This window comes from Papaver somniferum, chromosome 9 (genome assembly GCF_003573695.1).
Source record: "Papaver somniferum cultivar HN1 chromosome 9, ASM357369v1, whole genome shotgun sequence".
NCBI lineage: Eukaryota > Viridiplantae > Streptophyta > Magnoliopsida > Ranunculales > Papaveraceae > Papaver > Papaver somniferum.
The window spans coordinates 17,336,148-17,399,212 of record NC_039366.1 but is presented as its reverse complement, the minus strand read 5'-3'; the positions used below and the strand labels follow the sequence as shown (position 1 = coordinate 17,399,212).

Genomic DNA, 63,065 nt, shown 5'->3' with positions numbered 1-63,065 from the left:
TGTTGACCCCATTCATTGGGATCAACTTCCATTGTTGACACAACTAAACTTGAATGCTTTTTTGTTACTTGTATCAAATTTGGTTGTTGACCCCATTCACTGGGATCAACTTCGATTGTTGACACAAAAACAACTGGAATATATATCAGTAAAGTTTTTTTTTTTTGAACTTTAATTTTTGGATCAACTTCGGTTGTTGACACCAAATTTTGGTGGCGGCGGTGGTGGTTGTAGTTAGTAAGTGGTGGTGGTGGTGGCAACGGTGTTGGTGGTGGTGGTGGTAGTGGTTGTGAAGTAATCGAGAAAGAAATTTACTAATAGATAAGGTTTGTAAATGAAAAATAATTATAAGTGAGGGTTAATGTAATCTATTTTTTAATGGATAAGATTTTTAAATGATAGGGGTATATTTATTGTTTTGTAAGGTTATATTTGTTGGGTATCAAAACTAGGGGTATTTAATTAATGTACCCTTCATTCTTTTGCTGGTCTTTGGAGTTGTGTTCTTATTAGCATAATAGTGACAATGTACGGGTAATAATTTGGTGTTTTTGTAGGGAAACAGTGAGTTTCCTAGTTTAGATCAATTACCATATAAAGATGGGTTACCTAAATTGACCATGGTTTCCTAGTTAGAGATGGTTTCCTAATCCTAGGAGGCCAAGACTTGGGAACTAAGTTTGTGACTCCTATATAAGGAGATCTAGGCTATTAGTTTAGTCATGGAATCCTCAATTCAATTCTCAATAGAGATTTGAGGGATTCATCCCACCTATAGAGTTGGTTATGTGGAAGACCATTAATGGTGGAAGGAGTACATCATTATGGTGCTTATGAGATACTTATGGATGTTGAAAGATATGTTGTTATAGAGTATTCGTACAGAGATGTTGGTAAGACATCTTGTTGAGGAGAAGATCATCTTGCTGGTGCTGGATTAAATTATTGGTGTTGAGTTGAAGGCGTCCCTGGTAATCTATGTCAAGATGTGCAGAGAAGATCGTCTCGTTGTGGTAGATAATGTGGTAAACATTATCTCGTATGGGTGAGGACACTGCTTTGAATCTTATAGGGTGCTTGTGAGAGTTCTTGTATTCGGTCATGTTGTGGTGAGTCGATGGATTGATTTAGTCAGTCAGATGTGTAATTCTCAGTTGGTAATTCTATAATGAATAAAGAGGTCGTAGTCGTTTAGTGGATGTAGACAATATTACACATTGTATATATTAATGAAACACATTAAATCTGTGAGTACTTTATTTCTAGTTGCTTATGTTTATGGCTTGCATCTGTGTGGTTCTCTTTCTCTTCTTCGTATCCTAGATCGTAGTGCGGTTCATGGAGCAACCCGAGAAATCAAGTGTTTCTTGTTAGCTAGTTTATTTCCACAAGATTAATTAGCACGTAGATAACTTTGAACCCCAACAATTGGTATCAAATCTTTAGGCTGGATAGAAGATTTGAAGAGAGAAGTTTTGGGTTTTATGGATTGACAGAAGATTTTGAAGATGAAGGATTTTGTTTCATCAACTATGTGATGGTTTGATGTTACAGCTTCCAAAGATACATGGTTTGATGTTTTCCAAGTATATGAGAGATTTGATTTTATCAGTTTCGAGAACAAAGCAAAGTAATGCGTACTTCTAAAGGAATGGGATTGTATCAGGTGATCTGCATTTGATTTGATCAAGATGTATGGTCTTGATTTTGGTGGTCCTCTACAATGGAGGTTTGACATTGATACTTATTGTAACATAAACCCTATGCATGTCTTCAAGTAAGTTTATTTATTTTATATATTTTGTATCATATTCTTGTGAACTGTTTGAAAGACCTAAGTAGATTGTTTTTCAACTGATCGATGTTTGCTTGGAAGACACAAGAAGGAAAGAATATAGTAGTTGGGATGCAAATATTAGTTTGTATGTTTGTGGAAGTAAAGATGGAATATTAGCATGTCAAAGTCTCATTATTGTTCCACACCGAGGGAAACAATAATTTGGTTATCAATTGTCATCAGTTGGATTATGTTGTTGTTTGTATTTAATTTGAAGATGAAGAATGTGAAGATGAATTCATACTCGTTCTACCTTAGTTGTATGTTACAATAAGGATGTGTAGAAATCTAGTAATAGGTTTCGTTTTGGAATTATTGATCGTTGGTCAGGGTCTGATATGTTCCAGAAGTGAAGAGTTTGATATTCAGTCTTAGTATTTGAAGCATGTGGCTTCAAATAGTTACAACACATTGATCGTTAGATGAGATGTGATATTGGTTGTGGTGAAGTTATGGATTCTTATTATTGTATATAAGAAGCAGTTTGTCGACACAGTTTGTTAGGGTTTGTTCTTTTGTGTTGAGTATGACATTATGTTGGGTAGAACAATGTTTTTTTTTTTGAAGTTTCTCTCGTACTGTTTCCGATGGATAAGCTAGATATAGTTTGTGATCTTTTTATTCTTGTCGATGAAGTTCAGTCGAATAGTTGTTTGGTTGTACACCATTTGAAGACGATTGGAGATGGTTGAAGTGCAAGACCGTATGGAGAAACAGGTTGGTCTATTTTGTTGCGGATACATTCATATTTTGGTAAATACCCGTTGTGAGGAATTAAAAAGGTATCACTTGAACACTTCAAGAGTTTAAAGAATAAAGGTACAATACTAAAATGTGTATGGTGGTGTGGCTATGTAAGATAGCGAATACTACTTAGGAAAAAACACGGTGCACGAATTTGACAGGGCTACAATTTCGGCTTGTTTTTCCGACAACCTCTTACTTTCATTGGCTATTTGATTTCCTGGTGATCAGTGTGAGACTTTATGTTGGAGAGAGCTACATTTTAATGAATATAATATTTGGAGGTTTGATCGTCTGCTTCAGTTACTGAAATTAATTTCAATAGTGACAGAGCCTCTAGAGATGAAGGTAGAGATTTCTATTGAGAAATTTGGTTCAGCAACGGTATAGTTTCCGTCAAGTTATTTTATATACATAGCATGAGAAAGTAAATACAACATCGTATTTAATTGCTTGGAGCTTGAGGAAGTTACCAAAGGTTTCAGATTATGGCTGGATGTGATTGGATCTTTGAGTGAAGGATGGATTACCAGATTTCGAAATGTTGGTGTAAGTTTGGAGCAAGATTATAAAAGGGATATGCACAAGAGAGAATGTGTGACATTATGTATTATTACAAGGGTAACATTGAATTCTTCGACGATGGTCACAGTTATATCCGAGTCCGAATTATGTTGTGGTTTGACTAGTATGAAGTCGAAACTACATGCTTTCTTAAGAAATTGATAAAAAACTATATTGACAATTATGTTAAAGCTCATAAAAAGGACAATTTTGTCAAAGATCGTTGAGGTTGCTGAAGTGGTGAAGATGATTGGTGTGTCAGCTGTTGAAGTCTCTGTGAAGCTGGACACATTTTTTGTATGTATGCATGCAATTGTTCAAAATGTGATGAGCTTTTTGAAGGAGTAAAACTCAATTGAGGAAATATGGTCGTAGAATCATGATCCAATCGGAGATATCAAGGCTCGTAAAGCAAGATTTGTAGAGATAAGCTCGATATTGGCACGCAGTGACAATGATCCATGCATTGTATTTGGTGCGTAGTTAGACTTATGCTCAATATACTTTGGTACATACAAGATGGTTGATTTCTCGGAAGCTAACATGGAGGTTGGTTTATTACAAACTAACGCAAAGTTTCTCGTTAACTCGCTTTTGAGGACATGCTCGCGGAAAAGAGCAAGTGTGTGATTAGTTATTCGAAGAGGTGATTGACTTGGCTGGAGTTTAGAGAAAAAAATGAACATTGTGGTTCTACTAAGGTAATGCTTAGGCAAATGCATGGAGGCTACTACGGTAGTTTTATTTGGTGATCGAGTAGTTATGGATGTCAACCCTAACGGATGTGGTACGCAACTTGGAGTTAGTGGCTCAGAATAGCGGAACATTAACTCAGGTGGAGCAAGGCCAGGCCAAGACGGAGTTGTGTTCGTAGTATGGAGAAAGTTCGAGGCTAGCAAAGGCTCAAGGGCGTATAATGACTGTAACTAAGTTCAAAGGTAGCATATGGATAACGATCGTGTGTGCTCTGATTGAGTTGGCATGCAATACACCTATAATTATGTAAATAATGTGGAGTTGTAAACATAAAGAAGTAAGGTGTATCTTAAGATGTTTCATAACAGGTGACCATATGATGATTGTTGGCGAAATAGTCTGAAGTTTTTCACCAAGTGGAGATTTGTACAATAACCGATAGGTTGGATTGTTAAGTCGGAGTTGGTGATGTTCAAGTTTGGATTAATTTGTCTCTTCTGGTAGAGGTTCTACGAAACAATTTGGGTGAACTAAATTTAGGTTTGATTCCTATTGAGAATATGTAGGCAACCAGTGATGGTGAAATCGATGTGCAAAATATGGAGGGATAACAGTTGATTGTCTCATGCATGAATGCATGATACGAGGTGGAGAATTGTAGGGAAACGATGAGTTTCCTAGTTTAGGTCAATTACCATATAAAGATGGGTTACCTGAATTGACCATGGTTTCCTAGTTAGAGATGGTTTCCTAATCCTATGAGGCCAAGACTTGGGAACTAAGTTTGTGACTCCTATATAAGGAGGTCTAGGCTATTAGTTTAGTCATGGAATCCTCAATTCAATTCTCAATGGAGATTTGAGGGATTCATCCCACCTATTGAGGTGGTTATGTGGAAGACCATTAATGGTGTAAGGAGTACATCATTATGGTGATTATGGGATACTTATCAATGTTGCAAGATATGTCGTTATGGAGTATTCATATGGAGATTGTAGCGCCCCCAAAGCTAGCAGCTGACTAAACCAAGATATTATCTAAAATAAAGAGGCACTAAGGATCTAAACATTTACTTAAACGTTCGATTAAGAAATCTGCTATAAAATTTAACACAAAACTAGCCCCGCTCATAAATATATATATACAAGAACTTCTTTCAAATGATACATATATAATATTCATCTTGTTTTCAAATAGAATCTACAACATAATAAACATAGCTGAAATAATCTAACAAACGGACTCAACTCCCCGAAGCTTTCGTTGCGGAACTCAGATATGTCTCTGAAACTGAAAGTGGGAATGGGTGAGCACATCATCCCTAAAAGGGGTGCCCAGTAGGAATAACATTTAACTTTCAAGAAATCATGGCAAGACATGGAAAACAATACATGTTTTCGCAAACATTAAAAGTGACCAAGTCACTGTAATAAACAAACATGTATGTAGACAAACTCCTTCTTCAAACAATGTATAATATGGTTGTGCAATTCCGAACTCGCAAATCCACACCTAATCGTATATATGGATGTCGCCAATTCTGAACTCGCAAACTGCCGATCAATATATCATAAATCTCTAGGTATAAATGTGAAGGAGCGTATCCTATATACCACAGGTGGAAATTCTTATTTCCCATAAAAATTCATATTGACATTCAAACATTACAAGTCCTTTCCAAACCATGGAAAGATTACAAAGAATCAACAGAACACTCATAATACAAACTGAACAATGCATGGGATGCGCAAATATACGATGCATGAGTTTATAAACATAAACTTTTGTAAAAGAACAACAATGGTTTCAAGAGAGTAAAATGTATTCCCACCTCTTTTGATGAAAAGCCACGCTTACCTCGAGATCCACGATCCTCTGGTTCATCCTTTGAATCGATCGTTGTTAAATAGACTAACTGTTAATCACACAAGCACTCTAAAAATTTATCCAAAAGAATCATACAAGGCCCATACAAGTTTATCTATTGGTTATAAACCCATTTATGACTTTACACCTTTTCATTCTCTATCTTTAGCATAGCTAAGGTTTACTAATTGAATTGGGTTGTTTCTATAGTCCATTAGCTAAGTATAATGAGTATCTACTACTTTGTAGAAGAAGCCAAAGGCTAATTCGGACCATAAGGGTCCAAACAAGCAAAATAAGAATACTAAGTCTAAGCCCAAGACCACCAAACCGGCCCGTTAAACCAAGGTCTGGTCCAACTGAATTAACTAACAGTCTCTAACGGTCAACATCCAGTATAACAAGGTTAACTAACAGTCAACGTCAATAGGTCGGGTCAACAGTCAAAGTCCAAGGTCAAACGAGTCAACTGGTCATTGACTCAAGTCTAGTGACTCAACGAGTCAACTGATTCGACTCAGTCATATGGACTAAGTCAGCTAGAGTCAAATACCTAACTAGGCTTAATGGCACAAGGCCAAAACTCATGTACAGGCCAGAGCCATTGCTCAAGCCAAAGAATACTACTGCACATTCACTGTGCAATACGCCTAAACTCAATTACAGCCTTTACTCCATTACCATTTCAATTTAGTCTAACAACATCTAAAACTCTCATTACAAAAGATAATTGTTAGGAGGAAAACCACTTTTACTAGAGGGAAAGCTGATTTTTGGGTGGATTTAGAAAAATTTTCCCCCCTAACAATGTGATGCGACTAGAACTCCTATGCTGGTTGAAGTGGTTGAAGAGACGTTGACATGAAACATGGTAATGAGCTATCAGACTTTCTGGACCACAACAAGCCATACTATAAGGTAGAGAATTCATGTTTGGTCAAAAAACTTAGTGAAGTTTGTGTGAGATAGTAGATACAATCATGCAATGAAGCTAGATCCAATGTGCAATAGCAAAATGAAAACAATGGGACGGTAGTCACGTATATATGCTTAATGCCTTCACGATTAGATATATGCGTGTGATTGTGCTCAATGATCAATGCGCTTTCCCGACCCTAATTTTGTAAAACTACAGTGAAGTCTTTATACCAGGTGATTCACCAAGATACGATTCTAGATAACTTTCCTTCTTCTCGTATTTGGGCTTGTCTACCTGCTAGCGCTGCTACTATGTGGGGTTTATGCTCGAGAGGAATAAGCGAATATTCAAAAAGCAAACCAGAACTTTGTGGGAAATAAGAACATCAAAGCTCAGATTATCACTTGGGTGAAGATTTCTCTGCCAAGTAGTGGCTTGATAATTGATTACAGTATCCACAGTTGGGATCAACTGTTCCGTTTGTAGTTTGTTTACATTTTTCTTTTGTTTCCTACTTCCTTTCTCTATTCTTTTTCTCTCTTTGAATTTTTTTGGTTATGCGTTTCTAATTTATGTCTTGTAAATGGCTGCACATGAATTAAATTTCTTTTCCGATAAAAAAAAAAAGCTCTAAATGCACCGAACGATGCGCCTCTTCTTCTTTTTTCTCGTCGACTTCGTTTCAATCTAGTTATGCCGCATTTGCTCATGACATCAACATGTCTTCTTTTCGTGGTTACATGCGCAAATTAAAACCTTGATCTAATTTACGGAAGATAATGATTACAGGATTCATCCATTTGCCTCAAAAATGTGAAGAAAACAATTCATTCATAGCTGAATCTTCTCTCTTTTTCTTTGTTTTGAAAATTGGAACTTCACCACTATTCTCTGGAGCTGATGTTTAAATTGGATTGGAACTGATCGTCTTTTCTTCCACCGCGGGAGAATTCATAAACATATACTAGCATATTGGCTTTCCCCTTATTAATTATCTAGTTTTAAATCCACCCCAAAATCGGCTTTCCCTCTAGTAAAAGAGGCTTTCCCCCTATTAATTATCTTATAAAACTAACATATTGAATTTAACTGAACTTCATGATTTAACTGCAAATTCCAATTACAATCAAAGATTAAGCCTACCTGCAGTTGCAGCTTTAAGCTCCTACAAGAGATGTCCAAACCTACACTCATCAAACCTTTATTCATTTAACTCAGTCCCATTACTAACTCCAATCCCCTTGTCCAGTTCATACACCCTTAATCCATTCATCTTGTTCAGCCACAACTAACCCATTTCACAAACATTACCACCAACACCATTTCCTTGCTCTCAATACAACCAACACTTCACTTGCAAAGCCAGAAATACCACCAGTGCCTCACCAACCCAGAGTTCAGCTTATTCTCCCACTGCACTGCTATAAAATATCAATCTGAAACTTCATTGCAGACATCACTTCTCATTCAATCTTGAATCTCCACTATCTCAATTGCTACATCACCAGAATCTATCTCTTTGGCTAACACATACAACTCCAAACCCTCCTGCATCTGCAGCTCAACTGAAACATCATCAAATCATAATGCTACCAATGTCGGTTTCAGATTTATCTTCATATCTACAATTCTTAACAGCATCAGCATCATCATTGACAGTTGCACAATCTCAACTTCTCCTTTACTAACTCAATTGGGTTCAATCATAATTCCTACTACAATACTGACACATATAACTCCCTCATTCATAATCATATCTAACTTATCTCAAACTTCATTAACCATCACAGTAAATACATAAATCTACAGATAACTACACAACAACCTTTCATTAAGAATTGTAGATATTGTTAGATTTTGATATGTAGATCAAAAATAACACGGATATCATTGATTTGACAAACAATAAAATTATTAATCAATGATAAAATAAAGAAAACATAAAGGAATTGAACTACATACCAAAATGATAATGGAGACAACGATATTACGTGGTTCGGTCATCTCGACCTACATCCACGGAGAAACCCATAAGGGTGAATTATATTGATGATCGTCAGAACATTCTGAGATGGTTTTACAGTTACATATGTACTCTATTTATAGAGTTGAGTTGATGAAAAATATATTCCTAATTAATATCAGAATATACTTATCTAGGGAATTAAAAGACTACACATATCTTTTAGATTTTTGATTTATTCTTCATGTGCGCACAGGCTTACTGCACAGGATCACTCCAATGTACGTGTCATATATTCCAGTACCCCCCTCAAGTTGGACACGGAGAAAATTGTAGTGTCTAACTTGAACAATCTCTTGAAAAAAAAACATCTTGAACTTGAATCTTGTTGCTGAAACTTTTGATTATTCATTGCCGCATTTGATCTTTGGGCCACCACACTTAACTTGATGGATGATTTTCTTAAGTAACTACAATAATTACCAATCTTTTTTTTTTTTTACAATGCAATAGAAAAATGAAGTTTAAAATAAATGAATTGATTGGATTGAATATATCTCCATGGATAATGGGGAATATTTAGAAAATAATGAGTTGTAGAAAGAAAATCATATTACACAAAATAAGATGTTTTGAATTGATTTTCTCAGAAATATAGAAGATTTTGTATTGAGAATTGGCTTGAATGGACAACGATCCATATCAACCTTCACGTTGATTTTGAGTCCATATTGACAATTATGTCAATGGATTGCGTAGAAAAACTTACTGAAGATAGGATCATAAATGATCTTATGTTTTATAAACGAAAAAATTCTCGGAAAGAGAAAATATGACTTAATTTTGATAGGAGATGTTATCAAAAATAAAGGATCATTTTCTGGGATACAGAAAATTAATGGCCAAAAAAATGGCAGAATTATGATTCAACAAAATAAGGAATATATTTCCACAAATAACCAGTGGTAAATTGGTATTACAAAAATTACTTAATTGGTTAATAATAATAGTATCAAATCCAACGGAGAGAATATATTTTTGGAAATGACATGTAATTACCAGAGACGGTGGGATTTTGTCGGGAAAGATATCGGTTTCCATTTTTTTGAGTGAATGTGATATTTGATATTGGAAAGGATAATCTTCCATGAAGAATTAGTCATTTAAACTAATTAAATTAATCTGATTGAAAAATGAATATGCCGGATGAACAAGGCATAAGCAAGAAAACGATCAGAGTTTTCTTTAACAACTGACAACAAATATAGGCTAAAATGTTGAGTTGGGTTGCTCAGAAAACAGATCCAAACATGAACAGAGATATGAGCACATGGGGATATATAGTTCCATGTGGGATTAGAGGATATATTTAAGCCGGAAAATCAACGGGATTTCGTTGAATAAAATGATCCTTTTGGGAAAAGAAAAAGGATGTTAACTAGATACCGTAATGTCAACCTCAAACTTAGGGAGGAACTAGTACGGAAATTATATTAGAGTTACGAAAATCAAGAGACCAGAAAACTATAATGTTCAATTGAACATCGATCAGAATAACATCAATCAAAAGATGATTGAGGAAAAGATTCGATCACCTCTTTATTGTTGATGGCTTGAGAACAGAACGAGTATTAATTCCACCGAACATAAGGAATCATCTGTAGAGCAAAACAGGCTAATACTGAAGATTAGCTTGAAGAAAATTGATAAAAAAAATGATATCGAAATTGATAAAAATGATACCAAAATGGCATGAGAATTTAGAATTTGCTATCAGCAAAATATATATGATGATGGATATAACCGTATCAAAACGATAAAAAATCATACATGAATTAACCTTGTTAAAAAAATGGATAAATATTATAGAACCCACGAATCTTATATGCATAAAACGTGAACACTATATCATCTCTCTGCTTATTGTTTGATGATTTATGAACAGAAAGAGCATTGATTATTCTAGGGAAAATAAAATTTTGAATTTCCCTGTGATTTAAGATACTAACCCTAAGAAATCTGGGTAGTAGAGAAAATATCGAGCATCATGTAAACATCAAACTCAAAACAAAAACGATGCTTAGATGCGAAAAGCGAAGATTTTAATTTGATAATCAGAGAAACTAATTATCCATTGCTTAGTTGAGAAACAAAAGTACTTCACTAAAGCGTAGAACCAAATCATCAGTGGTCACTTACGAATCTTCAATGAAATCTGCTTGACAACTCATAGTGAGGAGTTGCCGGAGTTGATTACTACAAAAATGCCGAGAAATGTTGGTCGCACTAAGTAGTATCAGATAATATTTGGCAAACATTGAACATAGCATTGAAATGCCAAGGATTACGGAATAAAAGGATATCCGCAAACAATAAAGATGATGATGAAAAGTTTCGGAATAAAAGTATTTACCCAAAAATAGAACATGAGATCCTAAAACTAAGGTTTAGGAATTAATGGTTTGATTATCCAATGATGGAAAATAATGTGAAAATTATAAAATATAATATTCAAAATAGGAAAAATTAACGACACAGTTGCACATTGTGCAAAAGAAAATTGAACTGTGAACCGAGAACCTGAATGCCAACCATTGTTGGTAAGTTTCATGCCATGAAAGGAGAGATAGATTCTTATAACGGAATGAAGATAAGAAGATATATTTTCCAAAAAATTTTGGAATGAAAAAGAATGATTATAAAGAAAGAAAATATGAAAAATATTTCCAAATAATTTGATTACCAGACTTTGGCAAGAATTCCGAAAAATGGAGATATTTTCGGGAAAATGATTGTGATTGTGATGAATCTATCCCAATAATGGCAGTATGCAAACAAGAAACACACTAGCTAAACAACTAGTTGTTAATGGACTAGGAACATGAAATGATTTTTGTTTGAAACTCTTAATTAGCCAACTGAATATTCAGAGAGTCGAGTTTTATACACGGTTTAATACACTGAATGTGTAAGGATGTTAACGAGGATTGACCGTATCATACGGATCGTTTTGAATATCATACCAAAACCAGTGATATCTGATATGGTATGATTTTGAGGCAACACCCTAAATAAGAGACGTAAATTCGGAAATGAAAACATGCATAGATGCAAATAGAAAAGAAAAAATGGTAATTATTGAAACTTACCAAAAGGAAATAACACCATTGATTTTGACGAGGATGATTCATCTTAGATTTTGATATGTAAATCAAAACTAAGATGGATCATTGATTAAATAGACAAATAAAAAGACTAATCAATGATAAACAATTAAACTACATACCAAAATCAAAACATAAACAGAAATCAAAGAAGACAATGTTTAAAGTGGTTCAGCACTAACGCCTACATCCACTGAAAGAACCCCGTGGGGTGAATTAGATTAATCTCCATACTTTGATGTGCTGGGATTTTGTGAATAAATATAATCACGAGTAAAGTTGTTTCACTGATTATTACCAGGTTTCCCGTGGAGGAATTGAGGTTACCAATAGCGACACAAAATTTTTGGTAAGAGATAAACATCATTTGGAATTTAATTTGAGAATAAAATATTTTTGGAAAAGAGAGGATAAAATGTTTTCCAAAAATATTAATTACGATGAGCGTTGACATTTCTTAGACTTAACAATAACCTAATATTTGTGAATGATTCCATGTTGACTTCGAATTAAAGTGAACATATTATTACCTTTGTTCACTGATAAGATCTCCAAATGAGAAGAGATAAATCAACATAAGTTTAGTAAACTTGTATCGTAGCATGCCAAAGCAAAGACATGATCTACAATTCTACTATTTATTAGCTCATGAAAATCAGAGCTAAGATGGAGTAAAAATTTGATCTTGGATAAATATCTTAAGAAGATACTTGAAAGAAATGTTTGCAAAGAGAATATATTTGCAAAGAGAAGAAATTGATTTTAATTTTGTTGGAGGATAATTACATAAACTACGCCAACAAAACTGAATTTAAATTTGATAATGACTCCGAAGGATAAAATCAATAGAATCACGAAAATTGAAGTTATCTTATAGAAAAATTGAATGAAAGAAAATAGGATGCGGAAGCGATTGGATCGAGAGCATCGCTGGCTCTGATACCATGTTAGATTTTGATATGTAGATCAAAACTAACATGGATATCATTGATTTGACAAACAATAAAATTATTAATCAATGATAAAATAAAGAAAACATAAAGGAATTGAACTACATACCAAAATGATAATGGAGACAACGATATTACGTGGTTCGGTCATCTCGACCTACATCCACGGAGAAACCCATAAGGGTGAATTATATTGATGATCGTCAGAACATTCTGAGATGGTTTTACAGTTACATATGTACTCTATTTATAGAGTTGAGTTGATGAAAAATATATTCCTAATTAATATCAGAATATACTTATCTAGGGAATTAAAAGACTACACATATCTTTTAGATTTTTGATTTATTCTTCATGTGCGCACAGGCTTACTGCACAGGATCACTCCAATGTACGTGTCAAAGATCATGAAACTAAAACTAAGGATATAAAGATTACCTGAATCGAACCCTCAGTTCTCTCAGCAGCTTCAACTCATCAACTTCACATGAACATCAGAATTTAACTTCAAAACCCTAACTCACAATTTCAAGCAATTCTTCAGCTTCAAACTCTATTTCAAGGAAACCCATCTGTAATTCCACCTTATCCATCATCAATCAAATCTCTAAACAATCTTCTGAGAAACCTTAACCCTTGATTCATCTTCAGATCTACTTCATATCACCAAATTAACAATCACCCCATCCTTCAACATCTATTAGCGACTCATATCAAACATCAGATTACTCAAATCACATAATTTCCCAAATCGATTCAAGAACCCTAATTCAGTTCATCTTTTACTTCTCTTCCAGAACCGAATCAACTCTCCAAAACTATTACTGCATCTTCGATTCATCAATATAATAAGTTTACTATGAACATCCAACAAATCTAAATTAAATCTTAAGAATTGAATTCGACCGAAGAAGAACAGAGAAGAACGAAGAAGACGAACGAGAAGAGAATAAAATAAGAAGAAAGAGAAAGGATAAGAGAGAAATAACGTTCTCTTCCCAACTTGGTTAGATAAGACCAACGAATGACACGTTCAGCTGGGTAAGGGAAGCCTCCCTGCTAACTACGAAAAGACTAATTTGCCCTTCTAATAAAGCCGATGATATATTCTTCGTTCGATATCCGAATGACACGTTCGAGTAGTCCATTCCGCGTAACTTTTCAAGATCTATCTAACGATACTAATTTCGTATCTAAATCGTTGTTAGATTAATTCCTATTAATTAACGTTCGTGTTAAATTGATCGAGTTATTATCGGCTAATACGTCTCTTGACTAGTCTAATAGCGTTGACGAGCTTGAGGGTCTTTACAGAGATGTTGGTAAGACATCTTGTTGAGGAGGATATCATCTTGGTGGTGCTGGATTAGATTATTGGTATTGAGTTGAAGGCGTCCATTGTAATCTATGTCAGGGTGTGCAGAGAAGATCGTCTCGTTGTGGTAGATAATGTGGTAAACATTATCTCGTATGGGTGAAGACACTGCTTTGGATCTTATAGAGTGCTTGTGAGAGTTCTTGTGTACGGTCATGTTGTGGTGAGTCAATGGATTAATTTAGTCAGTTAGATGTGTGATTCTCAGTTGGTAGTTCTATAATGAATAAAGAGGTCGTAGCCGTTTGGTGGATGTAGACAATATTACACACATTGTATATATTGTTGAACCACGTTAAATCTGTGAGTACTTTACTTCTAGTTGCTCATGTTTATATCTTGCATCTCTGTGGTTCTCTTTCTCTTCTTCTTATCCTACATCGTAGTGAGGTTCATGGAGCAATCCGAAAAATCAAGTGCTTCTTGTTAGCTAGTTTATTTCCGCAAGATTAATTAGCACGTAGATAGCTCTGAACCCAACAATTTTAACTGGAATAAACTATATCACAAAAAAAACTATCTAAACTAAGTACTTCTAATCAAATGAACCGCTGCCTTTACCAAACCGTTCGAATGAATACATTCGAACTTTAACATGTGTCAAATTTAAAATACCTCAAATGCAACTGAATTGTTGGTCAAATGCAGCATCAGTAGTTCTCCACTACCAAAAGTAAAATACTTTTATGTAATGGTGCTACATTCTAGCTAGCAGTGGCGAATCCACAGTGGGGCCACTGGGGTCATCGGCCCCCGTAAGTTTTTTGAAAAAGAAAAAAAGCGATGTAATTTTCTTTCGAAATAACTTTGTGACCCCGCATATTTCTGAAACCAACTTCGGTCTTTTCCACATATCCAATTCCACGAACTAACAAATTGTCGTGAAATTAGGGATTATTAGTAGATACAATCACTATTTTCCGGAAAACAAAATGACTTGCTTAGAGCTTCTCCAATGGGTTGTGTGTGAAGTAAAAAGTCTTTATCCATGTAGGATGCACTACCATTTTTCCAAAAAAGAATCTCCAATCCTAACCTCTTTGACTAACTTCTAGATGACATGGCATATTTTGAGCTAGACATCCTCTTTGTCAACCTCTTGTTTCAGAGGTTCTCCAAGAGGATTTGTTCCCATCCTAGTCAGCTATTTAGAATTAAAAATTCATTTAATATATTAAAGTTGATTTTTTATTAAAAATAAGAAGTAGAATATTAATCTTTTCATTTCTCCCTCGTTTTGAAGAAAGACAGAAATTTGCTTCCCTTTATTTTTTAATCCATGGTCATCCTCTAGATACTAGTGGGAATCATTCGTACTACCAGTGAGAACAGTCTTAGAATCAATTGACAAGGTCCATATGAACGACAAAACACACCCCTTCATTGTTATGTACTCGAAGTCCATCACCAACTATAATCTCGAATTGTATCAGATTCATTCAATGTACCCCATCAATACTCCATAATCAATGACTATCAGATAAACCATTTATCTTAATGGATCCCATGTTTTTGTAACAAATGATTTGTAAATTCGTTTGAATCAAGAATCTGGTGTTGATTCTGGTGTTGCAGCATTCGACAATTTTTCCCCTAAAAATGCATTCGGTATTATGAAGCTTGCTTTCTTCTCTTCGAATGATGTTAAAAGAAAGTGTTAATCATCACTGTTGGCGGTAAAGAAGAATTATCCAAGATATGCAATTCAGCTCCTTATATATCAAATAAAATCTTTTGTTAAATTAAAAAATAAGCGACAACTAGGCAACAATATATATAATGTTGTAGTAATATGTGTGGATGACCACATGTCAAGCACCTCCCTTCTCCTTGGACACATGCCATGCACCTCCCTTCCTCTAGACACATGTAACACCATCTCACATGCAAGCTAACACATGTAATAGCTAGAGTTATCTCCCTCTTGTATTTATATGAGAATAATCAATGAATAGTCACTGATTCTCCTTCTCTTCTATTTTGGTTTCTTCTCCATTAAAGCTTTGTCTCCTTAGACACAATAAACTTTAACACGTTATCAGCACCTTGCTTTAGCCAAAATTGAGTGTTTTTTTTTACATCAACTACAATTACTAGTTCTACTGAGAAGTGATCCTTCACCACCATAGTTCTTCTTGTTTTCTAATTAAATCAAGTAAGGAAAGCTAAAGAAGTTATATCTAAACTATGACTTTTTCTTTATTTGTTAAGAAAATCCATGCATTCTTCTACACATGCATTTTTCCTTGTTTGTGATATATTTCTCTCTATATTTTATATCACATGAGGACACAAATTAGTGTATGTCATTCTTCTTCACCACATGATAACTATAGTACTTCTTGATAATAATATTTTATCTTATTCACTTTTTCACTTGCTTATGTACTCCCTATATAGTAATAATTTTATTTTGATAAAGCATGTGATAGAAAAAAAAATTAGACCAAAAGAAGGAAAAAAAAACCATCTGATTGTGTTCCTAACTCAACATGTGATGTTGTACTTTCCCTTTCATTTTTGAAAAAAAAAATGTATTCTTTTGATACATGCATGTTTGTCCCCTTGAAAGAGACATACTTGGTTTCTTCATATACTATTAATTATCTCCCTTAAAAGTAACGAATGCTTGTGTTTTTACCCTCATTAATTTAGTCATGTGATATACAAAAGCATCTATGATTTTTTTGATTTTTTTTTTACCATATAGAGTTATACCTTTATGATATTTTAATATGTTGTCATTAAATATATATATATATATAGTTTATGTATGGTATATATGTATGCATGCTTTCTTATTTACGCCATGGATTTGTTTTAGTAAATCATGATATTGTCATGATATACAACTAATGTTATATAATAATTAATATTTATTTCATATCCTTGTTTAATATCACCAATCCATGCTATAAATATTAACCAAAAAAAAATCATTTATCAATTTTCTTTAAATATTACTCGCAAATGGTTTGCTACTAAAACATGCGAACGGATTGCAAATTAAATCCTCATAATTATGCGCATGCAAATGATAAATGAGCCCTAGTTTACTTTTTTTTAATGGGCATGTTGTCAGTTGACTATTTTGTCAGCCTTATTATCAAATTGTTTGTAATCTTTAAACCATAAAGAAAGTTGGTTAGCAAATGATTTGTCCCTGTTATAACCATAAAGAAAATCGGTTCGCAAACGGAGAGCTTGTTTTACAAGTGGTTTAATCTACACCTTTAGTAACCATAACTAAATTTGGTTTACGGGTTCGTTCCTTCAACAACCATAAAGAAAATTGGTTTATGATTTGAACTTCTAATAACCATAACTGGTTTATGGTTTACACCTTTGATAACCATAAAGAAATTTGGTTAATTAATTTTGTTGATTGGGTTATGATCAGAAATTGAACTATGACATATCCGTGTTACCCACATAATCATAAGAAAATTTGGTTATGATAATCCAACCAGTCCATAAAGAAACTTGGTCACAGGAAAATGGTACCGAAATTTTGTCGTTTTTGTGGAGTCAGAAGGACTTGAGCACCAAGCTTTACTTTGTCTTGTGAAAATGGACCCAATTCGACCAGAGTTCGAATCTTTGGACTCAGCAGAACTTGAGTACCATCGTAGGGTATCCGACGTGGAAACCACATTCATGGTAAGCGACGTAAAGGCCATTTTATGTTTGGCACAGAGAAGTAAATTCTGGTCATAGTGTTAGTGACCCTAAGTTCGAGAAAACATTTAAGAATCCCTCTACTAAAGGTCGCAGATGGAAATGCGCCTTGTTACAAGTATGGATTTACTGGATATTGATAAAAGCAATGTAAGGCTAGTGTCAACTTAGCTGCGAGCTACAAAATGTACCGGGAAACTCTCGAGCAAGAAGGTCACTACACGAACGAAAATAATCTTAACCCTGACAATTTCAGACTTCCTGAGAAATTAAGACTTCGCCCCAGCAATTGAAGTACCTGAATTTTCTTGGGCCTAAATACATATAGTCTCTTGTACTTTCACTTTGTGTTAGACTACGGTTTTTTTAATGTTTCATGTATAGTTTATCTATAAGTACTTGTTTTTCTATTATGTAGAATTTTACTTTGCTTATGATATTCTATTTTTTAGCATGTATATTACAATGAAAAGGACATCATTCTAATGGGACAGAAATCTCTAAAGAAAGTGAGATGTATCGTTCCTTTTAATAACATTCTTGCCTAATGTACTTGTAGGAATGTCTTAAGGAGAAATATAATGTCTAGGTGATAGTGGAAGCAACCACACTATCTTAAGAAATAGACAATTATTTGTATCTTACAACTTGTAATACCTTTGTGACTACGATTTTATCATCATAAGTAATAATTGGGCGACGTATGGATCAATTTTGTTGCCAAACGGCACAATGATTAAAGTCACAGAAGCTCTATATGCACCAAGATCTAACCTCAACTTGTTGAGTTTCAAGGATATCCGTGCAAATGGTTATCACTTGGAAACTCACTGTGAAAATGGAATTGAGTACATATATGTGACCACTAGTGAATGCAGAAGGAAACACATTGGAGAAACTAATGGGTCACTATAGTGGATTGTATATCACCACTATTAGGGTTATTGAATCCCATATGGTTGCCAAACGATGAACTGTTGACCAGTGACTTGTATAAGATTTTGCACGATCAACTAGGGCACCTAGGTCGTGATATGATGATTCGTGTTTTGAAGAACTCACACGGACATCCTTTCTTTAGAATGAAAAAGAAAATGGGACAAAAGATTGTTACAATGCAGAGTAACAATGTGCATTCTAAAGTAAGAGAAGCGCAACCTTCGTCTTCCAAAGTAATTGAAGCGCATCCCCTGTCACATTATTCTTCGATGTCCTTATCAAAGGCACATCATTCATTCTGTAAAGTTTGTTCTGTAGCAAAGATAGGATAGAGACCATCCTATGCTAAAGATATCAAACAAAGTATTCCATTTTTATAGAGAATACAAGGTGATATTGGTGGACCTATACATCCAGAATGCGGCCATTTAGTTTATGGTTCTGGATGATGCTTCGACCCGTTGGTCACAAGTTGCATTGTTGTGCACAAGAAATGTTGCATTCGCAAAGCTCCTAGCACAGATTATACGATTAAACGCTAACCACCCTGATTATTTAATCAAGTCTATTAAACTTCAAAATGCTGGAGAATTTACATCTAAAGGATTTGATGATTTATTTATGTCTAGTGGAATAGACGTAGAGCCTCTCGTACCCCATGTACACACTCAAAATGGTCTCGCAAAAGCTACCATCAAAAGGTTACAGATGATAGCTAGGGCATTGGTTATGCGTTCTAACCTTCCTATTACTGCCTGGGGGTACGCCATATTGCATGCAACATTACTTATTCGTTTTAGACCCACTGCTAGCCAACCATTTTTTGCGTACCAGTTGGTAACTGGATATGAGCCTGATATTTCACATTTAGGCATATCTGGTTGTGCCATATACGTGCCTATTACGCCCCCACAACGTACTAAAATGGGTCCACAAAGACAAGTAGGTATTTATGTTGGATATGAATTCCCAACAATTATCCGCTACTTAGAACCTTTGACAGACGATCTCTTTACCACTAGATTTGCGAATTGTCACTTTGATGAGACAACCTTCCCGTCGTTAGGGGGAGGTATGGAAAAGGACTTCCAAAGGGAACGACAAGAATTGTCGTGGTGTGTTCCCACGTTGTCTCATCTTGATCCCCGCACTCCACAATGTGAAAGTGAAGTGAAAAGAATTATCAATATTTTGAATGTGGCAGATTCAATTGCCTGATACATTTATTGATATCGCTAAAGTGACGAGATCACACATACCAACTGCAAGCATGCCTACAAGGCTAGAAATCCTTAATATAGGATATGCACCATAAACTAAGGTGTTGCAACTACATTTTGTGGAAGTGTGGTTAAGGTCGTGGCTCCAAAAAGGGAGCTGGAGAGACCACCAGGTTCGACTAATGCTCACCTAGAAAGGAAGTAGGTGAGAAAGGAATAATCTAATGTTTATATCATCCACAATCATCTCATGATATTGTCTCTAAATATGTCCATGAATCATACTGGAGGACGCTTCGAAGTTTTAGTTGATTCTATAGAACAATGAAATCCTATTGTATTCTGAGAATGTGCATGAGTCAATGGAAGGATCATGTGTGGATGTTGATGATATAATTCATACATAGTTGCTCCAAAAGTAGAGCACAATGATATCGAACCATGATCTATATTGATTAATCTCAGAAAAAGAGCATATTTGGCCTTCGCAATCCAGGAAGAACTTAGTTCTTTGACAAATATACAGGTATTTGGTATGGTAGTGCTAATCCATCAAGTGTAAAGCATGTGGGCCATATATGATTATTTGTCACAAAGCGTAGTGAGAGGAATGAAGTCTTAAAGTATAAAGACTCACCTTGTGGCGCGAGGTTTTTCACAAACCCCTGGATCGCTTATTCTCTTGTAGTGAACATCATAATGTTCTGCTAATTATATGAGCTTGGCAATTTTTAGAAGGGCATGAAATGCAGCTTATCGATGTGGTTATATATCTATGGGGATCTAGATACAGAGATATTCATGAAAGCGCTAGATGGACTTTCATTTCCCAAATCAAGTAACTCTAGACCACAGAGTGCGTTTGCAATTCAGTTGAAATGCTCACTTTATGGATTATAACATCCAGTCGGATGTGGTATACCCGTCTAAGTGATTATTTGATTGGGAAGGGATATACAAATATATAATTGTACCCCCGCGTATTTGTAAAGCAAACGAGTTCCGAGTTTGCAAGTATAGTTGTCTATGTCGACGATATGAACATAGTAGGTACTCTTGACGAAGTAAGAGAAAACACAAGTTATTTGAAATTCGAATTTGAGATGAAAGATCTTGGGAAAACTCAAATGTGTCTAGGACTTAAACTAGAACATCGAGCTTGTTGATTATTAATTCACCAGTCTGCATATGTCCATAATATATTCAGGTAATTTAATATGGACAAAGTACATCCGGCTAGCACTCCCATGAATGGTTGAAATTTAGATGTACATAAAGATCCATTTCGTCCAAAGGAAGGTGACGAAGAGGTATTGGGAGAAGGATGTCTCTATCTAAGTGCAATAGGCGCATTATTGTACCTAGCACAATGTACTCGACCAGATATCTCGTTCTCAGTGAACTTGTTAGCTAGATATAGCTCAGCGCCAACGCAACGTCATTGGAATGGCATAAAGAATATATTTAGATACCTAAAGGGAACCATTGACTTGGGTTTGTTTTATCCCTATGAAAACAAAAGGAGAGCTGCTAATGTAATTGCAACTCTTTACACCAAAACCTGAAATAATGTTTTGGTTGGTTTTGTTGATGCTGGATACCTCTTAGACCCACACAAAGGTCGATCCTAAACTGGATACGTGTTCACCATAGGGAATACAACGATATCCTGGAGATCGACCAAGCAAACCCTTGTGGCTACCTACACGAAATCGTTTCCCTACATGAGGTGGTTCGTGAGTATATATGGTTAAGGTCTATCATTACACATATATATTCGAGGGATATGTGGTTTGAGTTCTACAACTGAAGAGCCAACTTGCATTTATAAAGATAATGCAGCTTGCATCGAACAAATGAAGCAACGGTACATTAAGGGTGATAATACGGAACATATATCACTGAAGTTCTTTTACAATCCGCAACAACAGTGTCTTATAAACATTCAAGTCCGTAAAGTAAATTCTGACGAAATGTGGTAGACTTATTTACTAAGTCATTACCTAAGTCCACATTTGAAAAGAAAACATGTGAGAAGTATAGGGCTAACGAAACTGTCTGAACTTCCATGACTACATGTGAAAAGTACATGACTAAAGGAATTGTCTGAAGCCCGTGATTGCATGTGACTAAAGGAATTGTCTAAAACTCCCATGACCATTATGGACTAAAGAATTTGTCCTACATCACGGGGAGTTTCTAATGGTACTCTTTTTCCCTTCATCGAGGTTACTTTTTCCCACAGGGTTTTGTTACTCGACAAGGTTTTTAACGAGACAGCAATAATACCATAAGTGAAAATCATGAGGAGATGTCGACATCAGGGGGAGCATCCAAAGATGGGATGTTGACATAAAGAGGGCTAAAGGAATTTTCCAAATGCACTGGACTAAAGTAGTTGTCTGACTCCCGTGATTACATGAATACAGAAGACTAAAGGAAGTGTCTGAATGCATTGGACTAAAGGAAGTATCCGACCATATAAGACTTATGGAATTTTCCAAGCTCCCATAACTATATTGGACTAAAGAAATTGTCTTGTGTCAGGGAAAGCATCTAATGGAATGTTGAACTCTTTTCCTTCACCGAGGTTACTTTTTTCCATAGGGTTTTGTTACTTGGGAAGGTTTTTAATGAGACAAATCTGAGACAAGAAATGCAATCATGGGGTATGTCATCATCAGGGGGAGTATCTGACGATGCAATGATGATGCCAAAGTGTGTTGTACCCTTTTCCTTCACCTTACTTTTTTCCACTGGGTTTTGTTACTGGGCAGGGTTTTTGATGAGACAAAAAAAACACTGAAAATGCAACTTCGGTTGAGGTTGTTCTTCTCGTTCAGGTTTTCATGCGAAGTTTTTTCCTGAAACGGTTTTACAGTGGAGAAAAGTTTTGGCAAGCGACGCCATTTTTAGAAGCTCAATTGTCTTTTTCCTTCGACCATTTTTTTTATCGACTAACGTTTTCTAGTAAGGTTTTGACAAAGCAATAAGTTTGTAATGGTGGTCATCCAAGGGGGGGTGTTGTAGGAATATGTGTGGATGACCACATGTCAAGCACCTCCCTTCTCCTTGGACACATGTCATGCACCTCCCTTCTTCTAGACACATGTAATACCATCTCACATGCAAGCTAACACATGTAATAGATAGATTATTTCCCTCTTGTATTTATATGAGAATAATCAATGAATGGAATACATTAATTCTCCTTCTCTTCTATTTTGGTTTCTTCTCCATTAAAGCTTTGTCTCCTTAGATACAATAAACTTTAACATATAAAAACCCTGATGGGTTGGAGAAGATATTTTTTTCCTCCTTATAATTAGGAAAATTGGTTACCAAATAAGATAGAGGATGTCTTCCTACAGTGCCATATATGAAGCTGGCCACATGATCATTGGAGAAGATCTTAGGTTTAAAGTTCATATCAACAACTAAAGACTAATGAGTTCCAAATATGAACAAATAAGTCTATCCGACCTAGTGTTAGTCTTGGTGGGAATTCATTTGCGAACTTAAACTCGATCACTTGAAGCTCTGATGCTGGAATGAAGCTGGCAAAACTGTTATTAACTTATTATCATTGTTGGATCAATCGAAATACTCCACATATTCAAGTGTTGTTTAGCTTCTTTTTCCTTCATCTTTTTATAGTATTGTTGACGGTTGGTCATTGGTCTGTCATTGGTCTGTAATACTATGTGTTGGTAATCAGATTTGATTTAATTTGTTCTTCTTCTACCATATATAGCATCGTAATTTTTTGTATTTGCTTCTGAATTGTATCCTTATGTAACTCCTTTGTTTGTAAGGTTGTAGCAAGGTTTAATGAAGCTTGTTGTATTTAATTTAGTTCTTTTTAAATCGCGTATGACATTTTCCTAATCACATTTCTGGTAATGATCTTCGATAATGTGCCCCCGCTGAACTTTTGTTCTACATTCGCCACTGCTAGCTAGGAAGCATATGACGACGAGCCTACTCCAAACATTTAATAGGATAGTTCATGATAAGCACATGCTTTTTAGTGCAAGGTTGTTTTTGAACACTCTGATCACCCTTGATGAAAAGTTTGTTGGATTCGATATACGAATATTAGATAAATGACGAGTAAAAATTGTTCCACCAGCAAGCTAAATGGTATTTTTCGATGGGTTTTGACGAGAATAATCCTACATATATAACCAATGAGAAGTTAGAACTTTGCTAGTCCAGTCCCAGCAACAAAGTCACTGGCTCAAGATTAAAGGCCCCAATGCCACTGGTTCCAGACTAAAGATATGCCCGCATTTAATCGGTTAAATGCCATGGACACCAAAAGGTGGTCAAAAAAATAGAACAGTGGTACCTTTGATTATTTTTCTTGTTTATACCGTCAAAAAGAAGATAACGTAACAGGTAAAAAGATAAGAGTTGCCAGTAATTGTTACTTCCTCCGTCTCCTATATATAGGCGGAAAAGTGGAATTCTCTTAGAATAAGAAATTTTTTGGTTTTTATAAATTTTTCTAATTGTACCTGATTTACCCTCATCAATTCCCAATACATTTGTTTAGGAAATATGGAAAATATGAATATATTAAAAGTTTTTATCCCACTAAAGTATTTAAAAAATGTAATTGTTTTTGGGAATCACTAAAAGCATTAACTAAATTTGTGAATATCATACTCTTTAATAAGGGTATATAGGGAAGAAATCACATTGAAAATAGATATCCGCCTATATATAGGGACTATAATTTTTTACTTCTCCGCCTTTATAATAGGGACGGAGGGAGTACTTGTTAGATTGGTGGTGGTAGTCAGAATTAATGGATGCATGGTGACAGTTTTTGCTTGAAAAAGCAGAATTTTTTTTTTTTGGAAGTTGTACTGGCAGAAGTTGGAAGGGAAGGCAAATAGGGTATTAAAGAGGAAATTTAAAGAGATAGGTAAGAACGTGAGCAGCTGCATCTTCTCATTTTAAATACGGTCTTAAGACTCTTAACTTTAGTGTCTTCCATCAGCTTTTCATTTTAGAACACACTGAGAAATTAGAGAAAGTGAGAGTCCTGGTAGTCCTCTAATGGCATACATTCCTCCTCACAAAAGGCACTCTAAGGATGATAATAATATCCCCCTCCCAACTCAGTTCCAAAAGAAGGTGGGGTCATCATCATCGTCTACATCTAAATCAACAACTAAACGTACCAAAGATCGTGCTGCAAAGCTTATGGGTAGACATATCATTTACCTCCATTGTTCTATTTCTAAGTGGTTTATAGAAGCTGATGACGATCAGATCTCTGCAGATTCAATTCGGTTGGAGCCTTTTGTTGGATACAAGTCCGTTGAGTGGGAACGCGGTGGAAAACCATTTATTCTGGTTTGCGATTCCCTCACAGACAGCGGCAGTGGTTTTCCAAAGAATAATACTCCATGGGTTTCCATTACTGACAACATACGGTCAGATCTACTAGCTTCTTTTGAGAATATGAGAACTACAATAGATTTGGGAGAGGCAGGAGTAGCGATGAAGACAACTTTTGTAGCTAGATTTGGTACAGTTCTCTTTCATAAGCCTTCAGTCAACATAAGCAGCAGCAGCAGCAAGTCGGAGGCTGCAACTACTTTAGCTCGCGTCAGAAAACAGTTCTGTACAAAGGTTACTGATTCATATATCGAAACCATTTTCGGTGGAGTTTTTCCGATGATTGTAGCTGATCCGTACCAACCGAAGGAGTACTACCGTGTGCAAGTTTCTGACAAGGTGGAACCAGAATCAGGTTTTTCTATCAAATGCCAAATTATGTGCGGAGAACTTAAAATACAAAAGGTCGAGAAGAACCAGAAGAGATGCTTTGTAGGCTAGCCGATGTTTCGTGCCTTCATAAGGATCTTGACCTGAGGTTGATGCTAGCTACAAAGAGGGACTTGACGGCCGCACTTAAAGACGAAGAACTAAAAGGCTTAAAACAGTTGGTTGATTCTGCAATCTTGGATGGCAACGTAAAAGGTGGCTTGAGATGGCCTATGGGGAAGGAGCACTCTTTTGATGGTAGATACTCGGTTGTAGGGGCTTGGCATAGCATTGTTAAGACTTTCAAGAATGCATCCTTGAAGCTAAAGTTTATAAATGCAGACAGGTTTGATTTCTGCACTTCTGATGGAGAAATTGGAAAGGAACTAACTCCAGATATGAAAGGAGTAAATGATATGTTAATGGACAGGCTGGTCGACATGGAACCTGCCATTGGAAGCCTTGAGGACAATTTGAAGTTGGTATGGAATCATTTGCTGAGCTTTTGAGCTGTGATTGTGGCTGTTCAGCTTTTCAGCCACTGCAGCCTTCCAATGGTTGCCATTTTCTCTCTTTCTTTGTTCTCCCCGGATTTTTGTTTCATAGTTAACAGCAGTGTGTAACCTTTCCATATGTCGTTATAATTAGTACATTGTAAATTTGTCCTACAAAAGCAGCAAGTTCAAAGGTACGCCTAGATTTCTCGGTATCAAATGCGAATGGCAAATATAACATACAGTAGTTCATTTATAAACTGCAAACATCTGGACGTTCAACCAGAGTTCGAGTAAACATAGCCAGAAGAACCTAACAAATACGATCTACTAGTTAAACCAAGTACATATATATGTCTCAATGACAATAAGCATATCAGTTGCCCAAAAATAATATTGATGCACTTGATGGTCTGGTTGGCGGAGGTTAAAGCTTCTTCCGAACAGGCAAAAAGACTTGCTATGAAAAATAAAAATTTGGTAGAAAGTGCGAGAACATTTGCAAAATTGCTAATCAGGGTACCAACTTTGGGTGTACCAAATCCTATAAAAGACAAAAACATCCTTCACCTTGAAAATAGTACACCCCCAACTAATTCGTACACCCCATTAGCAGTCATAAAAATTTTGACCATTGAAATAGAGATTGACTTTTGACCGATTCATGTCTATAGCCAAAAACTAGGTAGGTAAGCCACTGAGTCACTGAGTTTGGGAAATCAATTCATGTTACAGAGTGAGTATTGACTATTGAGTAGTACCTTTTTGACTGTTTTTCTCTTTTAAAATAAACTGCTTTTTCACTCCTTCAATAATTCAATTACTAAATATTTACGATTATGGATTTTGGATCTTATCCGATGATTAGCTCAAGCTTTACCTTGTCTGTTCACATCTGATTTGATTGGTAAGTTATTGTTTCTGGCGTTGCTTTTGTGTTTTATATCCATTCTAGTTCTTTGATGTCATATGTTTATAAATCATTCATGTTTGGTAATTTGATTGAAATCTCAAGTTAGTAATTTGGGATAATCATATGGATCTTAGTTTCTGGATCTATACTAAATTTTTTGGTACATCTGCTGATCTGTGTATGGGCCACCAGTGAATGGTCAAATCAGTGAGCCAGGTAAGAAGGAGCTAAGAGTCAATGGTAATTACTAGTAGTTGTTTGCTGGTAGTTGTGACCAGAATTAATGGATGGCGACACTTTACTTGGAAAAGACTGAAATTTCTCTGAATTCTGGTTTTTGATCCTTGAGCTCAAGTCAAAGAGGGAAGTTCTCAAGGAAGTGAGAAAGGGAATAAATAAGTAGAACCTGAGCTGCTTTTCATTTTAAACACTCCTACAGGTTGGTGTCTTTCATCAGCTTTTCATTGCACCAACACATTGAGGAGAAGTTGCAGAAAGTGAGAGTTCAGGTCTTCCAATGGCAGCATACGTTCCTCCTCACAAGAGGTACTCTAAGGATGGTGATGATAATAATAATAGGCCACTTCCAACTCAGTTCCAGATCAATGTGGGGGAATCTTCTACTTCGAAAGATCGTGCTCGGAAGCGTGGATTTGTCCTGAACATGCCAAATGCTGTTTTTATGTCGTTCATGGAATCTGATGATGATGACATCCCTGCAAATTCAATTCGGTTGGTGCTTGTTGATGGATACACCTGCCTCAGGTCAACATCCTTTAGCCGCAGAGGTTTCGCAAAGAATACTCCATGGGTGTCTATTACTAAGAGAATACAGTCAGAGCTACTAGCTTCGTTTGCAAATGTGAGAAGTGCAATGGATTTGGGAGAAGCAGGATCAGCAATAAAGCCAACTTTTGTAGCTAGAATTGGTCAAATTCACCTGCTTGACCCTCCAGACAACATGCTCATCAGCAGCAGCAAGTTGGAGGCTGAAACTGCTGCAGCTCATGTCAAAAAACAATTCTGTACAAACCTTCCTGATTCATATATGGAGGCCATTCTTGGTGGAGTTGCTCCGAAGATTGTAGCTGATTTGCACCATTCGAAGGAGTACTACCAAGTGCTTGTTTCTGACAAGCGAGATCCAAAATCAGCTATCATTATCAAATGCCAAATAATATGCGGAGAGCTTAAGATACAGAAGATCGAGAAGAACCCAAAGAGATGCTTTGTAGCCAATGTTGTGTGCCTCGACAGGGATCTTGACCTGAGGTTGAGGCTAGCTATCAAGAGGGACTTGACGATGGCACTCAAGGATGACTCTAAAGAGCTAAAAAGCCTGAAACATTTTGTTGATTCTGCAATCTTGGATGGAAGTGTAAAAGGTGGCTTGAGATGGCCTTTGGGAAAGGAGCACTCCTCCGATGGTAGATACTCCGTCATAAAGACGTTCCGCTGTACTGTTAAAACTTTCAAGAATTCATCCTTGAAGTTGAGGCTTATGAACGCAGACGGATTTAATTTATGCACTTCCAATGGAAAAGTCGAAAATGAACTGGTTTTAGATATGAAAGAAATAAACGAGATGTTAATTGACAGGATGCTTGACATGGAACCTGCCATTGAAAGACTTCAAGAGGCTCTGAAATTGGTATGGAATCACTTGTTGATCTTTGAACTGTGATTGTTAGTGTGCTCCTTTATATGTTGCGCAAAAGCTTTTTAGCAGTATGTAACTTTTCTGTTTAGCGTTATCAACTTATTGAAGTGCTGTTCAGATGGCAAAAGCATATGAAAATTTTTCTACAAAAACATAAAGTTAATGTACAGATACTTTGGTATCGATGTGAATGGCGAGGCGACTAACTGATAAATTGCAAACATCTGGATGATGCGTGAAGATTCAATTTCAGTAGTTCATGGAAACATAAGTCGGTGTTTTTACTAGCGTAAAAATAAATTGCACGAACACTACTAGAAGACTACTAGTTAAACATATCTTGATGACAGCTTCTTCTGAACAGGCAAAAGGCTTTCTATGAGGGCTGTAATACATTTAATTTCGCAATATTCTGGGACGAAAGAAGTCCCATCGACTTCAAAATGCTGGAACGTGTTCTCTTTGCGATAATAAGAATAAAATTTGGCAAGCCTTGCATTCCTCATGAACCCGCGATTCCGCGAACATAAAACATAGCTAATAATCAAAATAGAGTGTAGAGTCCTCTTCATATCTTCAGCGAGATGCCTCCCTGTAGCATGTCATACCACCAACAGAATCTTTCCATAGAATATCTTTTAGCTTTGATGGAAATTTATCTGGTTTAAGCTCACTGAGATCCTCATCATCACGAGCAATCCCTTTTAACTTGTTCCTATCATGCTTTGCTTTTGCCATTTTTGCCAAATAATGCGCAGCTTCGTTCGATGTCCTTGGATATTCTACCAAATCTAATCCTTCTTCGTGTTTAAGGTCCTGGATAATAGGCCACAACCCCATATCGCAACTCACACAACAATCAAGATAATACTTACAGTCCTTGCAAATAACTTTTTCACTATATGAGGTTCTGCATTTATCAGTCCGGCAGTATTATGTGTACTTAATGAGCCTTCCAACTTTAATCCCATCAACAATTGATTTTTTTTAAAAAAAATCCAACTTTTTTTTGGCAAAAGTTGAGAGTTTACAAAAAAATTCCAACTTCTTTTAGTGGGTAGTTACTAGAGTTAATGGAATGGTGAGAGTTTTGTTGGGAAATGCTGCAATCTCTCCAGCTTCCTTTATCGATTCTTGAACTGAATTCAAACCATTAGCATTGGAAGTTGTACTGACAGCATGCGGGATAACTTAATGACAGTCAGAAGCATGCACTAAGAGAATTTAAAGAGATTGGTGAATATGAATCTCTTCATCTTAAATACAGGTTCTCCACTCTTTATTTCTCAATCACTCCTGTCCTGTAGAGTACTTTTAGAAGCTAGTAGAGGGAGATTGAGAGTTCCAGGACTTCGAATGGCATACATACCACCACATAAGAGGCAGTCTAAGGATGGTGATAATATTCCTGTTCCTACACCTTCTTTGCTTGAACATCAATTCCAGAGAAGATTAAACTTGAGATCTTCATCTGGTTCTGAATCAAGTACTAGAGTTTATAACGCTCGAAAGGTTGGAATAATGATTTACGCAAAAGATGCCATTTCTAAATGGTTTATACAAGGTGGTTCAAGATCTGATGGTGATCATCTCCCGGCAGGTTCAGTTCGAATGGATCCTTTTCGTCTTTCCAAGTCGTTTGAGTGGAAACGATGGGGAGATGCATTTGTTTTGACTTGTGACCCAGTGGATCTCCGCAGGTGCAAAGTACTCCATGGGTATCCATAGCTGTGAACATACGGGATGAGCTACTTCATTGTTTTGGAAATGTCAGAGAAGAAATACCTTCGGGAGAGATCGGAGAAGAACTGAAGCTTTCTTTTGTCATCAGAATTGGAAAAATTCTTTTTCATGGCAAGTACTTTTCTGGAGGTGTAGCAACCAGGGCGGATGCACAATCTTGTTTTGGTCACGTTGGAAGATCATTTTGCACAAACCTTCCCGACTCATACATGGAATCCATTCTTGCTACAGTTGTTCCAAAAGTCGGAGTTGATTCCCACCAAGCAAAGGAGTATTATCATGTAAAGGTATTCGACAAGCCTAACCCTAATACATCTATTTCAATCAAATGCCGAGTTATATCTGGACAACTTAAAATGCACAAGATTGAGCTGAACCAGAAGAGGTGTTTAGTAGTGGATGGATCTGGACCTGAGGTTGATGTTATCCACCAAGAGGGGATTGACAACGCCATTGATGGAGGACGCTGAGATGTTAACTAGCTTAAGGCAATTGGTTGATTGTGCAATACTGGATTCTAATGAAAAAGGTGGTGTGAGATGGGCAATGGGAAAGAAGTTCTCTGCAGATGGGAGATATACTGTCATAGGTGTTTGGCACACAAATGTGCAGACTTTCAAGACTTCCCAATTGAAGCTCAGGCTTAGAAATGCCGACCGATTCGATTTCTGGGCTTCTGATGGTGAAGTTAGCAATGAAGTAACGCTTGAATTAACGCTTCCCTGATGATGGGGTTGGACGTGGTTGAAATGGAAGCTACCATTGCAATCCTTGAGGATACTTTGAAATTGGTATGGGATCATCTCCTGAGTTGTGACCTATAAGATGACTGTTTTTCACTTGTTAAGCAACGGCTTCGCAGAGGTCATTGGTTCTAGAGTGCTAATCAGTCATGTTGTCTTCTTGTAAGATGCATTATTTATGTTGCGTTTGTTTTTCCTTTGTATGCAACACAAGTAAATCTTTATAATTTATTGGAGTGAATCAAACTTTCCTTGCTTGAAATCAATACTCTGCTAACCAAAAATAACAAGTTTGCTTGCTGGTTTGTGGTGATTTGAAGCGTTTTTTGCTCCCTTTTCAGCCCGCGTTTAGCTAAATGGGTTGTCCGTTCTTCCGGACGACGCTTGCGCTAGCAGGCACCAAAAAGGTGTGCACCTAGTGTGTTGATGGACACCCCAAGCTGGTCACCATATGTTTGTCCGGTACGTGGATACGCTGTTCCTAGTCGGACACGCACGCCAGGAAATGCCCTTTAGTGGCATTTCTGATATTTTTGTTTCTGATAAGGTCAAAGAGAAAACATTAACCTCTTCGTCACCGTTTGATAGATTCAGTGTTTCAATTTTGTTTCTTCAAATACACAATCAGAAAAATTCATAAGTTGGGTTTTTTCGTAATGAGGAGCTTAGGAAGAAGATTGATTAATCGAGTTATCACTCAAACAAAATCACAACAACGACAACACCAATCCGTTATTACTCGTTCTATTTCCTCTTCTTCTTCTTCAACCAGAATATCTAGTCCATTCTATATACAAACTTACAAATTCTCTTCTTCTGCTTTCAATCCATCTAGAACACAGTTTCTTAATTCAACGAAATGCACAGGGTTTGGAGGTTAGTTTGACGAATTTTAATTCTGGGTTTTGTTTATTTCTTGAATTTTGTAGAGTTCTTGACTAATTAGGGGGTTTTGTAATTCATCACTAATTTAATGTAATTTTTGCGAAATGAATGGTTTTTAGAGGTTACTTTGTGATTCGTGATTCTGGGTTTTGTTTATATTCTTGATTCATAATGTTTTGTATGGACTTTTAGGGATACTATGAATTTTTATTTTTTTCGTTTACAGGACAGAAGAGGAGTATGTTTATACAAACCCAATCAACACCCAATCCTTCTTCCTTGATGTTTTACCCTGGTAAACCAGTTATGGAAGTTGGGAGCGCCGACTTTCCAAATCCGCGTACAGCCATGAATTCACCTCTAGCTAAAGCTATCTATGGAGTTGATGGTATGTGCCCTCCTTGTAATTTTCATACCGATGCTTCAAATGTGTAATCAGCTTTAGTTGTGGGTTCTTGGTTTGTGTAATCTAGGGAGGCACTACATATACGCATGGACATTGTCTTGTGTGTCACTTAGGTTGTGATGGTAGTGACAAGTTATTGTGCATCTTTGCATTAACAGTAAGTGATTGCACACTTAAATGGAAAGAGTGAAGATGGTTGGACTGTCTTAACACCATTTATTGCTGCGGATACAGGTATTACACGGGTGTTCTTTGGATCAGATTTTGTAACTGTGACAAAGTCAGAGGAAGCTTCATGGGATTTGCTAAAACCCGAGATATTTGCAGCGATTATGGACTTCTATACCTCTGGAAAGCCACTATTTCTGGATGCAAGTGTTGCATCTGCCAAGGACACAGCTATTCATGAGGTATTTTTCCGACAATACAGGATCTTAACTTTTTCACATTTTCTTGTTTGGGAACAAATTATCTGCCTAGGAATTCAAATCTAATGCCATGCTCCTTTTAGGAGCCTCTGGTGTCTTCTTGTCGTGCTTCACCATGGTTTAAAAAGGCGCTTTTAGGGCGCGCTTTTGGGCGCTTTTTTGCGCTTCAGGTCCTAGGCGCTTCTAGAGTGCCGCTTTACGAATTGGCTTATATTAGGAAGTGAAAAGTCGGCCAGCCCAGTAGGGCTTGTTTCACGTTTTCTAACTAAATACAATTAAACCTAATTTATAGGGCATGGTGATCATGATGACGATGACTATCTACATGATGATATGAATGATGCAGACATTCGTGGCTAGTATATTTAAATAGCTCTTTGGTAGAATATGCAATATCAGTATGCCATCTGCTTAGTTAGTCTAATTGTTCCTTTCATTATGTCTGAACTTCGTAGTTTTCTTTTATTAGGTTGATAACTTCTTATTTATATATATTACTATATATTTCAAAAAGCTCGTTTTCGCTTTACGCTTTGGTATGAGAGCGCTTCGCCCCACGCTTTCGCTTTTTAAAACCTTGTGCTTCACTTTGCATAAGTTGGCTATTTTATCAGCTTGAATATGATAGCAACATTACTATCTTGGAAAAAAAATAGGATAGGTACAGTGAGTTAGTTCCCTGGTGGAAGTTTAAAAACATATCTAATGTACAAGAGAATGGGAAATGGTGGAAGAGTTTTTCTGCTTTAGGAAATACATTTCATAGTTCTATGTGTATTGGCTACATTATTTGTCGTTTATGTGTATTTTCTTTGACACTGTAAACACTTAATCTGAGTTTCAACTGCGAAACCGAAGGATGTATGCTTACAGGCATGGTGTGCCTCGATAGAGAGAGAGGAAGCACATATGGGTTTTGTGTATTGTCTCAACATGATAGGATAGAAAATGGGGTATATGAAAGTTTTATGAAAAGATTTGTTGTATGCTTTATTTTGATATTTTACTTCATTAGTAGCCTACAGTCCGGCAACCATCGAATGGTCTATTCGTTTTGCCCAAAAAGCTATGATACTGCGACTAGCTATTAGAAATTAGTCAGAGTTCCACTTCCTGCAGCATTAACTTAATTGCAATTGCTGCTAGCAGAACTGGGTGTCTTGATGGACAGGCTGCTGCAAGAGCTGCTAAGGCTGTCAAAGACAGATGCCCAAGTCTAATTATAACATTGTCTGATTTAGTGTTCTAGTTTTTCTTGGCATCTTGAATTTAACCTTTCCTAGTTGGTTTTGGCAGTCAAAACCAACGTAAGTCTCGGATATAAGAACTTAAAAATATTCTTTCTTAGTAAATCCTGGGAGTACTTATAGATCACAGAAAACCCCATTGTGGACTGATTGTGAGATTCTGCTAAGAATATGAGAGTTTTCCCGAATCTAGAGGGCGTGGGATAGAGGTTTTGCTGCAGATAGAGGGTAAAATCCTGGATTCTGTTGCATTTGGAGAAATCAGGTCTTTCCTCATATATGAAGAGATAGTTGGGTTTTTTGCTGCCAATAAATTAGTAGTTTAAGATCGTATAAGCTTTTTACATGATGTTCTCCTGGTTATATGTGTCCAAAATAATCGAACAGTTTGGAGGCATTTTGGATCAGTTTGTCAAATTTATATATAGAAGATGTCATTCTTACATGAGATTTTACAGGATGATACAGAGATTGTTGCAATGATCAAAGAATTGCTGGAGACTCGCATTAGGCCTGCAGTACAAGATGATGGTGGTGACATTGTGTACCGAGGATTTGATCCGTGGGTGTCTTGAACTGTTCATTGTTAAATACAAAGTCAACTATAATTTTTGGGAAGTGGTTATTTGGATTAAAACCATTAAATCTCTGTTGTTTTGTACTTTTTTAGGGAAACTGGAGTAGTTAAGCTACAAATGCAGGGAGCTTGTAGTGGTTGCCCTAGCTCAGCTGTCACTCTAAAATCAGGGATTGAAAACATGCTCATGCATTATGTACCTGAGGTAAGGACCCTTGATTTGTATTTGCGCAGTTTTTCTTCTACTTCAGTACTCAGTAGTTGCATCGCATGGTATGGATATTGTAGAGATGAACTTCAAAGTACTACAAGGTACTGTGGTATTATCTGTTACACATGCATAGACAGCAATTAACTCTAGAATAATGCAGATGAAAACTACTATTAGAATCTACAACACATTGGGTATCTTAGAGATGAAATCAAAAAATGTTGATAGTACGGTAATTGGTGATGAAGTCCAAGGTGGATCGATAACATGTATTACATGAAACCTAACAGAAAACTAGTTCTTCTGGTAAGGACTTACAACATACCCAGGCGGTGCAGCCTCAAGAACTATCTTCTGTTTTCTGTTTCAGCTTTAGCCCTCCATCATTCTAGTGCACACAGATAGATCAATCCCAAATCCTGGGGAAGTTTCAGTTCCTTAGCCATATCTAGAATTCTTGCATAATTAGTAGGTTTATCTAGTCTGAGCTGAATATGTAATGTAATACAGTCACCCATTCAAAGAGGATCTTAACGTGTGTGTTGTTTCCTGCCATTATTATATACACTTTCTGTTTATCTAGTCTGTTTGAGCTGAATATGTATTGTGTTTATCTAGTCTGTTTATCTTAATGTGTGTTATTTTCTTGCCATTCTTTTGTTTAAATTAAGAAGCAAAATCTTGTTTGTTCCAGGTGAAAAGTGTAGAACAAGAAATGGACGAAGAAGAAGTTAACGAAGAAGAAAATGAATCTGTCACCAGCTAAGATTGCTTACAATATTATCACCAAGGAGTAAAACATGTTTGTATTAGTGGAGAGGTTTTTGTCACGCATTCTTTAGTTTATCCTTTTCTTTTCTTGTATAATTTTAGGCAATAACTTTTAAGTTGTATCCTGATATGTACAAGACATTGACAAAGATGGCAGGACAATGCTTTCCTTATGATCTGAATAATATTCTTGTCTGGTGCAATCCATTTATCCAAAGAATGTCCTTACTGATCTTATGGAGCATCTCTTTATTCTTGCATGGTCTATTTGTTCCTTGCTTTGAAAAGCAGCAACCTATCCCTTGCAAGGTAAACAAATCCCAAACCTTAAGGAGATGCAAGATTATACCAATTTCTGATGGAGATGTTGATTCTTTATTCTCCCCAGAGTCAGAATTAAGATCACATCACATTTGAACACAAGAAAGTGTGCACAACTGTTTGGCCTAAGCTAACTTTTTGCACCCAACATGAAATACATTCAGAAGCAACACAGAAAAATTTAAAGCAGGGGAGAAAGAACAGTTTCATATCAACCAAAGAGAGCTAGAGAGATGCATACATAGTCATTAACAATAACATCATAGTCTTACTAACGCAGAACAGGGTTCACAACCAACCTCTGCCATTAGGCTCAAGCTGATAAATACCTCTCTCAGTTATCCGACCAGACCGATCAATTGTTTATCGTTTTCTTTTCCATCTGTCGAATTATAAAACCAAATCATGATAAAAGAACACAGACAATTCAAACTTAAACCACAAATACCCAAATGCAGAAAAGAGTTCACTGCTTCAAATCTTGTCCAGACTGGCTTTCAGCTTTCACAAATAAATTAGCTTTCAAATCTTCTCCTCGAGCTTATCCGCTTTAACGACAGGATTAGCCTTTGAAATAGCATTTCTTCCAAGAGCCTTGTAATCAAACGTACACTCATGTTTTTCTGGATACCTGTGAGTAGCACAGAATGTCATCCCACATTTGCACTTGATTGCTGTCAAACCGACTTTTTTCCTACAAGTCGAGCATCGACCTGGTTGTGCATCGACCACTGGTGAAGCTACTACTGGAGGTTCTTCCGCAGGAGATGAAGTTGCAGCAGTGACCAGATTTGTGCTGTCGGCCGAAGTTGATGGAAGCACCAAGGCAGGAGTAGAGACCACCACTTTGGTTGTTGTCATTGAAGAGGATGATCCAGCTAGAGATTTTTCAACGGCAATTTTCGCAGAAGAAGCTTGTTGTTCAGAAAGGCAATGATCCCGATAACACTTGGAACACAAATTTAAAGTTGCTGGACTACCAAAGAATCCGCAATTGTTTGCACACAATCTGTGTTCTGGTGGAGTTTGACATCTTTGTTCTTCTGCCATCTTTGTCTTTGATTGCTGGCTGCCTAGTTTTCTTACGACTCCTCTCAAAAAGTATTGAAAACCTAGAAACTGAAAAAAAACAGTACCTAATTAATACAGTTTAAAAATCAAAAAACAAACAACATCGCAACAGTTTCAACTTGGACAGAACGTTTCGAACATTAGCAACCTCAACCTAACATTCAAACTAGTTTAGAAGAGATTAATTCGAAAATCAATAACCAAACCTAATAAGGTACAAACAACTCACAAGTACAAAGTTAGAATTTCAAACTGAACGCTTCAAATTCTAACCCATCTAAGAATGAAACTCCTCATAACATGAACATGTCATACGACTCTAATTTCTTCGCAGAAGAAGCAAAATTCTTACAGATAATCAACACAAACATAATCGCAAGAACAAAAAATAGCCAAGGTTTATCAGATCATTATATTTTTCGTGTTGTCGTAACGCCTAATATCTCCTTCAAAACAGAAAACCCTAATTTCCCTTCAATTGAAACCCCTTTTATTCATATTTATAAACCTCTAATTCCCAATTTTAAGAAAACTCAAATATACTAAACTTCTAAACTGGAAGTATCTAGAAACTAGTATTAATAATCATCAAAAATTGCCTAAAATAAAATTACCAAACAAAAATAAACAGATCATATCTCAAAATCAAACTGATTAAAACAAAAACAAATCCTCAAACCACTCCAGACCTGATTAAATTAAAAGAAATCAGCTGATCGTGGAACTCAGATTTGAAATCCCCTCTTCTTCTTAATCTGATGATAACATCTAATTAAAAAGTGATTAAGGCTCAGCTTCTAGATCTCTTCTTCTTCTTCGTTTAAAACTTCCACTCCCCTGAGAAAATTAAAAAAATTAAAAAAAGAGAATAAAAATAAAATAAAAACAAAGGGTTTTACTGAGAGAGATGACGGAGTCGTGATCGGAACCTGAGGCTGGTGGAAGGAGGGAGGGAGAAAGGGAGCGGAAGGAGGCGGCGGTGGGTTCTTCCTCAAGGAGGCTGGTTCAAAGGAGGGGGTGAAAATGAAGAAATAAGAAACCCTAAATAAACAAAAGAAAAATGAAAAAAAGAGGAGGCGGTGGCGTTATACATACGTGTCGTTTAATCATGGTGGTGGTGGATAATATGTCCCACCAAACCATGACATTGAAACTGTCAGTTTACGTGACTCATTCTTTGATTATTTTTTTTACATGGATATGTGATGAGACTGGTGACACCATTCTGCCATTAGCAATTCGACAACTACTATATTTATATTTATGTTGAGTCCACCATGGCAAAACAAGTAGGTATTGTTTCCACAACTACTATATTTTTACTGGCAGTTTATGCGGCCAAAGGTTGCGGTAAATATTTGCACAAGGAATTGCATAATTAGTGATGAACTCGGATTTATTATAAAAAAAACATAGGATAAATCGAAATTTAAAAGATTAAGATTCACAAAATTAATAACAAAACTTGAATGGAGATAAAAAATTATGGATTATATGTTAGAAGAATGGGAAAATAAATGGATAAACGAAGAAAGTTTTAATATTTTTAAACAAAATCATGGGTTGGGTTGAAACTACGAGTGTGTTTGTTTTTTTGCTGACTCAGCCTTTAAATCTGACTCAGCTCCTGACTCGGTTCGAGTCAGGTGTTAGACCGTTTGCTTTTTATTTTGAGTCAGATCTGACTCGCGATCTGACTCAGACCTAACCCCTAACTTGGATCCATTTGAATCAGGGAATAAAATGTCCTTGACTCATAAGACCAAGCCACTGACTCAAATATTTTTTAGTCAGATGAGTCAGCTCTGACTCGAAAAACAAATATATTGAGTCATATCATGATGATTCAGGTGATATTAGTCAGATTCAGACGACTCTGATGAGTCAGGAAAAAACAAACAGTGTGTACATATATTTATCACAACTACAGGAGGGCTAAATGCAAAATTTTAAAAAGTTTTCTACATAAAAAAATTATTGGCCTAATAATAACGCTATAGCCCGGATTAGCCCCATGCTAAACCCGTCCCTCCAACGACTGGACTCATCTCCGCTAAAATTGGTGGGCTTAATCGGCGTTAACGAATTCATTTAAGCTATAAATTCGTCAAATTATTAAGATTATGGGGCAGAGAATTAGCCGAGATTGAGGGTTAGTCATACAGAGCCATGGTTGGTTAATGAGCAAATACATGGTTGGTCAGCAGTTCAAGGCATGATCTCAGTTGTCCAATAACCAACATAGAAATAACCCCATGTTGGAACAATTGCTGAAAATAGCCTACAAAATAATCATAAACCAAACAAATACAAAATTGTTATGGCTGAGTCACGACCAGGTCGCTCTCTTTAAGACGTTTTGCGGCTCTGCCCAAGATTGTGCAAGCAGTTTTTCCATGTCGCGTCGTCCCCAAGATAAACAGCCGAGTAAGTCTCTTTCACAATCACTCTTGCGCTTTGAGAGTATGTGATACTTGTACACTTCTATTCTTGCTCAAAATCAAACTTGTAGAAAAACTAGTGATGATCACACACTAGTTTCTTTCTCTCAAAAGTCTTATTTTTCTGTAAAACTCCAAAACAATTAAATAAAAATTCTCACATTATTTTCCTACCAAAATCTGATTTTTGTACTAAAGAAATTCAATAGTTAATGACACTTTATTATCACAATTAATACCATTAACTTCCTCTAAATAAAACAGTCAAAGGATTAATAACAGAAATAAATTTCTTTTAAGAAGATCATTAAGATTAACAAAAACAAATTTAACAAAAATAATAAATGAAAATTAATTTTGTTTTAAAACATATATTTCCAACAATCCCCCACTTATATTTTTAAAACATTGAGCAAGATCTATATAGTGATGTGCATAAGTAAAGGTATCTTTCGATTTTGAACCTTTACATAGTGTTAGGATCTTAAAAAATCTAACCATAGAGTGCACGTAAGTCTTTGAACTCTAGGAGATAAGAAGATTGTCTAACACACACAAAACTATGCTAGTGTAAAGTCTAAAGCCAGCACATTACGGCCCTGTGCTTGAATCCCGGTCTAATGAATGATCTAGAGAACTACCCATATTCTCATAGAAAGCGGCCACACTTTCACATTCATATAGGTGAGTCTATCAAGAGTACTCTTGTAGCTAAGCACCCCAATCTAAATAGAGATATAGACATCACTAAGAGTTTTAGAAACAAAAACTCAACCTTAACTCGCTTCAGGATATCATGCGTGGGATGAATTCTCAATAGCATGATTCCGTGTCTACATATTATCCGTGACTTTGTCCCATTTGAACCTACATTTTGGGATTTCCATTCATAGGTAGGGATTACCTTTTGAACCTACTTCTGGAATCTTTAGTTATAGGTTGGGTGTCAATCACGAACAACTATGTCCATATCATTTGTGAATCGTTAATCCCTTTGAACCTATTTCTAGGTGGGTATCCATCACAAATGACTCAATTCTCAATGGGCATCAACATCATCCCGTAAGATGTATTCACACCTTCTTATTAATCCTTTCGTCAAAGGATCAACGATAACTCTTTTTAGACCATATATAATCCACTCTTATAGCATAAAAAATGCTTTCTATCACCTTATATGTCGACTCTACCGTTGTAATTAACGGTTCTCAACTCTTTCAATAGCCGCGGTACTATCGCATTGGATTAATATGTCTGTTCTTCCTCTATCTAGTAGAGGACTGAATCACTCCATCCCTTAGATTATTCATTTGAGAGGATATCTCAATCAGCATCGCAATAATATCCTTAAAGGATTGCGGTAAACATTTTTAGATAGTGTATTTCTAGGTTTAAGGTTCTTTTCAGACACCTCATAACCTTCTCAATGTTTTACTAATTATCCATACATGGATTATTAGTAAAATCTGCATATATGTAACCCCCACTACAGAAGTAATATACATATAGTCTATCACGTAGCAAGAAGCAATGCCATGCTATCATACTCAATTTCTAGTGCAATCACACAGAATCTCAAAAAAATTGGCACTAAATCAAATGAGTGAAAACTAGTTTAAGTTAAACTATATATATTTCTATTTCTTTCCATTGTATTAAATATATTCAAGAGAAGAACAAATTCAATTCAAGCATATACACTATCTTCCCTCGAGTCTTTCATGTCAAATAGTAAACTAAGCATGTTTTCATTTTCATTAACATCATATAAGTTAGAATTTAAATTCCACAAATCACTTATGCGTATACAACAACAAGCGTTATGCATTTCATTTTCAAAAATTCTGAAATTCTTCAAACTAATCAAAAAATAAATTTTGTCTCATTCAATTGTTTCAAAGTTTGCTTCAGAATATATATGATGATGACTTATCTAACTTATATTCATTCTGTTCTTGTAGAAACTACACAATTTTTCATGCTTGGTCTACATAGATTCTCATCTTTTATACATTCCATATATTTTTCTACATATGATACACAACAAATAACGCATCGTAGAAACAACATCACCAATCAAGAATGTAAATCAAGCGACATGAAAGCAAGTATTGAAATTAATTACCCTTTCTTTATTTTTCAAACTAAAATATTCGGTTCTTAAAACCTATTTCCAAAGATTAAAATTATGAGGAGCTAAGTATCTCAAACAAGATAATAATTATGACTAAAGTTTGTTTTAGTCTTACTACTTACACATCAATTCTTAATGATCTTGTGATCTCCATTTCTAGCTAGCTCTTTAATCTAAGTTTAGCAATCAAACATACATAGGGTAGAGTACCCCCACTATTTCTCGACCAAAGGAAACTTCAAATCAACACCAAAATATAAAATTGAGAAGTTACTTATGCAAATTGCATTTCTAGCCACGTTCATTCAAAAATTTCTGTAGACTACGGTAGACGTCATATTTTGGTGTTTAATACCAATTCAAAAACCAGAAAGTTTCCTCATTCATACAAAAAATTAGAAATAACTTTTTTAAGCACAAATAATTTCTCTAAATTCATATTTGACGTGTTATGTGTTCTTGCTCATTACTAATAAAGTAATTATCCAATTTCAAAATTCTTTTGGCACAATATAGAGGACGACCAACAAACATTTTTCATGAGACATGGCAGATAACTTCATAATTAAAATTATGTTCATTTCTTTGTGAGATTTGGTATTCATATTTATTTTGACTAGGTTTCTTATTCTTTAGGTTTTGGTTTGGTATCAAGTTCTATCTCATAAGTTCCAAACTTGTATCAGTCACTCATTTATTGTCATAAACAATAATTCTCAATATTTGGTTTTCGTACAACTCATTCTAACATTGAAGAATCAATTCATTCTCAATGTAGAATGCAACTATTTGATCACTACAATAGCTACAAATTGTTCATCAAACATACCTTATTTGCTTTGAAATCTCAACTGGTCATAAACCAACGTCCATTCTTTCCACACCAACAAAGAAATCAGCAAACCATTGCTCCTTACGTCGACTAATCTCTAGTATTTACTCGCAAATTTTGTTTTCATTGGGAAACAAAAAACTTGCTCAAGTAAGTGAAATTATCACCTGTCACAATCATTTAAATGTGAGCATTTTTAACCCAAAATAAGTTAGGTATGCACTTATGTAAGTACTTAAAAATCAAATAAAAATTAGAACTCCAAGTATCAAAAAAAGTAAAGTTTTATAGTTATAACGTCATAGATTATAACTTTCTACTAAGCATTTTATCAAACATTTGTCGCGCACTAGTTTGATTTCCAATAATGATCTTATATTTTCATTCCCAAAACAAAAGTAAAGTAATAAAATAAAACATTATTTTTATGCTAAGTTCTTACATCTCTAATCTCTAAACTCAAGCATCACATCTCTCAAAATAGAAATTCAAATGAAAAATTTCAAAATGGGGTTTCAAGATAAATTCCTGATCTATATAATATTTTTCATGTTACACGAATTCGAATTATCTACACAAAAATTGGGAAAAAGAATTCAATCATAACTAAATTTCTGCCCGTCAGAATTTTTCAGATACGTTATGCAGTTTTCTAAAATATTTTTCGGGCTCCAAAAATTCTGAAATTGCACATGGATGATCCTCATGATGTCTAATATATCTAGTTAAAATTTCTAGACCCAATTCATTTTCGTGTATGAGATAAAAATAAAAGTCTACATCATGTTAAAAAATATTTGTTTATCATCAATAACATTTTTCTATGTTAGGTATTCATGATGAAAACTATTATCCATATGACAACCCTAATCCATCAAAATCACAAATAAAATTGAACTTTAGGTATATAGTAACCTAAAATTTCCAACCATCATATTAAATTGTTAAAGAAAAATTATACCATTCATATAATTCTATAAAACAAATTAAAACAGAGATACTTATCACATTTCAGCAATCGTTTTCTTTTGATATCCATGGCAGAATAAATCGTCTTAAAATTGTTGGAACAATTGCTGAAAATAGCCTGCAAAACAATCATAAACCAAACAAATACAAAATTGTTATGGCTGAGTCACGACCAGGTCGCTCTCTTTAAGACGTTTCGCGGCTCTGCCCAAGATTGTACAAGTAGTTCTTCCATGTTGCGTCGTCCCCAAGATAAAACAGCCGAGTAAGTCTCTTTCACAATCACTCTTGCACTTTGAGAGTATGTGATACTTGTACACTTATATTCTTGCTCAAAATCAAACTTGTAGAAAAACAAGTGATGATCACACACTAGTTTCTTTCTCTCAAAATTCTTATTTTTCTTTAAAACTCCAAAACAATTAAAGAAAAATTCTCACATTATTTTCCTACCAAAATCTGATTTTTGTACTAAAGAAATTCAATAGTTAATGATAATTTATTATCACAATTAATACCATTAACTTCCTCTAAATAAAACGGTCAAAGGATTAATAACATAAATAATTTTTTTTTAAGAAAATCATTAAAATTAACAAAAACAAATTTAACAAAAATAATAAATGAAAATTAATTTTGTTTTAAAACATATATTTCCAACACCCCATTTGTTCTTTATCCATCGGGACAACAGCAATATTACCAAAGATTGACGACATTAAAGTGTAAATAAGTTTTGGTCTTAAAATCGCAATGGATACCTGGATTTCTTACGGGGTTTGGTGCCACCAATTGGGACGTGAACCTGAAGCCATTAAGAAGCGCACTCGACTTTTATAAACGGATCGGGGTTCAAGTGGGAACCGGAGGAATCACAGCCAAAGAATTTTGATATACGTATGCATAGGTATAACAATGTAGAATCTCTGTCGGTTGAGTTTCTGCATTTCTCTTGATCTCGGAAGTAAGCATATCAAATCTTGACGATTCGAGAAACTCGGATGAGTCGTCCTAGTCATCTCGATCCGAGCAACCGTGTTGATGGTAGTCTTTGAAAATCAGCGAAAAAGCAAAAACACGAATAAAAATATATCATTTCTGAAGCGGTCCGCGAGTTATAACCCCAGAGGTGTCACCATCCTTCCACAAAAAACCCATCAAAACAAAAATAACACAAAAACCCCATCAAAACAAAATTAACACAAAAACTCCAAAATAAAATTTGATGAAACCAACATTTAAATTTGGAGTTTTTGTATCGATTTTTAAAATTTTGGGGTTTTTGTATCAATTTTGTTTATGATGGAGTTTTAATGGATCCCAACATTTGAGTGGGGTTTTTGTACCACAAGTTTGGTCACCTTGGGTTTTTATGACTAGTTTTTTTTTCTGAAGTGATTTTTCATCAACTCTATTATAAAAACAACGAAACTCAACGCCATAAGATGCAAAAATTTGATCTCAAATCAAATAAAAATTAGGAAACGAGGATATGATTTTGAGGGTACTTATACTAGGAATTTGGAGTGGATTTGTGTGGTGTAGGGGCAGAAAATATAATCTCCGCGTAAAAGCATCTCGGAACTTAGACACGGGTCAACTGGGTAGGAAATAAAACACCAAATATAATCCTAAATGTTACTTTACCATATAACGAGATATCAACCACTCACTCAGGATGAGGATACTGTAAAGGCTTGATGAGATGGTCAGATTAGCATTCAATGATTGAGTTTGAAGTGGGTGGAGATGCATTTAATGAAAGTCGGAACGGTCAGGTTAGCGAGAGACCTAGTTGACCATCCAGGTGACGAAAAGGTATTTTGTTCGTAGACAGAAGGACGGGAAAACTTCAGCGAAGATAACCCTTCTGCACTATATTTGGCATTTAAGTATCCACTACAATAGAAACTTTTGTAAATTACCTATAGGTAGCATAGATTTTATTTTTAAGCTTTCATCCTAAGAATGCCAATAGAAAGATACCATGCTCCTAAGGTTTGCCGGTTTCACTCCCAACCATGGTGAATCCCCCAACTAGCGAAGGTAGACACCATGGTTTATTTCAGCACTCATCCATGTTTCTAGTGCCAAAATGTGACTCCTAAAGCTACACTCAAAGTTATCTCTGATATCGGTTGAAATGGTAGTAAGCCGAATTCCATGAACTGGATGGTTTAAATAAGAGACATGGGTAATTTTACATGGTTCGGTGTTAAAACTACATCTTCATGAGTGATTCCCTAAGTAATGATGGTGGTTACAAGCCAAAAATATTCAAACTCTCAATAACATAATCCTCTCAAGCTCTCTTTGTCTCTTAACCCTAAAATATATCAACAATTATCTCAATATCCTCTCTTTCCTTAAATAGACAACTCTGCACCGCTAAACGTTTTGCAGGGAACATAGCATATAAGCTGGTGGACTCTAAGGAATCTCAAGCTCGTCCACGCTATTGGACCAGTCAAGAGACGGCTAAGCCGCTAATGACTCGATTAATTAGAGATGAAAGTTAATTAATAGAAATTAATCTAACAACGATCTAGATACGAAACTAGTATCACTAGATAGATCTCGGAAATTTATGTGAAATGGCCTACTCGAACGTGTCAATCGGATACTGGACGACGAAGACATCATCGGATTAATATGAAGGGTAAAATTGTCATTTTACTTCAAATCGCATGGCTGCCCTTATCCGTTTATTGGGTGCCCTTATCTACCCGTACCAAGAGGATAAACTCTCATTTCTCTTTTCTTTCTTCTTCATTCTTCTTCCTCCTTTCTTCTTCTTCTCTTCATCATCTCGAGTTTCTGTGAGAGTTTAAGTAAGAATTGATTGATGAAATCATCTGTGGATGCTAATAGATGATGTAGAAGATACTAGAATCATTTGTTTTGAATCTGAGCAGTTAGGGTTGTATCAGAGAAGATGAAATTAGGTTTCCTGGTTTTGAGTTTGGGTTTGTGAAGAATTGAAGATTATTTTGAGTTGATGATAGATGAAAAATGAAAGGATTGATGTTGTATTGATGCTGTAAAGCTTCTCTTATGAAGAATAACAAAACTAGGTAAATTAGGGTTTCTTTAATAAGCTTTGTTTTGTGTGAATTGATGTATTGTTTGATCAATTAGTATTAGGTTTATTCTTAATTGAAGTATAGATAGGTTTATGCAGTTTAATTTTAGTTTCTTAGTTAATCAAATCTGAAATTATGGTTCATGCAATTTAGTTTGTCTGAGTTGGAGATTACAGATGAAGGGGATATTTTGATTCAGCTGAACTGGTGGTGCTGGTTGTGTTAATTTGGAGGTGTTGTATCTAGAGATAGTGGTTGCTAGTGTATTAATATTGCAGGTCAGGGCAGAGTAGTTAATGTTGTTGTCACTTGGGAAGAACAGGAATGATGCAGATGGAGTTAGAGATTGTTGTGCTGGTGAGGTGGAGATGAGTTTGGAAATGGGGCGTTGAAGTTTAGGTTACATAATTAACTGAATACATATATGAATGGAGGTAGTAATTGATGGATAGAATGAGATCCAAGGAACCTCAGTTACAATCTGGTGGAGCTAGATGATTTCAGGGAGTTCATAGAGTTAAGCTTAGTTGGAGATGAAGAAGATGAATGTTTGTGATGCTGCTGTTGTAACTGACATGAAGATATAAAGATTATGTTGAAGTTGTTGACTGCATTTGAGTTGGCTTGACAAAATTAGGGAGTGAGATAGTACTGGGTTAAGTTGAGGGAGATGAAATGTATTGCAGGTGAACCAGGTCTGAGGGTGTTGGTGAATTTAGGTTGTTGTTGGTGATTTAGAATTAGGTCTCTGTGACCTGGGATTGAATTGAAAGATGTTGATGATGTTGTATGTGTTACAGGTGGAGTTGTTGTTACTATGGCAGTGGTGGAGCTTTAGTTTGAGTGTTAAGTGAAAGTTGGGAGTCTGAATCAATGAAGAGATGATTTAGTTTGTATTTATGTAAAGAGAGTTAGAAATGCATTTTTTGGTCTTGGCATGTGTTTTTGTTGCACCATGATTGTGCATTAGAAGTTTGGCTTAGGCATTTGGCCTATTAGTCATCCCAGTCAGTCTAGCTAACTTATATGACCTAGTTAATCTGACTGAGTTGAATCGGTGCTGACTCAACGAGTTCCCTATCTTGACCTGAGTCGACTCAGTTGACCTGACCTTGACCACTGACTTGGAATGTTGACCTGACCTTGGACGTTGACTGTTAGTTGACCCATTTGACCGCCAGTGACTGTTAGTTGACTCTGTTGGACTGGACCTTGTGTAATGGGACGGACTAGTGGGTTGTGCCGAATTAGACCCATGGGCTTGGGCTTAGGGCCAGAAACCTTATTTTGTATCTTTGGACCACTTGTGGTCCGAATTGGCCCTTGGTTTCTTCTACAAAGTGGTAGATCTTTGTAAGACTTATTAATAGAGTATAAAACCAATCCAATTCAATCAGTAAACCTTAGATGAGCTAAAGTTAGATAGTTAAATGATGTAGAACTATAAATGGGCTTAGAACCATTAGATAATTCACTTAACCTATAATTAGATATTTGTATGAGATTATGATATGAGCCTTGTATGAGCCTTTTGGCTAATCTTTAGAGTGCTTGCGTGCTTAATAGTTAGTCGTTATTAACAACGATCGATTTAAAGAATGAAAGAGTGGATTATGGATCTCGAGGTAGGAAAGGATTGTCATCAAAAGAGGTGGGAATCGATAACGAAATCTCTTGTATTCATTATTGTTTTACAAATCTATATCTTATGAAATGCATGCATATATTTGTTAGTATATGATACGTGTATGTATGTATTATATGTGTGTGATACAAACTAGTTTTCTTTTATATTTTGGGATGGGAGCGGATCTTTAGAAACAACTAATATATGTGTTTTGGGAGTATTTACTTATTTTCCAAAGTGATTATTTCCATTGACTGGAAAGTAGTTACATTCTTTACTTAATGCTAGCATGAAAGGAAGAGGGTTTCCTTTTGATTGCTGTATAGAATGAGTTCATTTATAACACTTTATATCTAGTTTTTAAGCACTTGTATAGGCCCGGAGGGTTTCCTTAAGTGGTTACTGAGGTGTCCAATATTAAATAGGCCCGGATGGTTTCCTTAAGTGGTTACTGAAGTGTCCGATATTACCATAGGAGGCGTAAAAGCAGCATATGGAATACTTTTCATAGAGGGAACTATTCTGTATGCATGAATGTTTACTGTTCTTTTAAATTACTTTCAAAAGCTATTACATTATGTTTTGGTATTTGGAGTGAATGATGTTGAGAATCTTATATTTGATTTTTGAACTTGATTTGCGAGAGGTACAGGGATCTCCATGATTAAGTTCTTCTATCGGATTTAATGTTGTCATCATTAGTTCTCTTTCGATACTTTCTATATAGAGTGGACATACATTGAGGTACTGGTAAGGTACCAATCTTATCTGACTACGGGGACGCAAACCTCAGGGTGCTTTAATGATCATTAATGAATCTGCAAGAGTCACGCCTTACTACTCCAAAGGAATACTTCGCTCAACTACTATTTCTGTTGTGAATGTGTGCCGAATGATTGGTTGGTAGAACTTTATATTTCAGTACAACTATTATTTTAATATGCTTTATCTGTTTTCCGTGTTTTATCGGTTTTCGACAAAACCTGCATTGTATTTAAATCATTCTAGTGATTACTTGAAAGTTAGTTGTTATTTCTACTGGGAACCCTTCGGGATGATGTGCTCACTCAATTACCACTTTCAGTTTCAGAGACGGATCAAGATGTGCACGTGGCGATGGAAGAGTCGAGGAGTTGGTTCCATTAGTTGGTTAGCTTCCGCTATGTTTATTTTATGTTTATATTTTATTTGTAAACCAACTCATTATTATTTATGTATCATCTGAGAAGAGTTCTTGTATATATTTCAGAGAGGGTTTAGATTTGGGTTAATATTGGTTTAGATCTTTTTTATTATTGTTTTAGATAGATGTTTTAGACCTTAGTGCCTCATTTTATAGTTAATATCTAGGATTAGTCATTTGATAGCTTTGGGGGCGCTACATGGACCATGAAGGAGTGGTGATGAATTATCCATGAAATGCATAAAGATATATTACCTATGATCGGAGGAGGACCCATAAAAAAAGGAGAGCCGATACAAGGTACTAAAAGTATGAGATGTACACATTTCATAACCTAAAAGCCGCGAGGGCATAAGACATCTCAGTATTCGACGAACTTCGGAAAGAGACATTATTATAAAACCGAGTATTAGTTCAAACATGTTAAGAGATATCAATGTAAGACATAATGTTCGCCCAATTGTGGCAAGAGGTGCAGAATACGCGAGGGCACCGGAGGGCCCCTATTGAGGTATGGATCCGGGGCACGTTTGAAGCGTAGCCTCCGATTTCCATAAGCCAAGTCCTCGGTCGAATCTGCATCTGGTCCCAAAGAAACCCGGTTAGGGCGAGGAACTCATACCCCGATGTCATATAGGCAAGTGGAATAAGAGGTCCCAGAGAGAAAATGTGGATTTTATAACACAACGCCCGGGTACATTGCAGATGCATCCTAAGAACTATGGGGAATATAAACGGGACGACACCGGCTCACGTTTTTGTCGTCAAAAATAAGTAAAACATAGGAGTCTAGTAATCTCAGTGAATGCAAGGCAAAATGATTCTAATAATTTCAGCGAATGTTGAGATAGCAGGAGATTAATAATCTTCACGATCTCTCGGACATAATGAACCTTGGTATCGACGAAGATAAAGTAGAATATATATTGGGAAAAAATGTATGTAATACCCCGATATTCGGCAGTGGTTCTCCGAATAGAATATAAGTAATGGTTTTTCCTTTCTTATCACCGAGGCTTTTTCAACACAATTGGCTCCAGAGTTGGCAGAAAACTCTACAGTTAAGCATGCTCGGGCGGGAGTAATCCAGGGATGGGTGACCATCCGGAAGTTTCTACTGGATTACCACAGCGATGCCCGTTGTAAAACCCCCACACTGCCGGATAACCGCAGTGGCTAAGTGGGGACAATATCGATGGAGGGACCGGTCATTACAAATGGTATCAGATCTAATCTCATACTAGGAAATCGAGCTTCTCTTCAACCCTTATACCAACCTGGCTCTGATACCATTTGTAATGACCCGTCCCTCCACCCCCACACTTCCGGATGACCGCAGTGGCTAAGTAGAGACAATATCGGTGGAGGGACGAGTTATTACAGGCTTCGCTTAGCCTAATGAGACGAAAATTGAGTTTCCGTGAAAACAATGCAATACGAAAACTGAGTGTCCTCTAGGTCAAAGCATTGACCTTGCACTAGTCCAAAACTTGGTTTTTAGGACACTTGGTGTTCGCGGAAAGGACAGTTTCCTTCTGTCGTTAATTATTTAACAGTTGCAATACGTCGCATAATTGGTGTCTGATATATATCACTTGTAATCCGTCATTTTTCTGGTATCTATTTGCCCCCAACTTTAGTTTCCACCCTATCGGGCCTATCCTAGAAAGAAAAAAAACACAATACCGATAAAAAAAGAGAACCACCTAAATTTTAGCTTCCATCCCGCAAAATAATTTATATTTTTCTACCAAAAATAAAATTCCATCCGCAAAAGTTTCTAAGCAACTTGCGAGGGATTTATATGCCGTATATAATTAAAGATCCGGCGGTATACATTTGGGATTGGCAATATTTTAGAATCCATGTGAGTATGTGCTCCGAACTCTCAAAACCTAAAAACTTCTCAAAAGTTAAGACTGGAAACATGTTCTAACAGGGGGTTAATCGTGGGAGAGTTCGATAGATTTTAATGTATTTAGGTTTTCTCCTGTTAGTCCTGAGGGAGTTTGAGGGAGTATCTCCAAATCTCCGTTAGTCGTGGGGGAGTTTAGAGGAGTCTCCTAAACTCTCTAGAAAACAACTGTTAGTCGCTGGGGAGTTTAAAAAAAGCTCTTGAACTCCCTGTTAGTCATAAAACCCTACAATACTAGGGAGTTGGTTGCTTTGGGGAGTTCGAAGGAGTTTTTAGTGTATTTTGGTCTCACAACAAATCTCTCAAAAGAGTAGAGATTTGGGAAGGAGTTTGGTCTGTAGAAAACCATAGGAGAAAGAAGAGGAAACGTTTTTTTCCAGGTATGTTTTTTTTCTTCTTTGATCTCCATGATTGTTTATAATAGTTTGATTTGTGTACTATTTCGATTGTTTTTCATATATTTGATCTCCATGATTGTTTATTTTGATTGTGTGTATAGTTTTTTTTTTGTGGGTACTCTTTCTCTGTCAAAACCCTAATTTGTGGTTCAAAAGATCTTGGTAAGAAATTGCATGATTTTATTATAATGATATCTTTAAATTCAACCGTTGGAATATGATGAAATTTTAGTATGTCGTAGTTTACCTTGTTATAGAAGTACAGTAAAATTTTCACGCGGATCAGGTCACGTTTGCTACTGCAAAGCTTGTAAAATATATGACTATAGTCTGCTGAGTTTAAATCCCGAATAGGGGACTGATTCCTATTTATCTCATTCTCCGCTTATCGGACAAAGCTGAAATTTTAGTATGATGTTTGTATATATGAAGGTTACCTACTGTAAAAATTTCATGAAGTTCTGATCACTTTAGGTACACCAAAGTGTGAGAAATCCGGAACTGAATTCTGTATGCACGTATTGAAAGTAGTCGGGTTCTGAGTAATGTATCTTTTTAATGAACCGTTGGAATGCTATGATTTTTGTGTGTGTTGTGTAATATTGAGTTTTAAGTGTACCATAAAAATTTCAAGAGGATCAGGTAAGTATTAGTACTGCAAAGATTGGACAATCTGAAACTGTGTTTCGGTGAAACAGAATTCCTTTACAGCTATCTTCATAATTTGTTATGTCATCATGCATTAATTGGCTTGCTACTTTGCATGGGTGTCATTGAGAATCACTATCACTTGTTAAGTCCTCTTATATTCGGGTTCTACTTGACGAAGTTTTCTTTTTGTGTTTTATTCAGGTAAATATTACTTGGAGGATGGTGGGTTTGCAAACCGACGATATTGTTTAACACCATTTCGTAGCCAACGTTATCATTTGAAAGAATTTTATGGTACGGGTAATCATGCGAAAAAGGCTGAAGAATTATTTAACATGCGTCATGCTTCTTTGAGGAATGTAGTTGAAAGATTGTTCGGTGTTGTGAAGTCTCGTTTCTTGATCTTTAAGTCTCAACCTCCATTTCCGTATCAGGTGCAAGCGGAGATAATGACAGCTTGTGCAGGCCTACACAACTGCTTACGAAAAGAATGCCGTTCAGATGAGTTTCCGGTCGAGGAAGAGGAAGATAGCCATCCATCAACGCTTGTAAATGACGATGAAATTTTGACACAACAAACTCAAGAACAACAACGTCAAGAAGCTAATGCATGGAGAAAGAGTATAGCGGATGATATGTGGGAAAATGTTCGTGAACAAAGGGAGTTAGAATTGTATGGAGACCGTTAAATTGAAGGGAAAAAAATTATCTCGTTGCACAAAATAACATACTATTGATACAGAGATATGATCATTTTCATTTATTTTTTCTTTTGATTAAAGATCAATGTTATTTGCAAATAAGGGTTTATTGTTTCTTAAAAGAGAATGAGTTAGGAGTGAACTCTCTCAAACTCCCCCAAACTCCCTCTAATAAACTCTCTCAAACTCCCTACACTCCCCCAAACTCCCTCTAATAAATTCTCTCAAACTCCCCCAAACTCCCCCAAACTCCCTCTAATAAACTCTCTCAAACTCCCTACACTCCCCCAAACTCCCTGAACTCAAAAACACAAAACTCTCTCAAACTCCCTACACTCTCTCAAACTCTCTCAAAATCCCTGAGATTTAAAATACACTCAACTCCCCAGACATCACTCGGGCACTAACCCCCTGTAAGAAAATAAAGGCCTCTGTATTCTCCTCCATCGTGGGTTTATCAAAGATGAAACTTTCCCATATCCTTTGCCCACAATTCTTCTGATTTTTTATTTTCAGTTTCTCATATCATTAACCATATTCAAGTGAAGAAACCATGGACAGATCGAGCGACTATTCAAGTGAAGAAACTGTGGACACATCGAGATGCGAAATCAGTAAGGATTTTTGAGATTTTGATATATTCATCTTACTTTTTTTAATGAAATTTTACTTAAATTGAGGGTTTTCTTAAATGAGCTTTTTGTTCTTCTTTAGAACTGATTCGAATTTAGGGTTTTCCGTATTTTGGGTTTAGTATCTATAAAAAGATAATACCCCCAAAATCAAGACTTTGCTGCTATAACCCTTTCTTTGATCAAAAATTTCAGAATATTTGTTGAATTGAAATGGTGTTTTGGGTTCTGGTAGGATTTGGATAAGACCCCCAAATCCACAACCTTCATATACCCTCAATCAATTCATAATACTAACAGCAAACCTCTGTTTGGTGTAGTAAAATCTAGGTTTGATATGTTAGAATTTAGTTATTACACTAATAATGGTTGGTTTTTGTCATGCTCTCATTCAATAATAATCATGTATTCAGCTTTAGGAAGAAGGCTAACGAAGATACTAATGAACAAAGGCAAAGGCAAGGTGAACTGGATTCTAGCATAACTTATTATCCATTGTTTGTATGTGCTGACAATTTGTGGATAAAATCTCCCAATTGATGCTTTTGTGCAAGGAATTATCAGTTTATCACTGGCTTAGTTGCATGATATAACATTTGGTTTAGGTATGTTTACTTTTGTTTTTGAAAGTTTAGAAAACAGTTAACATAACATTAAGGTTAGGTTGAGTGATTGGTTCCATTTCTCCTGAATGATAGTGGGTTGATTAAATTTGGATTCTCTATAATTTACAAAATCCGCTCCTGCTTTTTTCTTAAAGTACATTACATTTGTTTTAATTTTATCTCAATTTAAAGTTTCTCAATCGTGTTAGAACTACACTGGCATTCCGTGTTCATGAAAACTGATAAGCTTAACACTTCCCATGTATCCTTACTGAAAATTGAGCTTTTTTTTTCCCATGAATAGCTATTATAATCTCCTTTGCTGGTTTATAGTATATTTGTTGTTCAAAAGAGGCAGTTATTCTTAATTTTGCATGCCGCATATCGATGCAACTTAAAGCATATAGAATCCTTTCTTATAATTTCCTTTTGTATCTTTCAGAACCTATGGATTTAAAGCATACTCCGGCTGTCGGATTTGCTTAGGATTCCCTTTTTCTTAATGATTTTAATTGTTGCATAACCTATGGGTTTATGTAATCCCTTAGGTGTATTTGGTGATTCATTTTATTATTTAATTAAATTATTCTTTCTTCGTGGTGAACCATGCATGATAAATCCTGGTCTCCAATTAACAGCTCACAGCTTTGGATAACAACAGTGATGATCATGACTTTGCTGGTTCCTAAGAAATTTCAACAAGCTGGAGGAAAGACGGAAGTTGTAAGATCCAATGTAAAGACACCACACTGTGCTGGCAGAAAAGAAATTCCAAGAGTTGAACACAAGATGGTACTACTCTATTTGTTACTTCTTTTCTAATTACAATGATCCATGTGCTAGTATTGAATATGATGAGATGCTTGGTTTATGTTTTCCATTTAGGGAAAGTTTTTATTGTAAGAACATAAATGTGGTTTTTATTGCCCGGTAGTAGTAGTCAATTATCTAGCTTGTAATATGAAGTTACTTGTTTGTGGTGTTATAACAACAAAAAAAGAATAGTCCACATGGTACACTGGAAAACCTGTAGTATATATGTATGGCTACACATGTTTACAAGGATACCCCAGTTGACCCATTACATGCTAAACATATTGCAGCAACAGAAATATTAATTTTTGTTGTTTTTTTGAGCTTCATGTATAATTTATTGTTCATATAATTTAAACTTATTAATGGCTATCTAATACTCCCTCCGTTTCTTTTTTATAGGCTGGTTTCCTAAAATATAAGTTTCAAAAATATAGGCTGGTATCCCAATTGGGATATACTAGGTTTCACTTTTACGATTTTAACCTTCTTAAAATTGTTTTTTTCCCACTGAGACACCTTCACCGTCATTAAAGGCGTCCTTCAGCTTCATCTTCTCCAGCAGAAACCACCACCAGCAACACCATCGCCACCACTACACCACCAGAAACACCATTTTACCGGAATCATTCTCCTCCTTCTTCTTCACAGCAAAGACGTTCTCATCATACCACAATCATTCTTCTCCTTCTTCTTCACAGTAACACCAACAAAACCAGTCAATTCTTCACCATCTTCAATGGTACCATTGATATCTTCTTTCTTCAATCTAATCAACTCCGACAACAACTCAACTGATTCAAGACTGATAAAATGGTTAGACATTCATTTGGTTTTGTTCGTCAGTAAATCCACAAATCAACTGAAAATATTTTGTACTCAATGGTTTTGAAATTCAATGAATGGGTTTGCAGAACAAGACTCAATGATTATAAATCTAAAATCAAAATTTGATGTGGATAAAACTTTGCTAGACAATTAGATTTTCATGGGAAACTTCGATTGTTGCTTTAAGGAATTTTTTCTAAAATTTTGCTTTAAAATTCTTACAGTGTAATGATGAACGCGAAGACGACGGCAAACAGAAGAGCAACAATAAGAATAGACATACAGAAGAGATGACAAAGCTAAAAGACCCGAGTTGTTCCAGTAAGCACCAACTAAACCAGCTAAGGAAACGAAGAGGATTAGTATTCCTATGAAGAGAATTGGCCACCGGAATAGACCTATGCATTCGTTGTCTGGTTTTGATGATAACCAAATTCCTGAACCGATTATGGGTATTGAGCAGAGTAAGGCTATGAAGTTTAGAAGTGATGTTATGTTGTTTCTTAGTGCCATTGGGGATCTAAGTTGTGATGGTGGTTGTGGTTGTGGATGTGGTTTTGAGAGATTTTTGAGTCTTGAGACTTTGTTTCGGTGAAAGGGTTAAAAGCGTTGGTTACTCAATTGTGATGGTGGTTGTGGTTGTGGAGTAGTAATCCACTGTGGATGGAGAAAATGAGTGAAGTTTCTTTTCCGATTGAAAACTTATGGAAAGTTCTCATTAAAGAATATGGAGAATGGAGTTGAGTTTGTTACTGTAATTGTAATTTAAAGAGATGGGAAATATGGAGTTACTGTAATTGTTACTGTAATTGTAATTCCACAGTATGGATTTCTCATACTCAATCTACTCAATGGAGTGATCATGGAGGAAATGATCATAGAGTACATTCAATACTGGCCAGTATTGTAACTTGGGAGAAAACACAATCATTAAATTACTGACCCTGACTAGCCTAGGCAAGTTTTTAATCAACCAAAATGGGAAAAAACACATAACTCCAAGCCAGGAGAACAATGGTGGTACCACCCAAAAAAAAAGAAACCAGAATCTGGGGCTATAATACTCCAATTACTAAATCTGACTATGCTGGCCAGAGAGGTACTGATGAGAATTCCAACATTTGGCCGTCTACACAACTCTGTGATCTACTCGACAGCCTACATCATAGCTTTGGAAAGCTTTTCCACAGATTCCATAGCTTTCTCGACAACGTGCATCATCTTCTTCGCCTGTACGTATGTGCAAACATAATTATTCAAATATTTTCAATGCGGGAGCTGATGCGTAACCTATAGCGCCATTCAAGTGACGGGTTCTGTGTAATGATAATTACCTTGCAACTCAAAGAACAAAATCTGAATGAACCAAGCAAGGTCCTGCCACAAATTTCACATGTATTTGTAACTCTTTTACCATGTCTTAATTGAGGGCGTTCGTTGAGAAAAACGATTTCAGCATTGTTAATTACATAATGTTGAACACCAGAAATGTCTACGTGCTTCTGAACTTCATTAACCCTTATAACGTTGTGGTAGTTAGACCTCCTTATCTGCAATTGGCGGAACAAAAATGTTACGTACTCATGTATGTTGAGTACTTACTTACGTTGTGGTAGTTAGAGTGGAAACCCATACAATAAAAAAAAAACTGAGAGAACTTACTTGAACAATGCGATGTTCTCTATGATGAATCAGACAGTAAGAACAAATGGATTTACCCATACAATCCAAGCAGAAATATTTGGATTCACTTTTAGACATTTCTTCCCCATGGTCTCTACAAGGAATGAAATAGTTTGCTTCCAGTAATGGCCTTAACCATTGAGCACCAAAGCCATTGTTTTCTTCAATTGGGATAAGCGGAACGACCTAATCAGAACACACAAAGAGAATTCTAAATCAGGTACATTCTCACACATACATCTGCATTCTATACAACCAATTTGAAGCCACCATCATATTTAAAAATTGAAAGCTAGGCTCATGACGTGCAATTCAAATAAACTGTATAGCAAGGTACTCTTAAGCAAAAATCGATTTTAGGCTGGTAAATCACTGATTAGAAAGACTAAAGATGGTAGAATTTTCAACTGGAAAGTTGAAAATGATGACTCTCTATGCACGTAGCAAGAGGCATTTGAGAAGGTTAATTTATCTTTGGGATTCAGTATCGAGTTGAAGTTCGATGACTATGTTATCTACAAGGAGGAAGAACTAGTTCATGCTCTTCAAGCAGTCTTAAAAGTGGTGTTTGAGTATGCTAAAGATAGACCTATTATCTTCTCAACTTTCCAACCAGATGCTGCACGGCTAATCAGGAGTTTACAGAAAACGTATCCTGTTTATTTCTTAACAAACGGCGGAAATGAAATTTACTCAGATGTAAGAAGGAATAACAAAGTAGTGGGAAGGGTTAGCTTACTGGTTCAGGTGGTTTGGGTAATAGATCCCTGTATAGATCAAGCAATGGCTTCGGATAATAGATCCCTGTGCAATGCTTTCCTGCCAACCCACATACAATCGCTACTGGAGGGAGGTCCATGAGCTGTGCTATCTTCATTTTATTGATCGATTTGGCTCTCTGCAAAAACATCATAGTACAAAGGTGTTTTTAGCTACAAGGAAAACACTGCAGAGTCACCAAGTATTGTTCCCAGTCATAGATTTTTGTATAGAAGGTGGTGCAATATTAAAACCTTTTTTCTTCCGACAAGGTCAGAGGCATCATCAATCCAGCTCTGGTAAAGATCGTTGCCGATGATAGTTTGTTTAAAATCCATAGCAAGCTGGCCCGTTCTTTTTCTTTTCGTATTCGCCTTCATTTGATTTGCTTTCATAGGGTCTAAAACTATTATACTCCATGGAGACAAACATTGAAGGATGCAGCTGTTAGTGTTTAATAATTCATATATATGTGCCAGATAACTACAGTAATGCACACCGTTTCTTCGATTTTCTTATGGAAATGATGTACATAGATCGTCCCAAACAGGAAAATAAAAAAAAATGAAGAGATAACAAGAAGCAAATTAAAATTATTTAGTTGAGATATTAGGTACTAGATAGATATCATATCACTGCTTCAATGTACTGCTTTGCTTTATGAATGTGAATGAAACCAAAACTTGAAATAGAAACAAGGAATTCAGATGTGTCTTACCAATCACGGATTTTTAGAATCCATCATGGTTCTAGTAATTCAATTGTCAATGAAACACTATCGAATCAATATGTACCACGAGAGTTAACTAATGTACCAAGATAAATAAAGGCGATCTCTCCAAAGTCAGCCGTGAAAAATCCAGGTTATTGCCCCCTCTATAATTCTAATTTCTGGTAATAGACTTTCACTGGCCGAGGACGAACCTTGTGGATGTTTTAACGCTTTGCTTTTCAAATGTCTTACATGTGAACAAAACATACAGCATCGAGGCAAGACAGAGAAATGAACAGAAAAGAAGAGAAGCCAATGCTGATAAGTTCGTTCCAAAATGGTTCGACTTGAGTGATGAAGTAAAAGCTACACCATGGGGTGATGTACGGTCTTACAAATACAATGGTAACTATGATGAACACAGGGCAGCAATAGATACATCTACAGATAAGGATGTAGACATTCAACCAACTGAGTTCAACCCCTGGCCTTTATTTATGCTAATAGAAGTACACGGTCATTAGCAGATCAAGATGGGTAAATATGTACATATATCAGTTCCTTTTGATCTATTAGCTCACCGTGTTGAATCTTCTCCGACATGGTCACAGGAAGGAAAAAAAAACTGACTCAAATTATCTTTAAAGCACAACGCATCAAAGGTAAAAACAAGTTTGAAATCACATACCTGAAGAACTTTCTTGCGTAATTTCATACTCCTTCATAAATTCCCAGGCCTCATTCAATACTTGAGGATCACAGTCAAGTACATTAGGGAGTTGGCCATCTCTAATTAAACGCCATTTATGCATATGAGGAATCTTGTAGTGAATTCCACCCTTGATTCTAAGAATCTCCTTCATGCAAGATTGTAATGTTATGAAAACATTATTTGCGTCTTCAACCGAGAAATTTTCAAACGCTCTCGTAACACTTGCGATAAACTCATCTACTGTGGTTGGAGCATCAGTATGATGAAGTGCAGATATAGCGCTAAAGAACCCAAGGTCTAAAACATTCAAATCGGGGCTGTTTGGAGGTTGACACAACAACTCTATATCCAACCCGTAACTCTAAAGAAAATTTAAAGTTTCTTAATCCTCTTATCGTTGTTCGTTTGCGAAGAGGTACCAACTTAATTCTATGTAAATCTAATTGAATTCTCTTTCTACCAACTCTGCCGACCATCTTAGAAGATATATCAACCACATCTCCATTTGTATCAGCCAGTTTTGCATCATGCCATAATCTTGAAACAGTTCTGATACCAACTTTAAATAGAGCGGCAGTATCAGTGATAACTCCCTTGCGAAGTCTCCTATTTGTGCTTCCTTGCATCAATTTTTCAAGAACCTTTCTCTTCACATCAGAGGTTAAATTCTTCTTCTTATTTCCATGGCGAATAGGTTCTGGTTCTGCGATGGTGTTAATGGGACAGTGTATCTCTTCCTCCTCCCCCTCTTCTTCCTCTTCTTCTTCCTCTTCTTCTTCTTCTTCTTCTTCACTATCACCATCATCATCTTCTTCCGGGTAACATTCGTTTAAATCGATGAGACAATATTGATTTGAATCATTAATAGTTGGAGATTGAATTGTAATTGGAGATGGAAAATTACCTTGAGATAGATTATCCTCAGGAATTTGATTCAAGTCAAAACCCATTTCACTCGGTAATTTTATCAAACACGTAAAGGGTGAATCCCCATTGACACACACTGAGAATAATAGTTGGAATTCATCAACACAGTTCACTCAGATTCAATACTTTAATATCAGCTGGAATTCATCCATCCATTTTCCGCAGACCATGTAAACAACATCAACCCCTGTCGCTAATTGTGCATACCCTACAAAGTTATCTGAAAAAGAAACAATACACAAAGAGTAACCATAACTAGTCATCTGAAAACTCCAAATCTGATCAAGAATAATGCTCACAATGTTAAAGCTTTGGTGATAGTTTCACATTTCTCTTCCTGCTGATATAAATTTTATTTTCAATTTTTTTATTGAAAGACATGACATGAGAAAATAATGTAGAGTGCTACCTCTGGCAGAAAGTTACAGCTAAAAGAAAAACTACATAAAGATTGTAGCCCAGTTAAGAATTGAACTAGAGAAATTGATATGTAGTGGAGTTCCTGCCACTAGTGGCTGAGTGACATTTTGTTAATAGTACACCCAAAACTGGTTGCCAAAATGAAATCCTAATTGCTACTCTATGGTATGAACTCATTTGAGGTTACAGTGCTGTGAGTAGTTTACAGTGCTGTTAGAATCATGTGACACAGAGATCTTCGCGGTGTTTGGCAACTCTATGGTATGAACTCCCTTCATCTAAATCTGAGATTTCCTGTCTGATATCACCAAACCCCCAAATCCAAGACCCCCAAAATTTAACAACAAAAACTTCTGATAAAATTCTCTTTTCCTAATCTGAATTCATGAGAATTATGATCTGAATTCATGAAAGTAGAAATAGAAGAAAAATACTCCAACAAGAGAACATCAAAAACAGAGCCGAGAATCTGAAATTTCTACTGTAGATTCATTTGAATTTCAAGGAAATCTCGGAACAAGAATACAGTTTCATCGAATTTCAAAAATCATTCACCATGAAAAAACTTACTCCAATCAAAATCTCGCTCGATTTTCATCAACGCAAAACAATAAACTGAATTCAATTTTCGAACTAAGTACCGAACTCATCTTTAAAATTTAAAATTACCTGAAATGGAAGCAAGGTTTCTCCAAGCACCAACAGAAGCTGAGCTTGCTAGGTTTTTGAAGGGAGAAAAATGAGAAACGAGATCAGTATCATTAAACTGATGTAAAACCAAACTCCAAATTGAAGGACCATCATGTTTCTCAAATTTATTCAAACCCTTAAAAAATCTGACGACGCTTCTCAACTTCTTCTTTAGTTAATCAATTTTTTTTTTATTTGAACAATCTGATTCATCTTGCTTCTTTAGGAAACATTGATATCCATCTTTAATTCGATTCAACAGATCCAGAAAACATTCATGGTGAATCTGAAAGAGTTGTTTTCTTATTCTCAATTTCAAAGAGAAATCCCTTTTGAATTTCGTTGTTTTGGAGAGACGAATTGATTAGATAAGGGTAAAAATGGAAAGAAACACAAAAAACGGCGGAATGAAAAAATTCTTAATCTCCCCGCTATCCCATACCAGCCTATAAAAAAAGAAACGGAGGGAGTATTGTGTAGGAAAAGGTTAAAGAAATATATGAAAGGGATTCTAACTCATCAACTGGAAAAGCATTTGGATTCTGATGATTGCTTCTGCATCCTGTAGGGAACATTTACGTGGTGAGAAATTAAGAAAATCAAGGTCTACAAACTCAGGTAAATGCGTTAGAGGCGAGATTTAAAGTTTATAAGGTAGGGAGGCAGGATAACAACACTGCTTGACAATAACAGGTATGACATGCTTGTTATAATTGTTCTTTTCTGACATGTTACTAACCAGCATAACTTCGACTTCTTTCATTGGCTTATATGATGATTGAGAGATCTTAATTGATGTGGCACTTTGTCCTTGATATAACATATGTATGACATACATGAGCTAAAGGTGTATACAAACTTGCTTTTTCTTTACATTACTTTGCTTTTTCTTTTCAAAATATCATTACTGTTCGTTTATACAACTAAAAAATTCCATACTGTCTTCTTGATTTTTAATCCTATCTAGACTAGCGTCCTGGATTTCCGTTTTTTATGCATAATTTTCATTTCATGCACCAGTTCATATTTTGTTTACATTGGATTGTACCTAAGTTTTTTGTTTTCATTGTGGGCAGGATCTAAGAATTTAACGAAGAAAACAGTTGCTCTTCTACGTGTAATTTTAGTGCACCACCATGGAACATGTGTTAAAGATATTTTTCCCGGTGAGGCGATTGAATGGT

General features: G+C 35.9%; 7 protein-coding genes and 1 long non-coding RNA gene across 13 annotated transcripts; 5 read left to right on the top strand and 3 right to left on the bottom strand.

Moving 5' to 3' along the window:
• Positions 1–24,982: 24,982 nt before the first annotated feature.
• LOC113311488 lies at positions 24,983–26,205 on the top strand. Its single transcript, XM_026560322.1, has 2 exons — positions 24,983–25,682; positions 25,817–26,205. Exons 1-2 carry the CDS (start codon positions 24,983–24,985, stop codon positions 26,203–26,205), a joined length of 1,089 nt encoding a protein of 362 aa, XP_026416107.1.
• A 762-nt stretch (positions 26,206–26,967) lies between these two features.
• LOC113308062 lies at positions 26,968–28,987 on the top strand. Its single transcript, XM_026556533.1, has 2 exons — positions 26,968–27,097; positions 27,296–28,987. The coding sequence occupies exon 2, from the start codon at positions 27,621–27,623 to the stop codon at positions 28,785–28,787; it is 1,167 nt and encodes a 388-aa protein (XP_026412318.1). The 5' UTR covers positions 26,968–27,097; positions 27,296–27,620; the 3' UTR covers positions 28,788–28,987.
• A 1,018-nt stretch (positions 28,988–30,005) lies between these two features.
• LOC113311487 lies at positions 30,006–30,976 on the top strand. Its single transcript, XM_026560321.1, has 2 exons — positions 30,006–30,463; positions 30,538–30,976. Exons 1-2 carry the CDS (start codon positions 30,006–30,008, stop codon positions 30,974–30,976), a joined length of 897 nt encoding a protein of 298 aa, XP_026416106.1.
• Positions 30,977–31,846: 870 nt separating this feature from the next.
• On the top strand, positions 31,847–35,991 carry LOC113314371 (nifU-like protein 4, mitochondrial). The gene is made up of 6 exons (XM_026563167.1): positions 31,847–32,125; positions 32,361–32,522; positions 32,775–32,950; positions 34,674–34,777; positions 34,886–34,997; positions 35,698–35,991. Exons 1-6 carry the CDS (start codon positions 31,906–31,908, stop codon positions 35,767–35,769), a joined length of 846 nt encoding a protein of 281 aa, XP_026418952.1. The 5' UTR covers positions 31,847–31,905; the 3' UTR covers positions 35,770–35,991.
• Positions 34,651–35,688, bottom strand: LOC113314373. Its single transcript, XR_003342384.1, has 3 exons — positions 35,329–35,688; positions 34,993–35,119; positions 34,651–34,791 (listed from the first exon to the last, which is right to left on the bottom strand). It is a non-coding gene; the product is annotated as an uncharacterized LOC113314373 (long non-coding RNA).
• Positions 35,992–36,275: 284 nt separating the features above from the next.
• Positions 36,276–38,245, bottom strand: LOC113314372 (zinc finger A20 and AN1 domain-containing stress-associated protein 5-like). Of its 2 annotated transcripts, none has more exons than XM_026563168.1 (3): positions 38,096–38,244; positions 37,856–38,003; positions 36,276–37,214 (listed from the first exon to the last, which is right to left on the bottom strand). In XM_026563168.1, exon 3 carries the CDS (start codon positions 37,143–37,145, stop codon positions 36,618–36,620), a length of 528 nt encoding a protein of 175 aa, XP_026418953.1. In that variant the 5' UTR covers positions 37,146–37,214; positions 37,856–38,003; positions 38,096–38,244; the 3' UTR covers positions 36,276–36,617. The 2 variants fall into 2 exon arrangements, with proteins under 2 accessions (XP_026418953.1, XP_026418954.1); XM_026563169.1 differs by having other exon boundaries at positions 36,305–37,207; positions 38,096–38,245.
• A 15,142-nt stretch (positions 38,246–53,387) lies between these two features.
• On the top strand, positions 53,388–56,736 carry LOC113307587. Of its 5 annotated transcripts, XM_026556030.1 has the most exons (4): positions 53,388–53,714; positions 54,146–54,195; positions 54,999–55,129; positions 56,203–56,736. In XM_026556030.1, exons 1-4 carry the CDS (start codon positions 53,704–53,706, stop codon positions 56,350–56,352), a joined length of 342 nt encoding a protein of 113 aa, XP_026411815.1. In that variant the 5' UTR covers positions 53,388–53,703; the 3' UTR covers positions 56,353–56,736. The 5 variants fall into 5 exon arrangements, 3 of the variants coding, with proteins under 3 accessions (XP_026411815.1, XP_026411816.1, XP_026411817.1); XR_003339193.1 differs by lacking the exon at positions 56,203–56,736 and having other exon boundaries at positions 54,976–55,519; XM_026556031.1 differs by lacking the exon at positions 54,146–54,195 and having other exon boundaries at positions 53,391–53,714.
• Positions 56,737–56,854: 118 nt separating this feature from the next.
• LOC113311486 lies at positions 56,855–60,794 on the bottom strand. Its single transcript, XM_026560320.1, has 8 exons — positions 60,749–60,794; positions 60,318–60,547; positions 59,821–60,205; positions 58,675–58,826; positions 58,401–58,559; positions 57,641–57,847; positions 57,313–57,528; positions 56,855–57,208 (listed from the first exon to the last, which is right to left on the bottom strand). The coding sequence occupies exons 1-8, from the start codon at positions 60,792–60,794 to the stop codon at positions 57,137–57,139; spliced, it is 1,467 nt and encodes a 488-aa protein (XP_026416105.1). The 3' UTR covers positions 56,855–57,136.
• Between the last annotated feature and the right edge of the window lie 2,271 nt (positions 60,795–63,065).

Bases quoted from the DNA above. Each gene is read 5' to 3' on its own strand.
- LOC113311488 (XM_026560322.1), top strand. From the start codon at position 24,983: ATGGCATACATTCCTCCTCACAAAAGGCACTCTAAGGATGATAATAAT. The intron at 25,683-25,816 runs GTTTTTCTATCA...GGTTGATGCTAG, and splicing joins CAAGGTGGAACCAGAATCAG to CTACAAAGAGGGACTTGACG.
- LOC113308062 (XM_026556533.1), top strand. From the start codon at position 27,621: ATGGCAGCATACGTTCCTCCTCACAAGAGGTACTCTAAGGATGGTGAT.
- LOC113311487 (XM_026560321.1), top strand. From the start codon at position 30,006: ATGAATCTCTTCATCTTAAATACAGGTTCTCCACTCTTTATTTCTCAA. The intron at 30,464-30,537 runs GTGCAAAGTACT...TGGAAATGTCAG, and splicing joins GACCCAGTGGATCTCCGCAG to AGAAGAAATACCTTCGGGAG.
- LOC113314371 (XM_026563167.1), top strand. From the start codon at position 31,906: ATGAGGAGCTTAGGAAGAAGATTGATTAATCGAGTTATCACTCAAACA. The intron at 32,951-34,673 runs GTATTTTTCCGA...GAGATTTTACAG, and splicing joins AGGACACAGCTATTCATGAG to GATGATACAGAGATTGTTGC. The intron at 34,998-35,697 runs GTAAGGACCCTT...TGTTTGTTCCAG, and splicing joins TCATGCATTATGTACCTGAG to GTGAAAAGTGTAGAACAAGA.
- LOC113314372 (XM_026563169.1), bottom strand. From the start codon at position 37,145: ATGGCAGAAGAACAAAGATGTCAAACTCCACCAGAACACAGATTGTGT.
- LOC113307587 (XM_026556030.1), top strand. The intron at 54,196-54,998 runs GTGAACTGGATT...GGATAACAACAG, and splicing joins TGAACAAAGGCAAAGGCAAG to TGATGATCATGACTTTGCTG. The intron at 55,130-56,202 runs GTACTACTCTAT...AAATTCTTACAG, and splicing joins CAAGAGTTGAACACAAGATG to TGTAATGATGAACGCGAAGA.
- LOC113311486 (XM_026560320.1), bottom strand. From the start codon at position 60,794: ATGGGTTTTGACTTGAATCAAATTCCTGAGGATAATCTATCTCAAG. The intron at 60,548-60,748 runs GTAATTTTCCAT...ACACCATCGCAG, and splicing joins TGAGGATAATCTATCTCAAG to AACCAGAACCTATTCGCCAT. The intron at 57,209-57,312 runs GTAATTATCATT...ACATACGTACAG, and splicing joins TTTGTTCTTTGAGTTGCAAG to GCGAAGAAGATGATGCACGT.